Source organism: Hemicordylus capensis, chromosome 2 (genome assembly GCF_027244095.1).
Source record: "Hemicordylus capensis ecotype Gifberg chromosome 2, rHemCap1.1.pri, whole genome shotgun sequence".
Taxonomy (NCBI): Eukaryota; Metazoa; Chordata; class Lepidosauria; order Squamata; family Cordylidae; genus Hemicordylus; species Hemicordylus capensis.
Window position 1 is genome coordinate 78,397,499 of NC_069658.1, and position 72,089 is coordinate 78,469,587.

The 72,089-nt window shown below is 42.9% G+C and overlaps 2 long non-coding RNA genes across 3 annotated transcripts; one reads left to right on the forward strand and one right to left on the reverse strand.

Moving 5' to 3' along the window:
- The first annotated feature begins 2,807 nt into the window (after positions 1–2,807).
- On the forward strand, positions 2,808–10,273 carry LOC128342254 (uncharacterized). Its single transcript, XR_008314867.1, has 3 exons — positions 2,808–2,921; positions 6,984–7,025; positions 10,094–10,273. It is a non-coding gene; the product is annotated as an uncharacterized LOC128342254 (long non-coding RNA).
- Positions 10,274–33,254: 22,981 nt separating this feature from the next.
- LOC128342750 (uncharacterized) lies at positions 33,255–54,336 on the reverse strand. Of its 2 annotated transcripts, XR_008315150.1 has the most exons (4): positions 54,294–54,336; positions 51,438–51,561; positions 49,354–49,503; positions 33,255–33,490 (listed from the first exon to the last, which is right to left on the reverse strand). It is a non-coding gene; the product is annotated as an uncharacterized LOC128342750 (long non-coding RNA). The 2 variants fall into 2 exon arrangements; XR_008315149.1 differs by lacking the exon at positions 49,354–49,503.
- Positions 54,337–72,089: the final 17,753 nt, after the last annotated feature.

Below are 72,089 nucleotides of genomic sequence, written 5' to 3' on the forward strand. Positions count from 1 at the left end.
GGGCAGCGGGGTGATCGGTACACCAACAGAAGTCCCAGTCTATCTCTGGTCCCCAAGCGCAAGTACACACACTTGATATGATCAGACGTTCCGAAAGGGATTCTGGTAAGGGAAATATTATCCTTAAAGACCACAGCCACTCCACCTCCCTGCCCACATTCCCTCACCTGCTCCTCAACAGAGTATCCTGGAGGGAGAAGCTGGGCCCAAACTGGGCCTCCAGGCTCCCCCAACCAAGTCTCTGTAATACACACCAGGTCAGCCCCTTCATCCATGATCAAATCATGGATTACTTCAGATTTATTTTGGACTGACCTGGCATTAAAGAGGAGCAAGTCAAGGTTCTGTGGGTAGTTGGCACTGCTCCCCAAGGTCAAAGAGCTGACAGGGCAGCCGGAAGGGAAAACAGCTATTAAGTTTCTGATTTCCCTTCCCCTGTAACGGCCTGCTGACCTGCCAACGTAACTTCTCCTATTCCCCATCACCACTGAAATAGTTGCCCTGAGACCAGTGGACATTAGCAGCAGAGCTGGCCAATCAGAATCCTGGCATTGCCTTGCGCATCACGTGAGCCATTGTAATTATACAGCCATGGGAGTCTTAAAGTGTGAACACCTTTTAGGGTTTATGAAATTTATTCTTCCAGAACTGATACAGTCTGTCCAACAGCATGAACTTTGGTGTGGAGTTGCCTGGTGTGGATTCTGACATGTTCAAATTGTCCAGATTTTAAAGACATTGGATTAAGAAAAGCAGTTTGTGTGATGAAGCAATCTTTCACTGCCATTATATTATCCAGAAAATAATGTATTCTATCCAGTAAAGTTTTGCTGTTTGTTTGTTTTGATGTTTGTATGTTTGTTTGAAAGTAAAAGGGAGGGAAAGAAGAAAATTGAGTTGTTGCTTAATAAATCTTTAGAAATCTACATAAGATTTCTTCGTGTGTATGAGGGAAACAGCTATAAAACAATACCTTAAGGTTATGTTTTTGGAGGTTGGAAGATTGACTACTGGGATATAGCTTTGATGCAATGTGTAGGTTTAAAGTTACAAAGTTAAAACTTTCTCATGTTTTTCAATAGTAACAGATATAGGCAAGTTATATAGTGCAGTGGGAGACCAAGTGAGGCTGTATGATGCTTATAAAACCATAGTACTACTTATAGAATTAATCTGCCCTACCAGTATAAAATCAAAGATCTTTTGATTAAGGATGGAAGACTCTAAATTTCAAAGAAATTGTGAAAAATGCCCAAGTTACAGCAGTTTAAACATTCCTCCATGTACCATAGAATTAAAAAAGTAAGAGTTACAACCTTAGGTTGCCATTCACTTCCACCCCAACGTGTCCTCAGTTTCATTGTTCTTGCAGTGTAAGTAGATCTGAGGACATCTTTCATTGTTCATTACTTTTGTAATTTCAAGAGCAATGAGAGGTGTCCTCAGTTTAATTGTTCTAGAATATTTCTCAGGGAAAAAGAAGCGAGGACAATATGTGAGACATCTTTATGGATTTCATGGCATTCAAGTTAAGGCAAGAGCCATAACTGACAATTTCAATGCTTTTTTATGCATGAGTGAGTTTGTACGAGTAATATTAAATCTAACTTTTTTAGATCACTATAGCTGTGATCTAGAGAGCTTGCTATCTAGATGCAGATCCTGTTGGCAGATTAAACTCCTATGAACACAGGAGACCATTTTTCTTTGCCATAGAGAGCGGAATCTTGCATGTATGTGCCTGGAGTACTGAACAGCAACCTATACATATTTTATTTTCCTCCCAAATATATCTCTGAAATTATCAACATTTTCCATTTGTTTTGAAGGTATAGTTACAGGCTGGGTGGGAAACAAAGCCTATATAAATAGACAATTTTTTTAAAAAAAATCTGGACCATTGTCTCTTACTCATTTCTTGTCTCTTGGTTAATTTGCTTATCACTTAAAATATTTTTTAAAACTAGGAAATGGGATTTAAAAAAATTCAAATTCCCAAGAAGAATAGTGGGACAATGGTTCTGCTCTGGCAAGATTTGAGAAGACTTTCTCTGAACTTTCACATAATACAAGAACACTGTATTAATTGTGACATTATTTGTGACTTTTATTAATGGAACTTCTTCAAACCAACTTTTGTAGTGGTTGTTCTGCACAGTCAATCATTCCTGTGTAGTGACTTGATTTGAAGATCTATAGCACTGCCAATCTTCAGCAGGGATGTTTTGGAATGGTGTGAAGAAAACCAAGTGGCAATTGATTCACATGGTGAGCAATGACACCACCAAGCATGGTGTATTGAGCAGCTACCACATAGATTTGACCAAATGGCTTCAATCCTACCTGGAGTTAATGTGAAAGGTCTGTTACTATGCAACTGTTGAGCATTCACTGACAATAATACTAAGTGATTACCTGCTGAGTAAATAAGTCAACAGTGAATCTAGGATTAATCAACATAGATTGACCACCTTTGGACATCATGCAAAACTGCAGGCAACCATGCCAGAGGTTGGGGTTTGCGGTTGTCCAAATGTGGGAACCCTGAGTTCCATTCAAAAAGTGACCCAAGATTCTCAGCCACAAACCTAAATGTGTACCCTTGGTTACTCTTCAGTTCCGCAGGCAATAACTGCAGTTAGAAAGTGATGCCATGTCGTCTGAAGGCTGCCGCTGCTTGGAACTGGAGTTGAGGGTAGGAAGCTCCTCCCTCTCTCTATCCCTGATTGGCTGCCATGCCTGTCCTTCATGAGAAGGAGGAAGCCAGTGCAGCCAGACCCCACGCCCAGTCTCCTAGACTCCAGACTGCATCATCTGGGACAGCAGCAGGGGGAATGGGGGCAAACCGCGGGTCTGTTGGACCTGAAGTTTTCCATTATGTGTGAAGGCAGCCATAGAATTGGAGACAGTTCATTCATGAGGTACTAGGCCAATGCTTCCCTTTTGTTCCATCCTTCCTTTGGGGACAATTTTTGATGGGAAAACAGTGCAAAGGGAAAGAGCTAATCTTGCTGTTCCGGGATACTGGAGACTGGCCTCCTAACAACTGTATTTTTTGTGTGAAAATACAAGAAGGTGCTTTTTAAGCACATTTAAAAATGCAAGTCAGTGCACATCTGAAGAATAAGTCATTGGATACAACTTTAGTAGTTATTTGTTGATGTTCTGATCAAATCTTTAAGGTCTTATTGTTATCTTTTATAAGTTTTTTCCCCCCATTTTAATAAAATTAATTCTTCCTCTTCCCCCCCCCTCTCTCTGTTTCTATGTTTGCTGCTGCTTTACTACTTTTTAAACTATCTCAGCTGTTTCCATGTGCAGCCAAGAGCAGGCTAAGGCAGCCAAGAGCGGGCTAAGGCCGCTCTTGGCTGCACATGTGTATTGCTGAGAGGCAAGTGGCTCCCAGCGGTGGCATGGCAGCAAACCCACTTAGAGAGCCCGTTGCTTAGTCAGGGTTAAGGATACGAGAGCGCCATTAACCTGGACTAAGTGCTCATGTGTAGGTGCCATATGTCAATGATGCATTGTGGGAGTTCCGGGGGCTGAGATGACTCATCCCAGTCACCAATCCCCCACACTGCTGGGAGCAGTTGGTTTCTATGTGGGCAAAGATCCACAGACCGAGGATAGTATGTGGACCAAAGATTGTGAGGAAAGTGAGTCTAAGCAGCCTTCGCCGTCTCCCTCCCGGTAGCCCTCTCACTCACTTGTGAGAATGAGCTCATTGTGTTGTTAATATATGCACTATTCTCATGTTTTATTGTGAACTGTACTGGAAAATATGTTTTGGATGGTATATACATTATTAAATTGATAAAAAATTATGACTCCACCTCAGTTGCCTGTTAACAACAGGGACCGCTATCATGGTGGTATCCTTGATATTTAGCTATGGAAATAAGCCGTCAGGTGTAAAAAATTGTTATATATGTGTAGATGATGATGATGATGATGATGATGATGATGATGATGATGATGATGGCAGGTTCACACAATTGCTAGGAAGTCCAGTTTCCAGGAACCTATGTTTCCCAGTGGGTGTGTCATCTGAACCTGCCAAAGTCCCATTGCCCGCCAACTTCAAATGTTGATTACAAAGTCTGGCTTGGGAGCAGTGTTGCTTCTAAGGCATGTGCACGTGCATGCGCTCACAAGTTTTTTGATGTTCGTTCAGTTAATTTAAAATCCCACTCGGGTTCAATCAGGAAGGCCCCACTCTGAATGCATGTGTGCACACACTGCCTTGATACTGCACACACTCCAAGAATAAAACTCATTCCTCACACAGATGGAAAAAAAATGAGGGAGAACACTGCTTGGAAACCATACTTTAGTGGGTTTGGACAACATTACTTGCCAGTGTACTTTCAGGTGGTTGTGTGGTCCCACCACTGTTGTTGTTGTTGTTGTTGTTTATACTGTTTCTTTCCCCAGAAAAGTTCTCAAAGCCATTTACATAAAAGCAGTTAGATTACTACTTAGTTCTTACTAGAATCTCTAAAATGTTTTGTTTTATTTGTTTTAAGTTCTCTCACAAACATGGCTGCATAGCTACTGAGCTAACTTCAATACAGAGATGTAAAAACAAAAACCCATAGCCCTAGTAACACATTATGTTACACACATGTACATTACAGTGGTCCCTCGACCTACGAACTACTCGACTTACGATGTTTTCGAGTTACGAATGACAAAAAAGACCGGAAGTCGTTGCCATTTTAGATGCGGCTTACTCGACCTACGAATTTTTAGATGCGGCTTACTTGACTTACGAATGTTTTCAGACCTCCGTGGATGCGCTTTTCGACTTACGAAAATTTTGACCTCCGAACGTGCGTTCGGAACGGATTCTTTTCGTAAGTCGAGGGACCACTGTATTTTCAATATGTGCCTATATACAAACCTATATGCATGTAGTTATTCACACATATTCAATACACAGATCATGTACTAAGGTGCACTTTTAAAATGTGCACTACCCAGCCCTACCCAGGTATGGGTAGGGCTGTTCATGTGAAGCGCAGGAATTGTGGCCAGTATCAGTGCTGCCTCTCCAGCTAGCCCAAGGTTTTCACCCAGGCTTTTACCTGAGCCGAAGGGCACAAAGATGCCCTTTTACCCAGGTCCCTGGTTATGTATCTGCTTGGGCTGCCAGCAGCCCAAGCAGACACAGAGCTGGGCACCTAGAGTGTCCAGCTAGAGGGGAACTCCCTCCATCCACCATGCTCCTCACACAGTGCATTTAGGGGTATCTGGAGTCTAGGCTGCATTTTCCCGACCTCCAGGACACCGTGCTGCCAAGAGCAGTGCAGATCATGTGGGTGCACAAGCCTTGTGGCCCAAGAAGAAATGAAGATCATCTGGAGGGAAAGTAGAAGCATTCCTGCCTTCCCCACAACCCTCCCTACCCAGCGCAAAAAGGTTGCGTGAAAAAGGTTGTGTTGCAAATGACCTTAATGCCTGAATAGGGCTCATGTGTTTCTCTTATCAATACTTGTTAAACGTCCCTGAAAATGCCTACCAATGTTTTGCCTGACAAAGATCTTCCTTTCAAATGTCCTTTGAGTTTCACTTTATGTGCAGATGGGTGGCACATCTGTGGACTGCCTCCCATACATACACATGGGATTACTCTAAACTTTCTAATTTCGTAGGCAAAATTCCATCGCAACTCAGTAACTTGAGAGCTAATTTTTAAGTGCAGGCTCTCATTCTTTCTGTAAGAACAGGATAACAGTTACCCACACCTTAGCCATGTCATGGCTGGTAACATGCTCTATGTGGGGCTGCCCTTGAAGAGTTTTCAGAAACTGTGGCTAGTGCAAAATGAGGCAGCTAGGATTTTATCTGGAGCTGCCTGTTGGTTTACATTCTGAAAGAGCTGCACTGGCTACCAATCCGTTTCTGAGACCAATTTTTAAAAGGTTTTTAAAATATGTTTAATGTTGTTATAAACCGCCCAGAGATTGGAGTTTGGGGCAGTCTACAAATTTGAAAAATAATTTAAATGAATGAAATAAATAAAACATGCTGGATTTGACCTTTAAAGACCTTAATGGTTTGGGCCCTGGATATCTGAAGGAATGCCTGCTCCCAAGGGTTTTTGCCCGCTTGACAAAGATCATTGGAGGGGGGCTCTGCTCCATGTGCCAAAGGTAAGAGAGGCTCAGCGGTCGAGCATGTGGGACAGGGCCTTCTCAATCATTGTCCCCAAGCTTTGGAATTTTCTCCCAGCTGTCATCCATTCCTCAGCCTCCATCACATTTTTTTAGAAAACAAGTAGAAGGGTGGCTCTTCACCCTGCTTTTATATGAGAGTATGGTTTTTACTGCTGCTGTCCTGTGTTTTGTGTGTTACTGTTTTATATAGGTTTTTAAACTTTTAAATAGATATTTATTATGTTTTTATTTATATTTAATATTTGCACTTTTCATATTTTAATTATTTTAGGGTTAGGGTTGTTGTTTTGTTTTAATTATATTGTAAGCCTCTTTGGGATTATTTTAATGAAAAGCATAGAGAAATCAAACAATAGACCAAAAAATACATCTTTTTTTAAAGCACACTGTGCTCTTTTCTTGACCTACTTTTCTTATTCCCTTGGCTTCTATTGTAAGATTATGTATACCTTCCCATTCATTTTTTCTTCTCCTTACTAACATATAAAAGAGAAAAACCACCATTACCAGTCTAACAAGGGATTGGTCTACTTCTCACAATCCATGCTTGTTATTTACAAGCTGCAAATATCTACAATCAGGTGAAAATGTCTATCAAGGGGTGCGATACGGGTTCTCTGTATAACACATTCATTCCACAATGTACTTGTACACCTGTTACAAACAAACTTGTATTAGAAAATTGCTAATTGCTGTGGAAACAAATGTACAGGGGGAAAGAAAGGTGCCTGTTAGAAATAGAGCAATTATATTCTAGCACATATCACATATTAATGTCATCTAAAAAACATTTTTTTCTTCCAGATTTCCTTTGCTATGCTTTATAGACAAGAACACGACTGCTTGGTAAGAAGACAGAACTCTCTGGATAGTGTTGTCTTTTTTCATCCTGTTCACTGTCCAAGATAGTGAAAGAGCTCATCTGTGAATCACAGTGGTTCAGAAAGCAAACAATTCCTCATATCCTGTTTTCGTTAGCAAAAAAATGCCTGTAAAAATGCCTTGTTCAATATATTGGCTAGGCCACCAACACTACCCTTTACATGTTCCAAATGTCAAATACTTTCATACATCAACAAAATTTGCCAGGACTCATCCTGACCCAAGGTCAGGAGCCAAGAGTGTGAAGTATAAAAGCAATAAATCAAGACAGCTGTGTGATGAGCTGATGGGCATGCAGCTGAGTTTTTCCGCAACATTTTTTTATAACTGAAGCCACATCTTGCTTTACTTATCCTTAGATATGTTCATAAGACACAGGGAAGTGACCAGCTACACACATCCATCTATTCTCAAAAATTACACTTCTGCTAGCCACTTTCTTGCATGCAAAAGGGTCCCTAAGTGGCAGACCTTTAGCCTCTGTAATTTCAGTAGAGACCCAATAGATTCACACATGAAAATCAAGAGGGTTTTTGTATGTGTTTTCTGTGTCTCAAAGGTAAAATTAAAGATACAGACATATGGAACAGATTATAATAGCCTGGGCATGGGACTTTCATGATCTTTATACTTCTTTAAAGTTATAGAATCTTCCTGTACATTAACACTAAAATAAAGGCTCACACAGAAATTTTATGATTCATGAATTTAAAGCATTTAATTCCATCCATAGCATCTGTTTGGAGAAAGTAAACAGACCGACCCATTGGCCAATATTGTGAGCCATAGCAGATGGAAAGCAGTGAAGTGGCTGACTGACACTCATGTACTTCTCAAAGAGCACAGTAACCAAACCATCATTATCAGAGTACTAAGAACATAAGTTGGCTGCCTGTTCATGGGCTAACTTCTAGATTCTCACTGGACACACAAAAGCATCCTGCCTGACTAGCAGAGAATGCATGACCACTGTGCTGGATGTCAGGGAGTTTGGGCAAAGTGAATTAGTGCAAGCAATTTGTCACTGTTTTGGGGTGGGATGATCACGAGTAAAGATTCTGTACAAAGTTATTAACCTATGAATCTCCCTTACTCAGAATTAGACTATTAGTCCATTTGGACTGACTGGCAGCAGCAACAAAGGTGTCAAAGAAAAGTCTTTCTTTATCCATCTTACCAGGGGGGTGTAGCTATAATTGAGTGGATGGGTTCAAAGAATTCAGCCCCCCCGATCCTGAGGGGCCCCCAGCTCCACCCCTCCATATTTTCTTCATCTCCCTCATTCCAAGGGGCATCTGGGAAGAGGGGCAAACACGGGACTCCTCTTCCCTAGCTAAGCCCCTGCTTCTGACTAAGATGTTAAGATGGAGATGTGAGGGACTGAACTTTGATCTTTTAATGCCAAGCCTGTGCTTTTGCCTAAGGTATGGTACCTGAAAAAAAAATAGATGTTTGTGAATGGCCTGAGGGATATACTATAGATAAGGGTTTCCTCAGCAGACCCTTTTGGGTTGGATGTTCCTGTAGGCTGAAACTGTCAATGGCTTCTTGGGTCTTACTGATTTAAAGAACTACTTAGAGAACTACAACAATGCCTACTGGCTCCCTTTGGTGCATCTTTAAGTGATGTTGATGGGAATAGGTGAAGCAGTGCTAGGTAACAGCTTAATCTTAATGGTTCAGAGTATTCACATAGAAGTGCAGTAGGCAAAGGGAACAAGTGGTTCCTTTATCAGGGCTAGGGGTGTGCAATTCGGGTTTTTGGGTGATTCGGCTCAGACCCGAACCGAATCACCCCTGTTCTGTTTTGTGCCCGAATCTGGGTCACCCGAATCACCCTTGATTCGGTTTGGATTTGGATTTAATCTGAATCTGAATATGAATTAATTCGGGGGGTAAAAAGGGGCCCAGGGGCAAAATTTTGGGGTTGGGTGGTAGTGCCCAATGGGTAGAGTCTACCACCCCAATTTCAGGGGGATTGGGCAAAGTCCTGATTTTTGGCAAATTTTTGAAGTTTTAGTGACTTTGGGGCAGTTCTGGGGCATAGCATGGGATCTGGGCAAAAGGAGTGGGGTGGGGTGGTAGTGCCTAATGGGTGCAGGCTACCACCCCAATTTCAGGGGGATTGGGCAAAGGGCTGATTTTTGGTAAATTTCTGAAATTTTCATGTCTTTGGGGCAGATTGGGGCAGAAAGTGGGGCCTGGGGCAGAATAGTGGGGTGGGATGGTAGTGCCTAATGGGTGGAGGCTACCACCCCAATTTCAGGGGGTTTGGACAAAGGAGTGATTTTTTGAAAATTTTTGAAGTTTTAGTGACTTTGGGGCAGTTTGGGGGCAGAAAGTGGACCTGCCCCAAAAGAGTGGGGTGGGGTGGTAGTGCCTAATGGGTGGAGGCTACCACCCCAATTTCAGGGGGATTGGGCAGAGGGCTGATTTTTTGAGAATTTTTGAAGTTTGGGTGTCTTTGGGGCAGATTGGGGGCAGAAAGTGGATCTGCCCCAAAGGAGTGGGGTGGGCTGGTAGATAGTGCCTAATGGGTGGAGGCTACCACCCATCCCCAATTTAAGAGTGACTGGGCAGAGGGGTGAATTTTGGTGAATTTATTTTTATGAGGTTTGTCTTCATAAGGTGAAGTGTGCTATATTGATTACTTCCTCATATTATTCATAGTAATAGAGAGTGTGAAAAAGTGAAAGTGGGGTCATGAGAGTTGTTTAATTGAAAAAAATCTCATTTGCTATGATAGAATGAGAATTCACACCTCAGAAAAAACTTCAAATTTTTTTGCACATCCCTAATCAGGGCAGATGCCTTGCCCACCATTATCCCACCAAATTTGATGCATTCACTCCCTTCTCTATCGCTTGTTGGGGCTTCCCCTGAATCCCACTTTCCCCTCCCCAAAATTTGTCTGACGCAGGGCATCAACCTCAAATGTTCCACACCGCAGAAATCACCATGCAAAAACTAATTGTCAATCCAAATCACATATTTAGTTATCAATAGCCAATCAAGATTTCCCGTCCATCTAGGAGCATTGCCTGATAGTGCTCTCAATCAGTCAGTAAAAGGCACAGAGGAAGACCAATCAGAGCACTACTCCATTGGACACAGGTGTGGCACCAGGAAAGCACCATTGCTCAACACAGGTGGCCAATGGTGAGCTGGATCAGGTGTCTCAGCAGGAACTGCTTCTTCTGGGGAGAAAGAGTGCTGTGGTGAGTCACTTTTCTAGTCCTCATTAACAGCTTCTTCCCAAATTAAGGTTGAATTAAAGTTGTGTGTACACTAGTTATTCCATTCTCTCCTCCCCTCATTTTATTATTGGCCTGAGTCCTTTTGCAACAGCTTAGCAGCTCTGTAGCCTGATCTTACTGCATCTTTTATATAAATTAGCACCAGTTTAAATGAGGTTTATTTCCACATGTCCTCGCTGTGTTGTTCCTGGATCCCTGCCTGCCTCCTCTCTCTTTCTCCATTCCTCCTTTTCTTCTCCAATGAAGAACTGGAAAGTTAATTCACCATGCCTACATGTTATGAGGGCTAATGTGGTGTAGTGGTTAGAGTGTAGAGATGTGCATGAATTGATTTTTTCGATTCAATTTGTACCCAAATTGAATCACACGCACACATCCGATTTGTTTTGGGTCCAAATCTGCTTAAATCTGGGTTTAGTTATTATTTCCAATTTTTGAGGTGTTCTGAGAGTGGATTCTTTGGTGCAAAATGATAGTGGATTAATCATTTTGCACCAAAGATTATGAATGAACAAAGATGAACAATGATAGTGGATTCTTTGTTCATTCATCATTTTGCGCCAAAGATAATGAATGAACATCTTTGTTCATACATCATCTTTGGTGCAAAATGATGAATGACCAGAGAATCCACTATCAGAACACCTCAAAAACTGAAAACAATAACAAAACCTAGTACCCCATGGGCTTGAGGTTTGGGGCTGGTTGGCACACCATGCACACTACACTGCGACTTGTTCTGGGCATGGAGTTATGGGGCTGCTGAAATCCCCATTACTCCCTATGGGGAAAGGCTTAAAGATGCCAACTTAAATTTGTTTTACAATCATCCTTTTGGCCAATTTCTTTGGAATTTAGGTGGTAGCTTCCACCCATTGGGCACTACCACCCAACCCACTGTGGCCACAAAATGGAGTTCTGAATTTCCATACTTTTTCGGGTCCGAATCTGGGTGATTTGTTTTGTACTCAAATCTGGGCAATTGAGCACAGGGGTGATTTGTTCTGCCTACAAATTGCCTGAATCAGCTAAATTTGGGTACAAATTATTTTGTACCCAAATTGATCCACACATCCCTACTGGGAAGACCCCTGTTCAGTCATGAAACTCACTAGGTGACATTGGGTAAGTCACTTATCACTCAGCCTAACCTACCTCAGAGGGTTATTATTGTGAGGATAAACCTAACCATGTATACTGCTCTGGGTTCTTTGGAGGAAGTGCAGGATACAGATAGAGTAAATGAATAAATAAGAAGTATTTTAATAGACATATTGTGGTGGCTTGTTTTTAACTGATGTGTTCAGAGATTATGAACCCTTTGGGAATAAAGAAGACACTGAAAAAATTGCAGCAAGCTGCTGTGGCCCCTTGAGTTAGGGCAGAACATAACAAATATACATAATTGCCCACCTGAAAACTCTCGAAGAAAATCTCATGCTGTGCTAAAATGTATGCTGTGATGAAATTCAGTTTCTGAGATTCTAGTTTTGATTTTGCTCTTTTGCTTCATGTGTATGTTATGAATCCCAGTGTGACTGATTTGTCCCCATTTTGACTGGACTTTAAATCAAAGGAATTAATCCAGTTTAGCACTGATGTGAGAGAGGATATTTAAGTCCAAACACTTGGGGGGGGGGGCTTTTTTTGTCTCCTCTTTACTGCTGTGGGTCACATTTTCACAGTAGGCTTGACAGAAGCCAAAGGATTCTGTGCCAAACCTGCCACTTCAGAAGAGAATTCTATTCCAGAGGATAGTCAAAGCAGCAGAATGAAAAATGGAAAATCTATGCTATTAACAAAGAAGGTGATGACAGTCACCAAGGTGAGTGTGGCTGGCTTTTGTTACAACCTCCAAAGGAAAGTGTGAGGAGATGGTAGATATTGAAACCACTGAAGTCATCAGTGCCAGCAACTCCATTATAGTGAAATCAGATCAATGTGAGGGAGGGGGAGAACCACTACTGATGTTCTCCTTCTCTGCAGCAGTCCTGAAAAGGTCTGAGATCACTGAGAAAGCCGAGAATAGAAATATTGCTTTGTTTTCTCTATAATGAAAAAGGTTGGGTGGGGGGAATCCTCTAAGCAATGTATCCTGAGGAGATTTGTTTCTTTGCCAACTGAGGAAAAGGAAATGAACACTGAATCAAAACAGCTCTTTAATCTTTCCAAGAAGATGCAAGTTAAGCTTACAGAAGCACAAGAAAAATAACCACACATCCATTATAGGGTAATTTGTCTCCAGAAACGATAGAAACAAAGCAGAGTCAAGATAGCATTTGATTTAAAGGTCAGACTTGGTATACAGTTGAAAAGATATCTGGAGTCAGGTATCATGTGCAACTGCTGGGTTACATTTTGAGTGTGGCTAGATATAGCAGATGAGTTGCATATTGATATATTCTGTGGTAAACAAAAAACAAAAAACAAATACAAAGTAGACATTCAATGTGCTATTGAACTGTAGCATGACCGCTCCCCAAAATAATGCCTAAAAGGAATCTAAGAAACAGAATTTGGCTTTTGTTATGTTTTAGATGTTACAGATGTTAACTTGTGCTCTTCTACATCTGGATTTAATCCAACTCCTCATAGCAAACACACTTGTGGGAAAAGCCGTGGGTGGTTTCTTAAAAGCCACCTTCTGTCTCAGCTCCTAGAGCAATTACAAATACAGATGGCCATTGAGCCAGTTCAAAGATATTGGGCCAAGCTAGGTGGCTTTTACCACACGCATCTATGGCAATTTCATATATTATTTGAGAGCCTACATTTGCTGTGTGCCAATTGGGGGGAAAAAATCTTTGTCTATGGTGGGATGGGTGGGATAGATTAAAAAAATTATATTTGTTTATTATTTTATCAATTTTAAAAAATAGTTGTGTGTGTATATGTCTAGATGTGAAGGAATTGCTGTTTGATTCCTCTTAGCTGTGTTTCGCTTGTAAAAAGTGCTTAGAGAGAAACTTAGGGTTTTTATTATCAAGGTGGGGTTAGTGGTGCTCTTGGTTGGTTTCTCTTTTGATTACATAAAAACCCTGGCCAATTACAAGTCAATTACATTACATAAACACCCTGGCTGATATCCTGATTAATGAAGCACTTGCGGAAGAACTTGCGTAGTATAAAGCTGTTGCACTAGTTATTTGAGCTATTTATTGGAGCTGGTGTTACAGACTAGTGTTACAATATTACAAGTATTCTTGTGCTTGCACAAGAGTTGTCCAAGCTGCAGTATTCCTCATCTGTTCTAAAGAGATTTTTGCACAGGCATACTAGAGTGAATTTACACAAATCCCTACCTTTTAGTGTGTGTGTAATCATCTTGTGCTGGGCCCGCACCTCCCCCATATTGGCCAGCGAGTTGGAAGCAGGGAAAATGAGGAGTTCAATCCCATCTGCCCACTTCACACACAGATCCTGCAAAGAGGATGGACACATGTGAGTCAACACCAACTGGGTTTATGTCTTGGGCGACAAGGATGCCGAGCTCCCCTGAATGTGATTCTGCTCTGCATCCAGGGCTATCCCAGTTCACATCAGCTAGAGGTTGCTAGGCAAATTAGGGGAGATTCAGGAGGTCTTGGGCATCCAACCTACCAGCCCCAGAAGAGGTTCCCAAGACCAGTGAAAACAACTGGGTGTAAATGCTGCACCTAGACAAAGTGAGACGCTTTCCCTGGAGTGAAAACACGAGGATTCTGTCTCCTCATAGTGAGTGAAAATCACACACACACACACACAGAGAGGCAGGAAAATGGACATGTTATTTCAAAATATTTTTTTAAAAATTACTAGTCCATGAGCAAGGCCCACAAATTTTGGCCTTCTTTACCATCTCAGGGGACAAATGCTCATAGTAATTTTTGACATCTGCCTGCTCCCAGAGATGGAAAATAGGCAATAGCACTACTGAACTTACAACTTGCTCTGTGTTATCACCCCTTCTTTATCCCTTCCCCAAATGATTAGGATAACATTGCAGTCATTTTTGCTCAGAGGAAATGGTTAGGGTAACAATGAACAAATTGTTGTACTCTTTTCATGGAGTAATCTTTGGATAACATTCCTGCCAATTGTCATTGTCCATTCCTCTGACATCAATGACATTTTATAGTAGTGTTTGCTTTTAAAAAACTTACTGCAATGTTACCATCTATTTTCCATCTCCAGGGGTGATGTTCCATCACCAGATGAGGTTCCATCACTAGATGGACTTCTAAATGGTGTCAAAAATCACTTGAGCATTCATCCCCCTGAGATGGTACCAACCATCCCAGCTGGCTTGTGTAATATATAGGTTTTGGTGTAAATATTTGTATTCCAGTGAGTAATGAGATCATCATGAGACTGAAGGTTTGGGTTAGCTAGTTGAGGGGCAGAAGTTAGTAAAATGAAGGGGTTCTTCTCAAGCACTTGAATGAGGATTTGCTTTCTTGGCTTTATGCATATGGCACATGAAGTTCAAATTTACTACTACAACAAATATCTATATACTGCTTTTCAACAAAAAAAAGTGTTCTAAAAGCAGCTTACATAGAAAAAGAAATAAGATGGTTCTCCATCCCAAAATGACACACAAAGTAGACACCAGCAACAACCATTCTAGGGATGCTGTACTTAGGTTGGATAAAGGCAGTGAAATATAAAAGAATTGCCACTTTAAAAGGTGTCTCTTTTCTCAGTTAGCAGGAATGAAAGAATGAAGAACAAGTTCAGACATAGGATGAATGTTTTGAAATCTCCCTGTTCAAAAATCTCAAAGACATTACAAGCTGAGCGCAACCTCACTTCATGATAATGTCTTTGGTCTTTTGCTAGTGTCCACCTTTTCTTTCACACACTTCCACAAACATAGCAAGTTATGAGGAGGCGGGACAAAGGCATAGCACCACATGCTGGTTACTGTAGATGCTGTTCTCCTTGTTTTTCCACACTCCATAGGTTTAAGGCTCCCATGTAAAAGAAATTTATCACCCACAGCAGGATGTCTAAATTGCAATGCCATAGATTTGTCTTTCTTATCCATTGTTCCAAAATGAAACTCCACTGACAAGATGATAGAAAGTTCAAGGTGGGAAAAACAAGTGAAACATCAGATGTTCACCCACGACAAAGTAGACCTAACATTTTAAATGGTATTAATGTGAATGCTATGACATCGTGAAGGAGTGCTTGTTACATTCTAACACTTAGATAGAGCAATAGCAGAAGGATGATTGATTATATTGAACCAATGCTTGTCTTGTAATAAAATTCAAACCCAATCTCTTGTGCATTGTTCATGTCAGAATGTCTAACTGTGACCATTCTCCAATCTTCTGAAAAGCCTTTTACTTATTTGAACCTCCCATTGCCTTGCCCAGTGGTTTCCCCTAGCATAGGATTGGAACTGAAATTTCACCAAAGTGAAATTCAAAAAGAATTTCAAAGCTTCTCCCAAAGAGATAATCAGAGAAGCTTCTCAGCTGGTTGTTTTGTAGCTCCTCCCCTCACAAACACAAAGTAATCTTATATAGATTTAACTAAGTGTGTATTTAGAAACAACTCCATTTTCTCCTTCTTCTTCCCTTCCCTTTTCCTTTCTGCTTCTACTGCCCACACTCTCTACAGGAACCACTGGAACAAACTTTTACACAACAAAACATAGAAGTTACTTGGTAGAATACAACAATGGTTTTTCCACTTCCTAAAACTAGCTAATGTATAGGAGTAGTGTTGCATATATGAGTAGATACATGAGTGCTCTAAAGTTGTCCATCTGACATTCGAACTGCATGGTGTTGTCAACTTGACCATGCAAATGGCCTCCACACATATGCAGAGGTCATGTGAATGCTGGAGCCATGGCAGCTGCGGCACAAGATGCCAGGTAGGACAGCACTGCTTGCGGCAGGTTGCAGGTGCTGGCAGTATCGCAAGTAATCACTTTTTAAAGGTACCTCTCACTACCCTCACTGGCTGCCCCTGTTCTCAAGTAATCGTATTCCAGCTGCAGGGAAGAGTACCTTGTACAGGAAACATGTCACAGGGAAAACTTAAGATCCCCACCCCATGCTGTAACCCCAGCCCAGTGGCGCTCTTTGGACTGGACTTCTGGGCGGAGGTCCAGTCCTCAGCAGGCCTGGAGGCGGCCCTCCAAATTCTGGGCTAGGGGGAGCCTCCAAATGCTGAGAGGGCCACTAACCTAAGTGGCAGGATTGTCCACACAAAACATGGTATCTCTCTGCAAGTCAGTGGGAAATATCTTACTCAAAATCTCTTCTAAAAAAACCCATACAATAGAGTTTCCAGCTTTCCCTGAGCATGCTCTGGTGTAAAAAATAGCCTGCATTGCAGCTTCTCTGGTAGTATTTCAGCTTCTCTGGTAGTGGCAGTGATGGCAAGGGCAGGGCGCAAAAGTCTTTTACATCCAGGCTCCAAAATTATCTAGGTGAACCTCTGCCCCAGCCATATTGGATAACCTTGCCTCTGCTTTTAGCTGAGATGGGGTGGGGGGAGGGTATAGGAATACATGTATTTCCATAATCACATCTAGTTTGCCTTTCAGATACCTGTATCCATTGGGGCTAACATGAAGAAGAACAGTATCAAGCAGATGCAGCTGGACCAACTGATTTTTGTGAGTACAGAACTTTAATACATTAAAAATAGGTTGTTCACATTTCACATTTGCAAACTTTGTAGCTACATCTAGGGTGAGTACACAGAATCATTTTGAATATTAATAGCATACTAATTAGCATTTTGCTTTAACTACTCATAAAATGATTGTTGGCTCTATTTGTATTATGTATTTTGTTTATGGTCTATTCTCACACCATCTGTCAAACAAAGACAGAACTCGCTCACTTTCTGTGGTGTAACCACAACTGTATGTAGGTGGATTGCACATGTTCGCAGAATTCACGTGTAACTGGAACTTATTTAAAATGGGATAGAGCCATTCATTTTCAGAAGATTAACTAAAATACTTCAGGATTAGAAATAGTTCAGAAATGAACCTAGGTTAATTGATATCCATAAAGCTGGAAGGGTATCCCTTACATAGCTACAAAACGTTAAAAGCAAACAGAGATAGTTTTGTGAGATGCATTTGCTGCTAGATTTGTATACTATCCCAAACTTATGTCTCTGGGTAGTTTACAACAATATCAAAAGCAAATTAAGACAAAAATTAAAACAAAACAATTAAAAACCACAATTCTAGTTAAAGAGCTTGGGCAAACAAATGCATCTTTAAAGACTTTTAAAAAGCTGTCAGAGATGAGTAGGCTCTTATTTCAGCGGGAAGTGCAATCCAAAGCCTAGGGGCAGCAATGGAGAAAGCCAGTCCCTGAGTAGCCATTAGACATGCCAGTGGCAACTGCAGATGGTTATCTCAAAGGGTGATGTGGCTCATAGTAAAGAAAATGTTATCTTATACCATTTTGGATTGCATGCCTGCACATAAAATGGTCCCTCCTCCAAAAAACAAAAAACACTAAAATGTCATGTTAGCTAAACTATTCCCTGAAATAATAGTGTTGTATGTGCAATTTTTTTTTTCATATGAGGCATCAGTCAAACACTTGATGTCCCATCTACAGTCTGAAGCGGTAAAGACAAGCAAGAGATACACTATACAGTATGAGGCTTCTGACCATAGCATATAGCTATAGGAAATTGAGCCCATTGTGCCAGATATGTAGCTGAGCCCAGAGCTTAATGGCTCCCATTAGAATTGATAGGACAAAGTAAGAAGAAGTTGCTCAGGCACAGGTGGAGGAGGTGTTGGAAACAGAGGATGCCACTGTTGCTGAACTGTTCCAAAATCAAAACCAGGCAACCTCCCCTTTGCCTTCACCTCAAAAACCCAAATGCCATTTAACAGAAAAGCAACAAGAACTAAAGCAAAAAATAACTGAGCACATGAACCAAACAACTACCAGGGTTCGACTTCCAGCTCTAAAAAGAGTTGCCAAAAAACAACTTGCTCAGGCATTAAAAGATATAAATGCTGCACTTGCAGAAATAACAACCAATAATTTGCAAGAAACTAACCAACTAATGTACAGTGCCACAACAATAACAACACAAGAGCTCAGATATAAGATCAATGGACCTGTAAAAAAAAGAAAGTAGTACATCACCTAAATGAAAGATTAGATTAGAAAATAAAATCTCCAGGCTTAGATCAGATGCTAGTCAAATGAAAGATATGAAAGACAAGAAGCTGAGAATCAAAACACCAAACAGTATCTGATCCAAAAATACCACCTAGATTCAAGGAAAATTAGAGAAGTCCTGGAAATAATAAAACAGCAAATAACAGCAGTGTCAAAGAAGATTAGCAGATACAAAGCCAGAATTACACAACACAGGCAGAATCTCCAATTCCAATCGAATCAGAGACGTTTCTACCAAAGCATAGAAGGAGAAACTACAAGAAACATAGAAACACCAAATAAAGAACAAACAGTGCAATTCTGGGGGAAATTATGGGACAATCCAATAGATTATAATAAAAAAGTGGGCTGGGTGAAAGAGGTCAAAAAATGTAACCAACAAATGCCAGATCTAATAACAACACCAGAATTAATAAGTGAAATAGCAAAGAAAATTAAAAATTGGACTGCACCAGGCGACGATGAACTGCATTGGCTTAAACACCTAACAAGCCTCCATAAACAACTATCAAAAGAGTTGAATCACATTCTGCAAGGCGGTGATATTGAACAATGGCTAACAACTGGGAAAACTCACCTCCCAATGAAAGACCCAGCAAAAGGTGCAGTTCCAAATAATTATAGACTGATAACCTGTCTGCCAACCATGTTCAAATTATTAACTGGAATAATAGCAGATGAAGTGATGCAACATTTATTAACTAACAAACAGCTTCCAGTTGAACAGAAAGGAAATTGCCTGAACACCAGAGGCACAAAAGACCAGCTGCTGATTGACAAAATGATTTTAGAAAATTGTAAGAGAAGAAAAACCAATCTAAGTGTTGCATGGATTGACTACAAGAAAGCCTTCGACTCATTGCCTCACACATGGATACTAAAATGTTTAGAAACAACTGGTGTCAGCAAAAACATTCAGATATTTATAAAACAAAAAAGCAATGAGTATGTGGAGTACACAGTTAACAATCAATGGCGAGACACATGGACAGGCTAGCATTAGAAGAGGTATTTTCCAAGGGGACTCACTATCCCCTCTGTTGTTTGTAATCGCCATGACCCACTTTCACAAATACTAAACAAAACAGGCCTCAGATACCAAACATCTAAAACATCAAGTAAAATCAACCATCTGCTGTACATGGACGATCTGAAGTTGTATGGAAAGTCCCAGTCAGAAATTGAATCACTGCTAAACACTGTCTGTATATTCAGTAGCAATATAGCAATGGAGTTTGGACTAGACAAGTGTGCTGCATTAATAATGAACAGAGGGAAAATAACAAAAACAGAAGGAATAGAACTGCCCAATGGAAGCAACATCAAGAACCTGGAAGAGAAAGAACATTACAAATACTTGGGCATTCTCCAGGCTGATAACATTGTACACACTGAAGTTAAAAGAAAAATTGGAAGTGAACACATCAGGAGAGTTAGAAAATCCTCAAGTCCAAACTCAATGGCGGGAACACCATACAAACCATAAACACATGGGCTATACCTATTATCAGATACACTGCAGGAATAATAGTTTGGACCCAGGCATAGCTAGAGACACTAGATCATAAGACCAGGAAAATAATGACCATCAATCATGCTCTGGACCCCTGCAGTGATGTAGATAGGCTATACCTCCCTCTCAGCTCAGGTGGAAGAGGAATGCTGCAAGTCCATCAAATAGTAGAGGAGGAGAAAAGAGGCCTTGAAGAATATATCAAGGACAGTGAAGAAGATGCACTTCAAATGGTCAATAATGAGAAACTATTCAACACCAATGAAAGAAAGCAGGCCTACAAGAAAGAACAAGTCAAGAACCAAGCAGAAAAATGGAAAAAATAAGCCACTGCATGGTCAATATTTACACAATATAAGTGGAAAATTAACATCACCAAGACCTGGCAATAGCTTAAGAATGGCAACTTGGAGAAAGAAACAGAGAGTTTAATACTGGCTGCACAAGAACAGGCACTAAGAACAAATGCAGTAAGAGCCAAAGTCGAAAAATCCACAACAATTGGCAAGTGCCGCCTTTGTAAAGAAGCAGATGAAACAGTGGACCACCTAATCAGCTGTTGTAAAAAGATCACACAGACTGACTACAAACAAAGACATGACAAGGTAGCAGGTATGATACACTGGAACATCTGCAAAAAGTACAAGCTACCTGTAGCCAAAAATTGGTGGGACCATAAAATTGAAAAAGTTGTAGAAAATGAAGCTGCAAAAATATTATGAGACTTCCGACTACAAACAGACAAACATCTGCCACACAATACACCAGATATAACTGTAGTCGAGAAGAAAGAAAAACAAGTGAAAATAATCGACATTGCAATACCAGGGGATAGCAGAATAGAAGAAAAAGAAATAGAAAAAATCACAAAATACAAAGATCTACAAATTGAAATTGAAAGGCTGTGGCAGAAGAAGTCCAAAATAATCCCAGTGGTAATTGGCGCCCTAGGTGCAATTTCAAAACACCCTGAAAAGCATCTCAACACCATAGGGGCCACAGAAATCACAATCAGCCAATTACAAAAAGGAACTTTACTGGGAACAGCCTATATTCTGCGATGATAGCTATAATAATAACTGCAACAACATTGATACTAAAATTCAGCCATACCAGGTCCTTGCGAAGGACCCAATATCTGGATAAAAAAAACTAGTCAATAACACCTGTCTGACTGTGCAAACAATAATAATATTTTTTGCTTTTATAACATGAAAAAAACTTTTAAAAACCACCAAAAATTGTATTGTATTGTATTGTATTGTATTATTAATGTTAAAAAAGCAAAAATTGATAAGACCCAGAAAGACAGTAAGTGTAAATTATGCAAAGAAGCGGATGAGACGGTTGAGCACCTTGTATGTTGTTGTAAGAAAATCGTGCAGACTGATGATAAGGAAAGACACAACAAAGTTGCTGCAATGTTCCATTGGAGCTTTTGCAAGAATTACAAATTGCCAGCAAGAAAGAATTGGTGGAATCATCCAACTGAGAAGCTCAAAGAAAATGAAGAGGCAAAAATCCTTTGGGATTTTCGAATACAAACTGATAGGCATTTAGTGCACAATACGCCTGATCTGGCAGTCATCAAGAAGAATCGGGTTCTGATAATTGATATTGCAATCCCAGGGGACAGACAAGTTGACGAAAAGCAATTGGAGAAAATAACTAAATACAAAGACCTTCAGATTGAAACTGAGTGGCTCTGGAAAAAGAAAACAATAGTGGTGCCAATAGTTGTTAGTGCCCTTGGTGTAGTACCAAAAGAACTGGAACACCATCTTGACACCTTGGGCATCAATAAAATTACAACACATCAACTACAAAAGGCCACACTACTTGGTACAGCATGAATACTATGACAATATATTTAATTTTTCTTTAGTTATCCTAGACCCTTCGAAAGGGCCTGATAATTTAAAGTACCAAATCCAGTCAATAACATCTGGTAGACTGTGTGTAAATAGCATCATCATGATCATCATCATCATCAAATAAATAAACAACTTTATTTTTTAGCTGCCCCATAACAAATTGTTCTCTGGGTGGCTCACAACAGAGGATTAAAACATACAATAAAAACACATAACACATTAAATCATATTAGACAAAAAAGGTGAAAAGAAAATACAAAATACATGTATCTAGGCCATACATGTTATCCTCTACCACTTAGACTATGTGTTACAATTATATGTAATTAGTTAGAGATATATCTGTAGAGAAAACAAGGATTTGTCTATCACTATGAGCCAGATAATGGGGATTCTAGTGTTGATATCATGGGTAATGAAAGATTGGGCCATGCGATGGCCTTGTGTTGGGGGGGGTGGAGTTTTGCCTCACCCCCAAGCTTGGATGGCATGAGGGCTGTATGACTGGTTGTACTTGGGGAAGGGAGGGGCTTGCTGGACTGTTTCAGCAGGCCTGCACCTTCCCGGGCTCATTTGTATCTGGATGGGTTCTGCAGCTGGAGTTCTGTCTTTGAGCTCCTGAATTGGGGCCCCCCAGGACGTGGGGCAGTATAGTTTGGCTGACAGCAGTGACTTCTCTTTCTGAGATGGGGAGGGGGCTGCAGTCCCCTCCCTATTTGGGACAGTGTAGCAGTGGGGAAAGGCTGGGAATAGCCGGTGGCTGCCCACATTGACAGGGCTTGGCAGCAGAGGTGCACCTATGTAATTTTGGAGCTGGGACCTAAAGGTCTTTGGAGCCCCCCTTCTTTGGAGGCCCCCCCGCACACACACACACTGTGACACATGCAGTATTTAACATATGGGTTCTAGAGGGCACAAACAGCAACTGAACTCACAAGAATGTAAGAATATAAAACAGACATATTTATGCAAATACGTTGTGCTGGTCTGTGATCGTAATAAAAGAATTGTATTGTATGTAAATATGCATTCGCAGAAACTTTTCAACATGCAACTTAACATATTCCCATCCCACACATTTCTTTCCCCATTTCCCTCCAGCACCACCCAGGACAGACTAAGGAGGATTTTGAGGCCCCCAGGGGGTGTGGAGGCCCTGGACTTGGGTCCCGAAGTCCAGGGGTAAGTGTGCCTCAGCATGGGGGCATGTGCCATGGTGGGGGGAGCAACTGTGTGCTGCTTTAGTGGTCATGGTGGTCGTGTTTGCACAGGTCCTTGGGGGTTTGAAGGCTCCTCCCTTTGGTGTCCCGGGTGCGTAGGGGTGGTGCAGGGGATAATTGTGGGCCTTGTTTGGCTGCCATGGTTTTATGCACTTGAGCTAGAGGGCCGGGAGTGGCCTCTATTTGAGCTGCTCTTCCTCCCCCTCTCTTGGGACTTGTGGTGAAACAGGTCAGTGGGAGGGCAGCTTAGGTCTCCCCCTGCCACTGACTTCTGCTCCCCCTTCCCCTGTTCTTTATACTGCTCACAAAACAAATGAATAGGCATACAATCTGGCAAGCATTCCACTAAGAAAGTGAAGGGAAAGAGTGGTGGGTGCCCAATGCAGCCCCCTAGGAGGCCTGCCATCCCACGACTCTCCTCTTCTGATGAGGAAGGCAATTTGTGTGACCTGAGGGCCCTGATTGCCAGGATGGAGGCACTAGAGAAAGTGAAGAAACATGGAGAGAAGGGTGATGGCACTGGTTCTTCTGACCCATATAAGACACGCAGGAAATGTACTGGGGTATGGCTAGGGTTGAATTACTGCACTCTCTTTCTGATAGGCTTGCATGCCTTGAATCAGATGCCCAGAATAAAGAAGGCAGTAACCAAGAAGGCGGTGACTAGGATCCAGTTGAACTTCAACCAGTGGCAGCTGTACCAGTGGGCCCTTGACTACATATAGAATTGTTGAGGCCAGGTGGAGCAGGTGAGATAACAACTGTGACTCCCAGTGAGGGCATTGGTGTGTGGCTGGTTTATCCTCTTCTTGCTTCCCCCACACTGTCTTGGGGTTCTGGCCACTTCTCCAGCTAACAGTGGGGCTTGACTAGGAATGAGTGCTCCTGGTCTAACAGGTATGAGTGGCTCCCCTTTTAGTATGTGCAGTCAGGTGTGGTGGCAGAATATGATGCTCTCTGGGGCTAATGAGGGAGGAGGGAGCAGCTGGAGCATACTCCATGGGGGTGGCTCCTTTGACTCAGCATTATACATTTGGGGCCATAACCCTGCCTATGGGGTATCACCTGCTCCTGTCAACCAAGGAGCAAATTAGGAGTGGTGAATATATGGATCTGTTAAGCTTTCTCTTTTGAGAGGCAGAGGTGAAGCTCAGGGAGGGCAAACCAAGCAAGTAGCAGGAGGTAACCAAGGAATGCATTTGGAATAACTGGCTCACTGGGTTCAGTATTTACGTGGGAGTGGTGTTGCAGATCCAGCCTTCAAAAGGTCCTTCATTGATTAAGTATTTGAACCTTATCCATCATGCATTTATGGATTTTGTGGGCACTTCCTGGGCCCATTATGATCAAAATTTTAGAATGAGGTCAGCATTGGACACCACCCTTCTTTGGGACAACTTGTTTTCATTTGGGACAAACCCTTTGGGACAAACCCATGATGGATTCTCATCATGTCCCCTTCCCAGCCTGTGCAGTGTGACAGAGCTGATAGTGGGCACTTGCTTTCCAGGCTGGCAGTTTCCTCTGGGACTGCAGCTGCAGGCCAGCATTGGGTTCAACCCCACTCGTTTTTCTGGGAGTGTAACAATGGTGATCACTGCTCCTGCAACTCACGTAGGTTCCACCACGCCTGTGGCTTGTGTGGCGGCAAGTACCCTAGTTCCTCCAGCAGGCAGGGGAACACTCTGGGGGTCAGGCCAAAGGATTCAATTCCTAGATTAGAAGAAGGGGCAAGGGGGGAGACCTGGACCCTCTCTGGCTGAAAAAAAGACCTGGTCCTGTTAATGTGCAAGTTATCTCCTGCTTGTTGTCCCCATATCCGCTTAAACAGGAAGCGGCAGCATATTTGATGGACGGGTTTTCATTTGGATCTGGGAATCCTTGCCAGTAAAAAAGGGTGGCCTTTCAGGCCCCCAATTTGTGTTAAGCTCATGGTATGGAGAGTGCGGTCCTGAGGAAGATTGAAAAAGAGGTGGTGGGTGGAAGGGACTTTGGTCTTTCTGGTCACTGCCACTGTTCCCTCTAACAGGGACTTCCAGATGTTGTTGACAACAACTCCCAGCATGCCCAGCTGCAGTGGCCTTTGGCTGGGGATTCTGGGAATTGTAATCAACAACATCTGGGAAGCCTTGTTAGAGGGAACACTGGTCACTGCCTATTCCTCAGCCATGCATCTCACCTCTGGGGGTGCTTCCTAAGAAGGTCCCTGGGGAATACTATTTGATACACAATTTATCTTTTCTGAGGGGGTCTTCCATGAGTGATGGGATCCCCAAGGAATTGTGTTCAGTGTGTTGTAACACATCCTTTGATGATGCAGTGTATATTGTCTGTGGTTGTGGAACAGGTGCTCTGCTTGCCAAGTGTACTGAGTCCGCTTTTCACTACCTCCCAGTGCACCCCAATACTTGCTGGGCTTTGCCTTCAAAGGTAATAAATATATTGATAAGGCATTGCCCTTGGGGTGTTCTATATCTTGTGCAGCTTTTGAAAAGTTCAAAAGTTTTCTTGAAAGGGCTCTGAGATGAAGGAGAGTCATACATTCTACTGCACATTTGTTGGATGATTTTTTGTTTGTTGGCTGCAGACTCTGGGCATTGCTGCATGCTCCATGACCAGTTTTTCCAATTGACAAGGGAACTTGTAGTTCCCCGTGGAGTTAACAAAATTGAAGATCCTGCCACTTGCCTGACCTTTCTGGGAATCGAGTTGGATTCTGAGGCTGGGAACAGCTGTCTTCTTGGGAGAAGCTAGCTACACTTCAGTTGCAATTCAGAAACCTTTGGTGCAGAGCAAGTTGCCTTGTGTGAGCTGAAGGTGCTCAAAGGGCACTTGAACTTTACATGCTGTGGTCACTCCTGGCTGTGCTTTCCTGCAGCAGCTTTGTGATGCTTCCAACTGTATTAGTCTGCCGCGCCACAGAATTCGGGTCACCAGTCAGATGAAGGCTGACCTGATGGTTTGAGACAGCTTCCTCAAGGGCTTCAATGGGGTTTCATTCTGCAGGGATGAACAACTCCTTGAGGCTGATCTGCAGGTTCACACCAACAGAGCTGGTGGCTTGGGTTTTAGAGTGTACTTTTGGGGCCAGTGGACGTCAGCCAAATATCCCAACCACTGTCACGCATCTGGGGTGACCGGAGACTTGAAGGTTCTGGAATAATTCTCCATTGTTGTGGCAGTGAACCTTTGAGCAGAATAGTTTAGTAATTCCTCTGTGTTTCTGGTGTGATAACCAAGCTGTTGTTCATTTTATCAATACCCAGATTTCCTACTCTCCTAGGGTGTTGGGCCTTTTATGCATGTTTGTATTGTGTTGTCTCCAGTTTAATATTTTGTTTGTGACCCACCATGTACCATTCATTCACTCATTTGTTGTATATACCGCCCTTCCTAAAGTGGCTCAAGGAGGTTTACATTACCAGGCCTGCAGAACAAGATCACCGATGCACTAGAACAAGGCCTGTGGGACAAGATTGCCTTCTTTTCAGGCAGGGCATTTTAGGGAGTTTGCTCCAGAAGCATTGCTGGAGTCAGAGAAGCTCCCAGAAGCCATATGAAGTCTTGGCAATTAGAGGCACGCAAGGCAATCAATGCTTCATTGGCACCACACACCAAAGCTAGCTATGCCATGAAAGTAGCTGCACCCTTCTGGGCTCATTCGCATCTGTATGGGCTCTCCCTCCCTTCTACCCTGGGGTACATAGCAGGCTTCTGCTATGCACCTTCTGGAGGCTGAGTAGGAATCACCTGATTGGCATTTTGTGGGTTGTTTTTTAACCTACTCTGTAACCCTCTTTTTGTAATTAGCTTAGTTAGGTTACAACAGGCTGGGGCAGTGCGGGTAGCATTCAGCAGAAGTAGTGGTTTACAATGGTGAACGTTCTTGGACTAGTTAAATCAGGGATGTATGCAATTGGTCCTTAGAGGCTTCACAGCTCAGTGGCTACATTGCACACACATACGTGCTTCAAGAAGTTCGCAACTTCAAAGACTGTGCAGCTTGGGGATGTGAAGTCCTCCGAACCCTTTGGGTTTGCAAGGAGGAGGAGGAATCAGCATTGCCCTGATTCTCGGAGCCGAGCCAGGGTGTGTCACCCATTAAGGCTGGAGAAGGAATAGTTGTCCAACCCCAGTCTAGGTTAGGCCCGCACTGCAGGGGTGGAGTTATTCCTCAAAATCCAGTTTCTTTGAATTGATAATAACATTGTGGCCCTTTCTCCCAAGTGATCGTTTCTGTGTCTTCTTTGGCATCCTGCCTTTGGGTGTGGGGGCAAGCAATCCTTTCCCAACTTGGTGCATTGACCTTTTGTTACTCATATTTGTTTCCAGACATCTTATGTCAGTTCCCTATTAATTGAAATGCTAGTCCACCATAGTAATAAACTTGTCACCCTAAGTATATGAGCTGGATCACCCTGCTCTGCTATTATATATCTGTTTATAATGGTCTATTGTCTCCGTAAATATGATTCATGGGGCTAATTAAGATGTAAGACAACAGCAGCATCTTTCTTGTTTTTCCCACTATAAAGCAAAAGACTTACTTTGTCCTTGAAGGTAGGGTCCTTCTGTTCATACTGGTTTAAGCTGAGCTCAAAGGATTTCTTCCTTACGTTTCATATTTCAAATAACTGACATACTCAGTGTGCAAATGAATAAGCAAATAAAATGACTATATCATAAGTAAGTAAATCTGAAAGTAGTTAGTTTATAAAGGTCATATATGTAGTGCATGCAATAAGCATGCAGTGGTTGAAATGCTGGAAGGGTAGCAATTGCTTGGGTGACTATGCTGAAGTAAAATTTTGGAAATATCACCGATCATATAAATGGGGAAAAATGGATTTTTAATTCATAGTTCAAAAATATTTTGAACAAGCAAGTTGAAACTTGCTGCTTCAGAAGTGTTGGAAATTTCATAATTGTATGGTTTTTGTCAAGCATCAAGTATCAGATTCTGATATCATCTTTGTTAAAGTTCCAATAATAGTTGTGAACTACTAAATATTGTTTTATGTCAGTTATCAAATAACTACTAAATGCTACTGACTTCTGCCACATATAGTAAAATAGTAATATTATTTCTTGTGAATAAAAAATTGCAAAGTACTTCCAAATATTAATAGAAATGTAAAATTTGTAAAAATTTTGTGTTAACACTGTGTCAAGTGCTAACACAGAATAATGAAGACTAGCTTAACCTGCACAGAGCATCTGTGTACTAGTGTACAGTACTAGTACTTGATTGCTCCCCTCACCCCCACCGTTGGCCTCTCACCTTGAGATCTCTCCACCCTCACCTGAGCAGTCCTCCTCCTCCTCCATCCCATTGCGTCCATCCCCCTCACCCCTCTTGGTCACTCCTCCATCCTGTTGTTTCATCCACCTCACCCCTCTTGGTTGCGGCTGCAGAGTTGCCAATTGGCCAAGCTGCAGCCCCCTAACCCCAGAGACATCCCCAACTTCACCCTGAGCCCCACTCCTGCTCCTCCCTGCAGGAGCAGCAGCAGCAGCAGTTGACCATGACCTTCCTCGTTGCTGCCACCACCACGGGTTCTCGTTCCCCTCAGGACAGTGACATGCCCAGGCTAATCTCTCGCCTGCCTGTCTCCCACTGCCAATGGCTTTGGTAGCCCCATGAGCAGCAGTGGCAGCGGTTGACCGGGCCATTCCTCACTGCCACCACCATGGCTGCTTGTTCCCCTCAGGCTGTTGACAGGCCCATCCCTCACCCTTCTTTCTCCCCCCCTCTCATATCTCTCTCTCTCTCTCTCCCCTCAGTTTGCTCTTCCCCTCTGTCCCCTCTGTCTTCCTTCCCCTCCCTTCTTTTTTCTTTCTTTCTTTCTCTCTTTCTCTCTCTTTCTTCCGTTCTGAGTTAACAGATCTTGTTCATCTTATTTCCTCATCTAATTTGCACAGTGGCAGCCTCCTTCTCCTGAAGGGGCTCTTTCCTCCCTCATGACTCCTCTCTTCACAGACCCCTGCCCAGTGCCCACTATCCTTTTATAGAGAGAGATGCTTCTCTCCTCTACAATCAAGCACATCTTCTGACTAGTAACAGTTGCATTCCAACTGACCTTAACCATCACAGGCTCCTCCTCCCTATCTGCATATGGAATCCCCACTGCCCAATGATTATGGTACTTCTGCTCTGTTACCTCAGATTGGTCAAGCATTTTGTGGACTGGACTTGTCACGTACATCCTTAGCCTTTTATACACAGAGTTGTGATTAATATATGCAGGAATATTCAAACCGTATTTGACACAAAATTTGCAGAAGATTCTGAATAAACTTTGGGGATGCGTTTATTTCTGAAAATATTGCTATTTCATTCTGCAGTCTAGATGTATGTACAGTGCAGACATTAAATGTTTTAACAGTTGCCTTTCCCTAATAAACTCTAGAAACTGTAGTTCTATATGTTGGCCGTAGGATCTCTAACAGAGTTTTCGGCCTTGGACTTCAATTCCCAGAATTTTTTGGGAGAAGCCATGACAATTAAACTGATAGAAAATGATATAGGTTTGTTTTATATATATCATTTTTATTACTGTTGCTGCTACTCTGATCTTTCACTGTGACTGCTGTCACCTACATATCAAAAACAAGAATGAAAATTAACACACTCTTATTCCAAGACAAATATTTTTCCTATATTTTAAAACACAGTTTTTCTCAATTATTTGTTCCTTTTTATTATAGCTTTCATTGTACATTGTATATGGAATGTACTCTACTGTCTTTTAGTGTGTATTTTAAAGTGACGAAAAAATTATCTTGATCTTTTGACCAAAATCTGGAACAAAAGATCAGTACAGGAGAAAACTATCATCAGCAGTAAATAAAGTGTAGCACAGCATTGTCTGTTCAGGTTGGTAACCTCAGTCTTGGGAAACTGCACACATATATTTCTTTCCAATTCGGTGTAAAAAAACACCCCAACATTTTAGAACTCTGTTCCAAGATACCAGTACTAAATAGTAGCATCACAAAGGTGCTGTTTATATTTAAGTTATACAAGAATCAGTAGGCATTCTCTGTCAAAGTGACACTCATAACCCTTGTCAGAGAACAGCTTTCTTCTCTGTGCTTCTGCTACTTAGATAAAAAGGACAGAAATAAGAAATATGCTGTGAAATCATAGACATTGTTACAGTTCTCTTCACAATATGTGCTTCTATGAAGTTTTCTTTGCATCAGATGAAATCGCAGATTCAATCTTTCCCAGATGTCAAGGAAGTATCGAAGTGAGACATAGGAGCAAGCCTTGATCTAACCCTACTGTAGAATCCAAGGGGAAGAGTTGTGATATGCAAGGACAAGTCAGTGGCGTGGAATCAGGAATTTTAATAGTTTAATAAAATAGTATTTAGGCGGGCTAGCTGCTGGAGCCACATGGCTCCCTTAGCCCACTTTTTGGCGATCGTGAGAATAGCCTCGAAATGTATAGAGAGGAAAGTGCAGACTTTTTTTCAGTGCTCTTGCTGATGACTGTTTGTCCTGCTTCTACTCCAGGACTGGAGTACAAGTAACTAAATCCCCTTTCAAAAGCTGGCCTGGATCAGGGAATGGATTAGCCAAAAACACCACACCTACCACCACCTATGAAGCCATTAAGACTAAAGTATGTCACAAATAAACATCCCCACCTTACAATCACACCCCAGGGACAGTGCACATAACAATAACAATAAAATGATTTTCATTTTTAAAAATGACATATTCAGTTAGCTAGAACACAAACCCCCCCCCCCGCCTTTTATTGCTGAGAGACCTGTGGCTGAAATGAAAGACAGGCTATGGCTGACGTCCTGACTAATGAAGCATCAGTGAAATAAGAGAAGCACCAGCGTTTTTGAAAAGTTCAACTAACCTAGTTCCATTGCTGCCTCAATGGTGGGGGAAAAATTAGCTCTGCTTCCCCAGGAAGTGCTCTGTGCTACCACAAAGTGTGTCCCTGAGGGTCATGTAGCCCTCAGAGACATATTTTTGGGTGACACAGAGGGCTTCCAGGGGAAGGGGGGAGGTCACGGATGCTGTTTAAATATAAATAGCACACAAACACTAGCACGAGTGTAGCATTAGGAACTTTTCAGAAGTGGTGGTGCTACACCATTGCTTTTCCTGCGATTAATATCAGGAGTATATTAGGACAGCAGCTTATATTTTCACAGAAATTGTAGCAAAGGGGCTTGATGCTGGTGAAGAAAGGAAGTTCCCCAATATGTTCTCTTTTTTTTTATGCTAACTTGTTAAACAAAAGGAGTGCCCTTTACTTCCTGAGAGATTGAATGTTAATGTTTTGTTACAATATCACTGAGCCACCTAATGATGCAATGGGGAAATGACTTGATTAGCAAGCCAAATCCCCTCCAGTATGTTTCCCAGACTATGGGAAACACCTATATTGGGCAGCAGCAATATAGGAAGGTGCTGAAAGACATCATCTCACACTGCGTGGGAGATGGCAATGGTAAACCCTTCCTGTATTCTACCAAAGATAATCACAGGGCTCTGTGGTCACCAGGAGTTGACACTGACTCGATGGCACACTTTTACTTTACAACATCACTGAAAATCATGGCTAAGCTCCACCTATGATACAGACTATTTCCTTGAAAGACCTAATTCCATGTCTTCATCTGTATTTTTCAAGACAGCCAAATCATCTCCTCAAAAGGTGATAGCCTTGGATCCCTCAGAGTTAAGCAATTACAGGCCTGACTCTAATATTCCATGGCTGGGCAAGGTGAGAAGTTGGTGGCCTCCCAGTTCCAGGTGGTCTTGGAGGAAACAGATGATCTAGACCCATTTCAAACTGGCTTTTGCGTGGGCTATGGGGTGGAGACTGCCTTGGTCATCCTGACAGATGATCTTCAGTTCAGAATTGACAGTGAGACTCTGTTGATCCTTTTGGATCTCCCAGCGGCTTTTGATACAATTGACCATAGTATCCTTCTGGAACATCTGAGAGTATTGGGGATGGGAGGTAATACTTTGCGGTGGTTCCGCTCCTACCTCATGGACAGATTCCAGATGGTGTCTCTTGGAGACTGTTCTTCAAAATCTGAACTTTCCTATGGTGTCCCTCAGGGCTCCGATGTTGTTTAACATCTACATGAAACTGCTGGAAGAGATCATCAGGAGACTTGGTGCAGGGTGTTATCAGTATGCTGATGACACCCAAATCTATTTATCTGTGTCATCATCATGGGGAGAAGGCATAACCTCTCTAAATGCCTGCCTGGAGGCAGTAATGGGATGAGGGATAACAAACTGAGATTGAATCCAGATAAGACGGAGGTACTTACTGTGTGGGGTCGGAACTCGGGAGACAATTTTGATCTTCCTGTTCTGGATGGGGTCACGCTCCCCTGGAAGGAATAGGAATGCCGTCTGGGGGTCCTTCTGGATCTGAATCTCTCCCTTGTGTCCCAGGTTGAGTTGGTGGCCAGAGGTGCTTTTTATCAGCATCGGCTGATATGCCATCTGCGTCCGTTTCTTGAGATGAATGACCTCAAAACGGTAGTACATATGCTGGTAAACTCTAGGCTGGATTACTGCAATGTGCTCTATGTGGGGCTGCCTTTGTACATAGTCTGTAAACTGCAGTTGGTCCAGAATGCTGCAGCCAGGTTGGTCTCTGGGTCATCTAGGAGAGGCCATATTACTCCTGTGTTAAAAGAACGACACTGGCTACCGATACATTTCCGGGCAAAATAAAAGGTGCTACTTATTACCTATAAAGCCCTAGACAGCTTAGGCCCTGGGTATTTAAGAGAATGTCTTCTTTACCATGAGCCTCACCGCCTGCTAAGATAATCGGGAGAGGTTTGTCTGTGGTTGCAACAACTCGTCTGGCGGCTACTCAGGGACAGGCCTTCTCCGTTGCTGCCCTTGGACTTTGGAGTGCACTCCCTGCTGAAATAAGAGCCTCCCCATCTCTAGCAACTTTTAAAACAGCATTAAAGACACACTTATTCACTCAGGCTTTTAATTAGGTTTATAGTTTTAAAAATTTTAATACTGGGTTTTAAATGTTTTTAATGTTTTAAATGATTTTAATTGTTTTAAATGATCTATTGTTTTCAATGATTTTCATAGCAAACCACCCAGGGACACAAGTTTTGGGCAGTATATTTTATATTTAAATAAATAAATAGAAATATTTTAAATAAACAAATAAAAGTTGAGGAGTTTTGATATACGAAGTTATCACCACACTTTTCTATTTCAGTGTAGAAGCTGACCTTCTGAACCATCCTTTTGATTAATGAAAGGAGCTCCTATGTTTACATACTGTAGATGTCTTTCCTTCTCTCAAATCAACAGTTCTTGTTTCTCTCCTATTTTCTTATTCTTCTCTGTTTTCCAGTCTTTTTCTTGATTATCTGCCATGATAATATCGATAATTGATTTTCAGACCTCATAAAAATGAATGTGACTTACTAAACAGTCCATAAACCAGGTAAAGTAAGCAAACTTCTTTAAGGTAGAACTGGTTTTTTAAACAATATTTTTAATAAGTTTAATTTGTACGGATTATTGAACTACTTGTTATAATTTAAGATTTCAAAATAACTTTTTATGGCTAAAACCTAATTTTGATGCCAGTACTGAAAACACAGAATGCACTTTTACACACCCAAATCCTTATAAAATCCCCAGAGAGCCTACAATGATTTCATGTTGTACTGCATCACAAAGAATGTTTTCATTATTAGTCGATTCTTAGTAAATCTATCTTTCATGTCCAGTCCAGAAGCATGCAGCTTCTATCCAGAAGCATGGAGAGGACAACAGACATCCATCAAAGCACTTATATCCCTTTAAATGCTGTGACTGCAGGGATACGGTGTCCCTGCCAGTCAGCAGTGGGAAGAGGGAGGAGAAGGCAGTGGGCAGGGCACAGACTCCGAGAGGTGGCCAGCAAGAAGTGTGAAGCCGACTTCTCTATGGTTTCAGGACAAAACCCAGGTTACGATGGAAGCAGAATTCGAATGACACAATGCAGCCTTCAAACCTGAGGTTCAAACAGTGAAACTCATTACAAAACAAAGGTTCAAATTATGGTTTGGGAAGGGGAACCTCAGTCACTCTTGTGATGGAACTGTGGTTTCACGCATTCAGAAGAATGTGAAATCGAGCCTCTGGCTCATTTGGTTCTGTTTGGCATTATGTGCAAAGGTGAACTATCACTTTTATTTCTCTTTCCTTGTATCTTTAACCCAGATGCTTTTAACATTGGCTGTTTATAATGACCGACAGCTAGACTAAGGCAGTACCAGCACTTCTCATGAAGCATTGATACTGAAGTACTGCAGACTAGTGGAGCTGTGCTGGTTGTGTAGAGGGAGGGCTATTCCTGCTCCCAGAAGCCCTCTGTGCAACCCAGAAGTAGATCACCTCGGCTGCAAGACCATTAGTGGCCTACTTCTGGGTCACAGGGAGCATTTTTGGAGGCAGGGAAGAGCGGCAAAAATTCCTCTCCGTGCGTAGAACACAGCACTAATGCCTGCACAGCATTAGCTCGGAGTGCTAGCACTGTCTCAGTCTACATGACTGCCACTGTAACTCAGATTATCTTCTAACTAAAGAATAATGATAACATAAGGGTGCAATCCAAACACTGATGGTTCTTTCTTTCTGTTGTATTCTGTCTACTATAGTATTTTTTGCCAGTACTCTTGGCACTGCCATACATTTCAAACATAAAATTCAGATGAAAGCAAATGCAATACCTGTACAACACAAAATGAGGAACGGATCCATTGTGTGGCACTAACCACTTTTTAAAGTGGTTGGGGCTTTTAAGACTACAGCATGCTGAGATCAAAGACTCTGTTGATTCATCAGAATAGGTACCCCCCAAAAACATGCCCACATCCACGGCTAGGGCAACAGAGGTTCCAAGCTGCTCTGGGCTTACACCACACAAACCTCAGCCAGCCATGTAGCACACAGATGTGACTGCTGATGTCAAACCTTCCAGATAAGTCTGGAAGTGGGGTTCACCTGTTCTCATGTGGTTTGTGGATGCCATGGGACAGCCCTTCCAGGACAGGCTGTACTCCAAGGACTTGGGGGAGAATGACGGCAAAGATCAAGACATTACAGCACCTCCCTCCCTCCCACTACTCTGACAAGGCGAGCCAGGGTTCCCTGCTGGAGTGGGAGCTTGTGCAGTGTGCAACACTCAATGCAAGCAACCCCCAGGGGCAAATACTGGACACACAGCAGTTGCTCCAACTGTCCACATATACCTTGGGTGATGAGGTATCTGCGACAGGGAGTGGAAGAATTTGCTGGGGGTTGCAGACCGGGCCCTTGCTGGAATAAGGGGTAGGTTCTTCTGACTATGCATGTAAGGAGGTCCATCAGCCTATGGAGGAAACATCTGGTGAGCTGCAGGTTTGAATTCAAACCGAACCAGGGGGTGGTTTGATTCGAACCAGTTCGGACTGGTTCAGACACCCAAAAATTGGTAGGATGGTAGCTGGCACGCTGGGGTACCTGTCACCCAAATCCCAAAGCAATCAGACACTCGTACGATTTTTAATGAATTTTTGAAAAATATTTTTATTTTTTACTCATAGGATATAATGGGACTCGAACATTATACCTTATTGTGGAGCACCCATGGGTGCCAACAACCACCCAAACCCTGAAGCAATAGGACAGTCCTACGATTTTTAATGAATATTTGAAATATTTTTAATTATTTTTCTCATAGAGTATAATGGGACCCGAACCAGTCCATATCCCCTATTGTGGAGCACCTAGGGGCACAAAGGCAGGTGGGTGGTAGACAGACAGGGGTGCCTACCACCCCAAAAAACCCAAGGCAATTGGACACTCCTCTGATTATTGGTGAATTGTTAAAGTATTTTTGAATTCCTCATAGTATTGAATTCCTCATAGTATTGAATTCCTCATAGTATTGTAGCAAATGTATAGCTTCACGTCAGGGGGGAAGGGGTGTCGTAGAGTGGAGTGTGGTGGGTGGTAGTTCCTAGGGTGGGCAAGGAAGCTATCAGAATTATTTTAAAGGAATTGGGCAAAGGGCTGATTTTAAGTGACTTTTGAAGTTTACGCGTCTTTAAGGTTTTTCTCCATAAAGAAGCATGGATATGTCAGCAAATGTATAGCTTCATGTCTGGGGCAAAGGGGTGGCCTAGAGCAGTGTGGGTTTGGTAGTGCCAGGTAGGGGCAAGGAAGCTACCTGAATTTTTTCAAAGGATTTGGGCAGAGGGCTGATTTTTGGTGAATTGTTGAAGTTTACGCGTCTTTAAGGTTCACCAAACAATTCACCAAAAATCAGCCCTCTGCCCAAATCCTTTAAAATAATTCTGATAGCTTCCTTGCCCACCCTAGGAACTACCACCCACCACACTCCACTCTACGACACCCCTTTCTCCCCGACGTGAAGCTATACATTTGCTGCAATCCTCATTATTCTCTATAAGGAATTCAAAAATACTTTAACAATTCACCAATAATCAGAGGAGTGTCGAATTGCCTTGGGGTTTTTTTGGGTGGTAGGCACCCCTGTCTGTCTACCACCCACCCTGCCTATGTGCCCCTAGGTGCTCCACAATAGGGGATATGGACTGGTTTGTGTCCCATTATACTCTATGAGAAAAATAATTAAAAATATTTCAAATATTCATTAAAAATCATAGAGCTGTCCTATTGCTTCAGGGTTTGGGTGGTTGTTGGCACCCATGGGTGCTCCACAATAAGGTATAATGGCCTTGTTCAAGTCCCATTATGTCCTATGAGAAAAAAATAAAAATTATTTTCAAAAATTCATAAAAAATTGTACGAGTGTCCGATTACTTTGGGGGTTTGGGTGACAGGTACCCTTTCATGCCAGCTACCATCCTACCAATTTTTGGGTGTCCAAACCAGTCCAAACTGGTTCAAATCCGAACCAAACCAGGGTTGGTTTGAACGAAACCAAAACCGAACCACCCCCTCCTGATTCGAACCCGGTTCTAATCCGAACCGAACCGGCCGAACCGGTTTTTTGCACATCCCTAGTTTATAAATGTAATAAATAAATAAATAATATAATATAATTAATAAGCAGAAGAAGAAGTTGCACCTGTTTTCTCAGGCTTTTAATTGAAATCAATTTTAAACTATTTAATTTGTGGTGGTTGGTTTTTTTGACATCGTTTTTATTTGTCTTATGAATTTTAACTGTTTTTATTCTGTTTCACATTTGTTGTGTTTTCTCTCTGTACATCACCAAGAGATACATATATCAGGGGCTATAGAAATATGTTAAATAAATAAATGTGATTTCTAGTTCAGAGCACCTCATCTATATTTGAGAGGAGGAGAGTGTATGGAATGCATGCTGATTCAATAGTGAAGTGCATGTTAAGTCCATTCAACAAAAAAGGATCCTTGTGGTCTCCTCCATGAAATAAGTTGCTGAATATAACTTTCTTATCCAAAATAATTATTTGTATTGGTTTACAGATAGTGGTTGACATCCTGTTTAACGAAGCACTAGTGGTTTTGAAAAGTTCAACTTATTCAGTTGCACTGCTGGCTCAGTGGTGGGAGCCAATGTCACTCTCCTTCCCCAGGAAGCACTCTGTGCCACCTGGAAATATGTTCCTGAGGCTTGCACAGAACTCAGGGACATATTTTTGGGTGATACAGTGGACTTCCAGGGGAAGGGGAGTAGTTGAAATTCCCACACACACAGTGGTTATGCATTAGTTTGGAACTCTCCAGAAGCACTGGTGCCACACGGCTGCTTCTCCCATTGCACGGGCACTTCATTAGTCAGGATGCCAGCCAGTGTCCCTAATACCCAAATCATTAAACCCCAGGCTACCTGGTGGTCATATTCAAGGTATTTCCCCAAGGTGTTCAAGACTCATGAAGAAAACTTTTTCCTTAAGAAAATATTTGCACATCCCTGAGAGATGCCCCATGGTGCTTGCCATTTAATACTCAAGTGAGGCCTGTCTGAAGCTGTGACAAAACTTTAAATAACTTGCAACATCATATACCAAACATAAATCTAAAGGCCCTGAAGAAAGGAGAGAGGCTGGACAGAGTTGGGGTGTGTGTGTGTGGAAACAGAATCCCCCCAAAGGTCAAACAGGGCAGACTCTGTACCATCTCCTTCTGGACGCATTCACATGTAATGGCAAATCGCTGGTAGCCAAACCGGAGGTTAATTTTTGTAACCATGAATTGTATCACAGATGTTCATCCAACTTGACAACTTCAGATTTCAGGACAGGCGAGCCACTCCCTCTTCCTGGTCTTCTGAGGCCTCATCCAAGCAAGCACCATAGTGCATGCGTCACCAGACTGTGGGCAAGGCATCAAAATGTGTGCAGGGCAGCAGCCATTGGCCACAATCTTCAAGGGGGTGTGCCAAGCATTATCACACCTTTTTGAAATGTATCGCCCACCCTCAGGAGGAAAGAGGCATTTAAATCCCTTTAAATGGTATTTAAGCCCTTCTCCTGGAAGCAATTGCACCACTGCCCTGTAAGAGCCCTGCAGCAGAGCAGTCCTGCACAAGCATAATTACTGGCAGCGGAGGGGGGGGGATTCAGGGGCACTGTTTTTCTGTTATTCCAGGAAGAGATCATGAGGACTTCCTAGGAGGGAATATGTATATGTGTGAAGGCAAAGGATCCTGGGGTCTGCTCCACTGTAACGAAAGTTGCTCTTGCAATGGCAGACCCCCACAAAGCAGTCCAGGAGCACCCAAGCACACTCCTGCCCCCCTGTCAGCTTGCTGCCTGGGGATTAGCCCTCTCATGAGAGGGCCAATCCACTGGGGAGAACAAGAGACTCAGTGAGGTTCGGGCCTCCATCAGACTGTGCTCTCAAAGAGATAGGTCATCCAAAACAAGAGGGCCCCACTTGTGTGGGGCCCTTGTTCTCTCTGTTAAATAATATAACTTGTCCACCATGACCACCTTCTCTCCAGGCAACCTTTTCATACTTCCAAGGAGTAGTGAGCGCTCCATGTTTCCAGGCAGTACTGGGACTAGGGAAACACCTGGACTGGGGATAGATCTTTATGCTCATTTGAATTTCCTGGGTTGGGACCAGTGTTATGGTGTATTCAAATTGGCCAGTTCAGGGAATCACGGGAGAGGGAAGCCTCGGTTATTAGTGACCCCAAGAAAGTAGGGTGGCTGTACCGGGAAAAACATGTACTGGCAGAGTATGATTGTACTGGCAGAGGAACTGCTTGGACTGCTTCTTTGCGGCAGTCGCCAAGGCAGGGACAGGTGTTGCTGGGGTACCTGTCCCAGCGGCTAGCTTGTGTTAAGCAACCAGGCTGGGCGGCAGCTGCCACCCAGCCCACATGCATCTCTCCATGGCCTTTCACTCTCATGAGAAAGCATTCTGCTCTGGAGTAGCCTCCGCTGTCATAAAACAGGAAGGATATCTCTATTGACTGGAGGCAATACAGTTCCTGTTTGTTGGTTCATCTCATGAGTAACACCAGAGACTGCATGCTTCTACCCAAAGGGAAAGGGCTGTATCCCCCATTCCCCAATTTCATTGTACAAAAAACAGAGTGGAGACACTCAAAAATTCCTGGCTGGAGCTGACTTTTAAACCCAACCCTGGGTATTGCTGCCCTGCCATATGTTATATTTGAAGCAATCTAATCAGGTCGCCTGGTCTATGGTACCATGCCAACTGCATGTGCTTGTGAATGTACTTCTCTATCGATTCATTTTTGGAGTCCAACACACAGTGCACATCTTTCCATCCCACCCACTTTCTCTTCTGATTTCCAGAGGACAGATAAGAGACACAATGGAAAGTGGGCATCCTCCAATGTGACTTTTCACTTTGATAGGCTGAGAAGCTTGGGATGGGATAAGGCAGCACCCCTGTTGTCAGGCAATGGTTTGAGGAGTGCAGAGACAGGGGGCGAGGCAAGTTCTCCAAAAGGCAGCCAGCAAGAAGTGCAGGAGGCATGGAGCAGTCACGTTCCTGGACAGGTCTAGGCCACCTCTCTATGATTTTGGTTCCAGAAGGAGCATGAAACCCTGGTTATGGCAATGTCTTCATTCAGACGTAATGCTGCTGCCTTCAAACCTCAGGTTTGAGCAATGAAACTCATTACAAACCAAAGGTTCAAACTGAAGTTTGGTGAGGGAAACTGCAGGTTGCTTTTGCCGTGAAACCACGGTTTCACACATTTGGACATACATAAATTCTAACCTCTGCCTCCTTCAATGCACATTTGGCATTATGTGCGAATGGGGCCTCTGTCTCTGAAGGTAACCAGCAGCGGCCTATACAGCCTGGGTGTGTGGGAGGGCTGACATTCCAATTCCAGCTGAAGCCAATCACATGATTCAGCCAAAAAGGGGAACAGACAGTCTTTTCAGCTGTCCCTGATGCTACACATGCATCTTCCAAATGGCTAGGTCTCCTCTCTCATGCCTTCATTCCACCATCTGGAGCATGGCAAACCTCTACACCAGCGCAGAATGTGTGGAGGAAAGCCAAGTTTCATGTTTTGTCTAGGGCTGCAGTAAACAGAGTAGACCCATTCATACGCTACGTTCAACATTCAGATGAGTGTACAATGCACACAGGTACAAATGTGTACACAGATGCACTCAGTCACATGTTATGTTGAACACAGGTACAGAAGAACACTTCTCATCTGTTCCGTGCATTTGAAGGGCCTGTATCCTTGTTCACTTTCATTCACACAAACTCATGCATGAGTGTACATTCATCTGTATATTCATACAGCATAATGTTTGAATCAGGCTAGTTTGAGCCTTAGATCTGGTTTCAGATTCTACATATACATTGTCTTCATTTTGTGTGTCTGTGGACAAGATTTGACTGGTCATGTGCAGGCTCAGTTCCCCATCTAAAAATGGGGAGCAACTATTATCTATTTCACAGGATTATCTGCTTAATTAATTAAGCAATTAATTAATTAATTTAATTACTTGCTCTTTAAGCAAGTGTTAACAAGGGACATAATTTAGATGCATTAGACATGATGAAGAGAACATCCAAACTCTGAGAGCTGATTCTGAATCTGAGAGAAAAGTTCTAAGGTAATAAAAGTATGGCTCCGTGAGCTTAGAAGTTAAATGCTGTTTTAAGTACTTTTGGACTATATGTTTTCTTCATACCCAGTCTATAAAAGTATATAGTTGGTTATCAGTTAGTGTTACCCATTAATAAGAGAGATTATCTTTGTTAAATAGACTACAGTGAATTTATCTTTTCTTCAAGGAACTTAGTCCAAATCTAACCTCACCACTGCCTCATCATCTCAGTATTTGCTTTCAGAAGGCTGAAATATCCAGAGGGAATTAATTTCATACAGGAAGTGGAACTTTTGGGCCATAGTTAGTTTTAGGGAGAGCAGAAAATAAGAGGTCAAGGGAAAGAGAACACAGGAGGGAATGCAGTGTAAACCAAAAATAATAAACTTGATATCATATAATAATCAAGAAGGGAGGGCAAATGTTCCCAAAGCAATATCAAATAATTTATAACACTCTAATTTTAATGAGGCAGCCCAGAGGCTCAAAATAGATGATCTGGCATTTGTTCTAAATAATGGATGAAACATATAGGTAATATAATATGATTTGTGTTCATGACGATAAAAATATCATAGATTTTTCTTCTAGAAAATTTAGTTTCTTCAATAATTATTCATGTCAGGAAAATGCAAATAACACATTGAAATTCAGCTTTAATCTTGAAATGAAAAACCAACCTTAATTGTGTTAATGGTTACTGTGCTCTCTCTCTCTCTCTTTGTCCTGGAATACCTTAACCTTCCAATTTCAGTGCACTCCCTCAACCTCTCCCTCCCAGCTCTGTTGTTAGAATACAAATTCATATTTTTGTCAGTATTATACTGGCTTCTGCATGTGAACAACCATTGTATCTTTAAAAATAGCTATCCACAATGAATTTATTGTTTGAAGTTTGTTGCTGTGAGTTTGTTGCTGTAAGTTTGTTGCTACTTTACAAGAATGGAGTGAAAACTACTTAACGTTTTGGTGAAAATTTTGTCAGTGCTAAAAAACCCCACCCCTTTCCAGCAATTTTTCAGAAGGTCTTGTGAAAATGTTCACTTATTCATTGATTTTGCTCTGACTTGCCTCATTGACATCATCATGAAATGCAATCCGATTGCTTCTGTAGTGTTGTCAGTGTGGAGTTCTTGTAATCTCCCATGGACATGGTCTACTTCCCCTCTACTTCCCTCTAACACAATCATATGGATTCAGCCATACAGTCCAGTACCTAAGGGCCTCTATATGATGCCATATCTCAGTGGAAAGGGACAGGCTGAGGATAAATGAGGTTCTTGGTTTGATACTTAGCTACAGTACGTCCTCACAGGGAAAAGTCCTAAGGAGACATACACACAGCTTAGACAGTGCAGTCCAATAGCTAGTCAGAGTGGATCAATAGCCTTACTCAGATAAGTGTTTGACTTGTATACATGATTTCATATCTGATACTAAAGATGATTCAGCAGCTGTATCTGGTGTAGAATTTTGCAGTCCAGGTGGCAACATCCTGATCAAGTGTTGCAGCCATTGGTGGCTTTTACAATTGCACTGTGTCAGCAGTGCCACTATGATGGCAGTGGTAGCAGCAATGGGTAGCTGTGTTGTACGCAGCTGGCAGACAACTAGTTCTGTTGCTGAAATTGCTGCTTCTGCTTGATCAGTTTTGAAAATGGAGGAGGAGAGGGGGATAGAGAGAGGACAGGAGGGAGGATGAGGTGTCACACAGCCAGTGACTGCTGGTTGTTTACTGGTTTCAGTAAACCCTGATGGGCAGGACAGGCATCAGCAATGGACTTCCTTGAGCTTCTGTGTCTTTGGCAGCTGCCTGAGAGTACTGCCCCCACCCTCACCAACACTGGCCATGATCCTAGCCTGAACCATGTATGCCTTAAAACACACACACAGGTCCCACATAGTCTTCAACCCCTTCTGAAGTTAGCAAGGGAGCATCTGCTCTGAGATAACTCCTTTTGAAGGGGAAATTGTTATGGACTTGAAGCTGGGCCTTCTCTACAGTTGCACTAAAGCTGTGGCACTCTTTTGGGTTGGTGAGCTAGTTTGATTTTTGCTTTACTCTTGTTCATAAGTCATAAGACAATTTCTGTTTGTTTTTGTTTTCATTTGCATTGTTGGAATTCTATTTGTATGGCTTTAATGATATTATTCACTGGTGCTTAATAGTTTTTGAATAGGAAAACATTTTAGAATTGCATTTTAGGAACATAGGAACACAGGAAGCTACCATATACTGAGTCAGACCATTGGTCTATCTAGCGCAGTATTGTCTTCATAGACTGGCAGTGGCTCCTCCAAGGTTGCAAGCAGGAATCTCTCTCAGCCCTATCTTGGAGAAGCCAGGGAGGGAATTTGAAACCTTCTGCTCTTCTCAGAGTGGCTCCATCCCCTGAGGGGAAGATCTTCCTGTGCTCACATCAAGTCTCCCTTTCATATGCAACCAGGGCAGACCCTGCTTAGCTAAGGGGACAAGTCATAACAATTAACCACATTTTGTCATATTGCCAATGACTCCACCCTGTCCTCTGCTTATAGGTTCAGGTCTGAATGACTATTAACACTGCCAAATTATAGTCCATGGCTGACATTTGGACTAAGGCTGGGTTCTCCTGAGGTTCCCCAAGTTTGAGATATGGAGAGAACTTGAAGTTGGTGCTGCTGCAACCACATATCATGGTTTGTTGGAAGTACAGAAGCTGAGTTGAGCCACAGGTATGCCCCCTGTGAGGCCACACAACCCAGTGAGGATGTGGGTGCTATCTCAGACTGGCTTGTGCTGCTCTTTGACTTGTAAGCCTTCACTACATCCGGGGCCTTGCAGCCATTGGTCCTGATTGCAAAAGGTGCTGGCTCACCTGGAACAAACTGGAGTTTCATGAATAGTGTGGATTCAGACATAGTGCACACCTTCGGGGAAGCAGCACTTGGTTTGGCAAGCCAACTTCAAATCTTTGTTAAGCATGTTGGTTTGATGCCCTGAGTGAACCTCAATTTCCTGCCTTGTTGTGGGTCAGCACAGGAGCCCTCAGCTGGCTCTGTTTTGACTATTGAGGATTACATCACAGATGTCCAAAGATAGAAAGGCTGTTCTCTGTCAATAAACATTTTGTAAAAGCAGGGAACACAATGTTATGTCTATTATTCATATTGTGTGTATAGTGGGAGCCTAGCATATAGGCCATTAACACTCTCAAAGCACTGAAATTAGATCCTGAATGATTTCTAATGCTGTAAGGAAAATGTTTGATTAATTTTATGCATTCTTGTTTTAAAAAGACAATTAATCAAAATATTTATGCTACAGTAAATGCTTCTTCTGATGCTGAACAGAATAGGTTTTATAGCCTCTTCATGAAAGAGGTTCATGTTCTGTGGAATATTTTTTTACTGTTCCCTGCAATACTAATCACCAGATTTTGAAGGTCAAACTTCTGTGACATTCAGCTTCTTTCCTTGTCAAACAGTTTCATATGGTTCTCCACCAGGTATGCTTGCCTATGCTAATTAAAATCTAATCATATAAATGTTCTGGGTGCAACATTGATTATTATTAAAAATAAAACAAAAACTAAGATGATCCACTGTAGCTTTGTGGTCTATATTCAGCAGACATGTGCAGCTGCTCATGTCTATTAGGTATTTCACATTAAGTATTTCACTCCAATTACATTTGTACTTAATGCGTATGTTATACCTGGCCTAGCCAGATCCAGGGCTAGGATTGTAGGGAAGCCAATTACCAATGCCTCCCCTGCCCTCTTGGAACAATTAGCCCCAGGCAGAAACTTGCAGCCACTTGCTGTGGACCTCCATCCCAACTTTGGTGATGGGCAGATGCTGCATCACTTGACCAGTGGCATCACAAAACACTCCTATTCTTTCCTCTGCTTTCCTGCATATCCTCCATTTTCCTCTGTTGCCCTCTTCCTCAGTTTTACAAACTGAGTGCACAAGGAGGAAAGAGTGGAAGTGTTGCAACTCCACTTTTTACCCATCTGTTGGCTGGCTGCAGCACAGCTGTCCATTAGTGCCACCATCACCATCATTCACCATCATGGATAGCTGAACTATACTGATTATATCAAGTTGTCATATTGTCATAATGTCAGCACACATACCTCTATATTGGATTGTAGCCATTGGCTGAATAAACTTATTTGAGGAAGTCCTATTGATAGTCAAAAGACAAGTTAGCCATGCTTCGAGTAAATTTAGCCACAATGTAACCACCATCTATGACACACAATTGTCTACAATACATATATTGTGGAGTTTCTCACTCTTAAATCATACCTCCTTCCAAAACATTATGAGGTCATTCACATGATCTCTGGCTGCTGCTCGGAAGGAATGTGGGGAAGGCAGGATCTTGCTTGCTTTTCCTGGCAGATGAGCAGTGGCTGTCTGTTCCTCCACTTTATCATGCACCCACATGAGCGGCGGCGGTGTGGCAAAGCCCAGAACCGGGAGCAGGAAGACTTCCCCTCCCATAACCCAGGGTCTCCCACACGAGTGGGGCAGCTGCTCTCATTAGAGTAGTCACTGTGCTCAGCGTGGCTACTCCTTCCCTCCTGCTCACTGCCAGAAATGGTGGTGGGCCGGGAGAAAACCTTTTTTACCCAGAAGCAATCATCCTTATGATCACCTGCCAAGGTTAAATGAACCACAGGTTTGTTTAAACTCAGCTAAACATTGGATTAAAAAGTTGAGATAGTGGGGGCAGAAGTGCCAGGATCGGGAGCAATCCTGGCGCTCCACACAAGCAGCCCAACCCAGGCTGGGCTGCCCTCACTTAGGTTGGGCTGCTCATTTCATGTATACAGCCTCTGAGATCATTCACACAATCAAAACTATGTTCTGTCTAGGTTTAGGAGCTTTGTGTGCTCCCAATTTTTGTTTGTGTTGAAGCAAGGTGAGAGGAAAACCTGGGTAGATGAGACTGTGTTGAAGCAAGGTAGGAGGTAAAGCTCCCTATGTTGCCTTCCTACCTTGCTTACACACAATCACTTTTACCCAGGTTTTCCTCTTACCTTGCTTCCACACAACCAAAAAATGGGAACACGCACAGCTCCCAAATCTGAGTAGAGCACAGTTTTTGATTGTGTGAATGGCCCCTCTACATCTTGAACCTACAGATGTCATTTGGTATAACCATCAAGTACTTATAATTTGTTTATTTTTTTAAAAAAACTTTGTTATTGTTATTGCAAATATTAACTATATAAACATTATAAAAACATTCATCCAGTTGTTGTTTTCTAACACATTGCACAACGTTCCATCTGCCTTGTAACAGAACATACATGAAGTTGTGCAAGAGCTTCATGTACTTCCAATGGCTGATGACCACAACTTCCCACATTTACTCATTGTTGCTTCTGCGCAACAATGTACAATATATATTCCATTACAAGGCAGACAAAATGTGGTGCAGTACATTGGTCACCACCATTATTGCTATTATTATTTATTGCATTTCTATTAGGGGTGTGCACAGAACCGTCTGGCCTGGTTCGTTTCGAGGACGGACTGGCCTCGAACGGAACTGGGCCAGTTCAGTCTGGCACCCATTGAACCACCGGGTCTGGTCTGGTGGGGGTCTGCAATTTTTTTTAAATTTTTTTAAAATTAATGTTAAATACCTGTAGTCCCTTTGGGGGGCTTGCTGTAGGCCGCAGGGGGTTCTGCAAGGGTTCTCCCTCCCCCCATAGTGGCAGCCATTTTGGCCACCGCGGCGCATGCAGGGCATTTGTGCAAGCATGGCAGAGGCCAAAGAGGCCACCGCTCACCTTTACAGACCCCCGAAAGGGCCAAAAATACTACATTTTCCCGGCCATGCCAGTGATGAGGGAGGCCAGCAGGGGAAGGGGGAACCCTCACGGACCCCCCTGCGGCCTACAGCAAGCCCCCCAAAGGGGCTACAGAGCGTGTCTTTAGAGTCTTCCTATAGGCCACCAGAACTGTTAAACATCTCACTCTAGCGGGGAGTGTATTTCTGAGCTCATGGAGAGCTGTAGAAAAGGCCTGGCCCTGAATCAATGTAAGGTGAGATGGTGGCAATGCAAGGCATACCAGACCTTAAAAAGTGGTGGGGCTTGTGCAGAAGAAGATGTTTTTAAAAATATCATGGGCCCAAGCCATTTAGGGCTCTGAATGTAATCACAAGCATTTTAAATTTTTTTTTGGTCTGGAAATATATCCACAGCCAAGTGTAACATTTTAAAGACAGGAGTAATGTGGTCTTGAGTTATCCTGGAGACCAACCCTGGTTGCTAAATTTTGCACTAACTGGAGTTTCTGGACTATATTCATAGGTAGCCTTATGAAGAGCACACTGCAGTAGTCAAACTTAGAAGATACCAGTATGTGAACCAGTTTTTAGATCACTGTCTTCCAAAAATTGTGACAGCAGATGTATCAGTTGAAGTTATAAGAAAGCACTCCTAGACACTTCCTCCAGCTGAGGTACCAGAGAGAGGCTAGGGTCTAGAAGTACTCTGAGGTGGTGTACTTGTTCCTTCTGGAGAAGTCCAACCCCATCAGAAGAGAGACATCTATCCCATCTTCTGAGTTACAGCATGTTGGACACAGGTACAACTATGGACTTCCTAACTGTACCCTGCATTTGAAGAACCTGTAGCCATGTTAACTTTTAGAATGAATAGGTACAGTCATTCACACAAAAACCTATACAAGTTTAAAATAAAGTAAAGTGTGACGTTGAGTCTGCAGACAGAATATCTGAATTAGTTAGTATGTTAGGGGAATGAAACGCTTTAAAAACAAGAGGTAGAAATGAAATGTATATCAACATGCCATCAGTCACCCCTTTTGTTATGCCGATCACAATGTTGTAATAGCGCTTCAAATGAGCAGATGATTGCTCTATTACAAGAGACTTCGATTATGCTTTTGGTGTGTGTGTGTGTGTGTGTGTGTGTGTGTGTGTGTGTAATAGTTTAATATATTTCAAGGATGTTTTCAAGGCAGCTAACAAACAATCAAATCAACACATATCAATAGAAGCAATCAATTAAAATTGAAATTAATCAAAGAGAGATCTGAAAAAGCAGAAGACCATTCAAAAGTTACATAGCTAGCTGAGATGAAATGCCTGCCTTAAACAGATGAATTCTTTAAAAAGGTGGCAAAACCCCAGCGTAGGCTCATTAGCACTGCAGAAAAATCTCTGTGGAAATGCCCTGACCTTCAACACCTTCTATAATCTATATAGAATACTAATATTTTTATTACTGCTCCCTTTTGCCCTGCCACCATTCAGTTTCTCTTTTATCTAATTCTGTTCCATATTTTATTTTACACAAAGCATACCGGCTAATATCCAATGCAGCATAATGCACATGGTGCCGATTCAGCTGCACTGAAGTGAAGCACACTTTGAATTTGTGCTCTTGCACAAAAGTGCATGATCTAGTGCTTCACCGAGAGTTTGCTTCAGTGTGGATGGATTGGAACCACCTGCATTATGCTATGCTGGATGTCAACTGCCATTTGCTATACTCAGCATTAATTACATGATATCCTGTATTGTCTTTTTTCCCCCTTACTCCTAGCATCTTTAGATGAAATTTCTCCAAAATTCTTCTTACATGACTCTCATTGATTTCAGCTGGAGCTTGCAAAGGTACAGCAGTCACAGTCCAAACAGCACCACCTGACTATCACTTCCTTTATCCATTCTCCTTTCAAGGAAACATTGGATTTCCACCAAGAAATATAACCTAGAGGGAGAGCTCTGTAAAAGCTAGTACCGTAATTTAAGCCTGGGCTTGAATTCCCGCCTGGGCCTATAGATAGCGAAGGGATGAAAATTTACTCATTGGTAAAATGAGCAAGCTGGTTAAATTTTGAGTTTGCATTTTGAATGTGTGTTGTCCATCAATTCAGTAGGCAAGAGTTAGAGTGTGAATATTTTATCACTTGGCCAAATCCATTTCACCCTTTCTCCTTGAGGCTCCATTTTGTACATAGCAGATGATTTAGCTAACTTCGTGGTGAGTATGAGTTTCTCTTATGCTTCCAAAGGATGATGGAGTCCTAAGTATTTCTCATTGACATACCAAGCTGGCCTCAGGCTTGCCTCACACATGCCAAAGTAGTCATTTGTTCAGCAGAGTGATATAGTGATTTCACTCAGAATAGTACTATACCTTTCCTATCTGCAGCTCCATTGACTTCTTTGCTTGGAGCAGTTTTGTTGAATTTCCTTCTGCTTCACTAGAACTATTCTTGGCATTATCCTTCATGTGATCTTTCTTAATCTGAAGACAAATGGCTGCATTCAGACCTGCAGTGGTGACCTAGCTGAGGGGGCAAATAGTGCCAGGCTCAGTTGAGAATTCCAGAGATGCTGGCTGACAGCTCACAGCCAACCCATCTATTCACAACTAAAGTGTTTTGGGAATGCCATGCTGCCATAATGGAGTCTGAAAGTGTCATTATGCATGTGTATTGAAGAAGAATAAAATGTTTGGCGTGTCTACAGGATGTGCAGCCAACTGCGTCTGCAAGGAAGAGGCGAATCTCAGTATGTTTACACTTTTGTATCTGGACAGATATTGACTTACATATCAGTCCAAATCTGAACACCTCCTGGAACTAAAGGTGGCATCAGAGCCTGACAGTGGTGCAAGTCAAGATTTGTGCCATCTATCTATCTATCTAATTAATTAGCATATTTCTATACCACCCAAAACCTGCGTCTCTGGATGGTTTTTGTTTTTATGTTACAGAGTCTTTAAAGCTCTGAAACCTAAGCCCTATACAAGTGTTTTTGTCTAGAAGGACAGCCAACACTTGTGGGAGGCGGGGCAGGAAATGGGAGCACACTGGCTAGCCACACCCCTATGCAGGGGTGGCTCACTTAGGCCAGCAATCTTCACTATTTTCCAAGCAGGGGGCCATTTTGGCTAAATACCTTCAATGTGAGAGCCATTACCTGCGTCACACAGGGCTGCACTTTTCTCAGAGCCAGTGATGGGACCCTTTAAGAGAACTGAGTTCTACTGAGCCCTAGAAGCATTTTATGAAGTGCATATAGGGCCCTGGGAAATGTCCCAGAATTTTCCCCATAGAGCTCTATAGAAAAAGCACTGGTGGGAAGGACTACCTTTCCCCGCTCCATGTGCATCTTCCAAAATGGCACTGGGGCTCAAGAAGGCTTGTTTTCCTTAAAGGAGCCCAACTAACACTGGGCAAGGTACAGTACTGCATGGTGGGAACGGTCAATATCACATGGTGCTGGCAGGCTGTGCGGAGGATTCTGCTTCAGCCAGAGCTTTCCACCATACAGCTTCACACACCAATAAAGAGTGAATCACTCTGGGTTTAGGGGAGTCAACACTGGCTCCTGGGCCTTGCAATGAAGAACATCACCCTAGGCATTCCTGCATTCAACCCTCTCTTCAGGGGTAAGCACTGAATGAGTGGATACTGTTTCCTCATGATTTAGAATGCTGGTGTGGGGTAGTGTGGCCAGTTATGTGGAAGCACTGGGCCATGGCTAGCCAGCAGACTCCTATTTCCCCCTATATACATGACAGATAACATAACATTTGATAGGGCACACAGATGATCAAGTCTTCACACAGATAATAATGGCTGTATTGGGTTTTTGTCTTAGGCACTCTAGTAGCAAGATTCTAGACGGGTCAGGTAACAATAACTGATTGTAAAAATCAGTTATTACCCTGTTACTCTCTTGTAACTGATTGTAAAAATCAGTTATTACCCTGATTTTAGTTTGTTACCCTGATTTTTTATGACAATGTTTGTATGATGCATTATTCACTCATCTGACTTACAGTCTTTGAGAAGAGTAATTTTAATTGAAACATTTACAAACTAATGACAGATCTCATGATCTATTAGGCTGAGATTTTGACTAGAGGACAGCAGTCAATGTTATAGCTGGTAAATTCTGCAGCTTTCTCTCCACCACCTTTGTCCTATTTGCACATTATTTTCAACACTTGTACTGTCTGTGTAAGGTGTACATAGGTAGTTATTTGTAGAGTTATGTTGAGTACACAGTTAGAATAACACAGTTAGTCATACGTTACATTGAGTACAGGTACTGCAGTATTTCCTATGTGAACCATGCACCTGAGGGATCTGTACCCAGGTTCACTTTTAAAATGAACCTATATAAAGATATCCAAACACAGGTACCACATAACATCTGCAGGGCTCTTTTCTTCCATGTTTCTTCCTTTCTCTTGTACATTATACTTACAGCTGTATCCTTTACCTAGGGAGCAGGTAACTACCATTGCTGGACTGGACCATAGGACAAAAGTGAAGATGGACGGACCCCTGCCTTCTTTTCCTCCCTTCCCCATGTCTTTTCTGCAGAAGAACTGTAAGGGCATGGTGAAAAACAAAACATTCTCAACACACCCTGGCTTTCTCTTTGTCCTATGCAAATATCATCACACACACATACAGACACTTACACACACACACACACACACACACACACATCCCCCTGGCTCAGAAATGTCTTTTAAGATATATACTTACTCCCTACATATATACCACCTTACTTGAAGCTGATGCATCTTCCAGTCAGGAGCAAATAATGTGCCCGTAAGTCTGGGAGGTGGGAGGCAGTAGAGTGAAGGGTGAGCTGTCACCCACCAGAGGGCTCAGGGACATTTCCCCTCACTGCACACTTGCTTGAGAGTACGGGGAGGACATGCCTTACTTACGGTTGAGAGAGTTAACTCTGTTGAGTTCAATAGGACTTACTTCCATGTAACTATGCATAGAATTGTCACCATTGTCCACTACACACTCTCTAAGACTGGGAAGGGAAAGTAAGAGAAGCTCATTTTGTATTGCTCTCCTGGAAGTCATGGCTGCCTTTCAAAAGGACTTTACTGTTTGCTCCAGTAGCAGCCACCTTGAGATAAACTTTTGCTAGAGCAAATGACAAATGTCAAGGTGGCCAGGACTGCTGAGGACTGGATTGATGGGGGAACCAGTTTGATGGTTTCCCCTCCTTTTCGTTCTAAGAGAAGGTGAGACATGTAAAAGCCACAATCCTATGCAGTTACATAAGCCTTATTGAAAAAGAGATTTTACTTCTGAATAAACTCACAGGCCATACTGTAAGCAAGTATCTGGTTGCCTTCACACATAATGCCAAACCAGAGGCGAAGGGGGCAGAGGTTCCATTTTGTGCCCATCCGAATGCATGAAATCATGATTTCATCACAGAAGCGACCCGAGATTATGTAGCTGAAACCGTAACCACGCACCCATGTCTGATGTCAGATGTGGGGTGTGTGTCTGGGGCTCCAGGTGCAGCCCCTGAGGGGCAGAGGCCCAGGTTCTTTGAACCCGTCTGCTCAATGGTGGCTCCGCCCCTGTTGTGAAATGCCCACTCTCCACTGTGTCTCATGTGCCTTTGGAAATCTGCAGGAAAAGGGGATGGAATGATATGGCATGCACTTTGTGGGCAAGCCTCCACATATCAAGTGATGAAGAAGTATTTGCACAAGCACATGGAGTCCCAGTGGTACCACAAACCCTTCAATCCTGTTATTTCCCAACAAAGATAATCTATTCCAGGGGAGTGATACCCAGGGTTTGGGTTGAAAGGCAACCCCTGGAATTGCTCTGCTCCATTTTTTGTACAAATTAGTTGGGAAAGGGGGTCCAACTGCTTCCCCTAGGGTGCAAACATGAAGTCTCTGGCGTAACTCATGAGAAGAACCGTCTTGCGGTATGCCAGCCTAGATAGCTAACCTGTGAAGACACCTCTTCTCCCAAGGACTGTTCTCTCATAAAAGTGGCAGGCCATAGAGACACGCATCCAGTCTGGAGGGCTGTTGCCACCCCACTTCTAGATCCACTCAAGCCCCAGGGAAGGGTACCATGCCAACACCTTTCCAGATCACGGTGACTGGTATACAGTGGGAGTAAAAGTGCTCACTCAAGCAGTCTGGTCATCCCTTGGTACATATGCATGTTGATTTTTGCCCTGTATGGCCACCCAGCTTGCCTGGGATAGCTGAAAATAGGGGCTCCCCTACCTGTGATTTCCCACAGCAGCCAATATGCACACGCTGCAGCTCCAGTCCCAGCCCAGGAATTTTGAATGTGTACTAGGAGCCATCCATGATCTTGCAAGACAGAGCACACAGGGAAATAGCAGGACACATGGAGCGGAGTATGAGTTCTATTTTTAAGCAAATATACCGGGGGCCCTACATCTGCAGGGCCCTTATAGCTGGATATCCTAACTCATGAGGGCATAGACTGATGGAGACCCAATGCTTCTGGTCCTCCCCAGTGGACTGGCCCTCTCAGGAGAGGGCTAACCCCAAGCTGGCAAGGGCAGGAGAGTGTTCGCAGTTCCTGGACTGCTTTGACTGGGTCAGCCATCACAAAATTATTCTTTGTCACAATGGACCAGACCCCAGAATCCCAGAATCCTTTGCCTGCCCTCATAAACATATTCCCTCCTAAGAAGTCATCATGATCTCTTCCTGGAGTAACAGAAAAATAGTGCCCCTCTCCATTCCAATACCATGGGATGCAGAGGCGGTCCATGCTGAAAAGGCATGGCTGCACTGGGCATGCCCCCTTTTAAGATAGTGGCCAATGGCTGCCACCCTGCTGATGTGCTGACACCTTGCCCACAGTCTGGTGACATGAGTGCTATGGAGCTTGCTGGGATTCAGCCTTGATGGACCAGGAAGAGGAAGGGGCTCCTCTGTCCTGAAACTGGAGGTTGCTCAACCCGATTTGGAAGATTGTCTGTGGGATGATTCCAGGTTTCAAGGATTAACCTCAGTTTCAACAACCTGTGGTTTCATGCTGTGTCCAAAGGTCCCCCTGCCCACACACACACACACACACACACACACACACACACACACACACACACACACACACAGTGTGATTTTGACTCTATCCTTTAGAGCTGATGCATGCACTGTTTCTCGCAGAACTTTGCCTCCACAGACCTATCAAATAGACCATTACTAATTCCTTGCTTTCATTTACATTCTACAAGCAACTAAATGTAATTTCAAATAGACAACATTCCTCAAGCAACTAAAAAGGTTTGAAATATATTTACAGTTGTGCACACTCAGTGAAACACTTCTTAACTGTCACTGTCCATGATGCATAAAGGTTCTAGAATCTAGAAGACCAGGAAACAAAAATAAAGACAATGGCTGTGCTGCCGTGTTTTCTTCTCATTTCCTTCCTTGAGGGGGAAAAAAAGGGGAGATTTTACATGCACAGACAATTTCTCACTCAGCCGACACTGCTAAGATATGGAGTTACCAAAGTGTATTGAATTCAGACAAGTGTTTAGTATTCATCTGTATTTCATTTCATCTGAAATATATTGCTATTCTTTTTATGAATAATCTCCTTTTGAAATTCATATTGATGTTATTACAAAGGCTGAAATATACCAGAGTTTGTTGTTCACTCTCTCAGCCCTCCAGAACTTTCCCCAAGGCATGATTCTCTTATTTATATTAGTCAGTCTCCTCCAATCCATGTGACTGGATAAGAGTTCATGTTCAAGCTGATTTGAATTAATTTTTCTGGTGATATCCCTTGAGGAATGTATCAAATGCTAATATGCTAGCTAATACCGTAAGTAAGGCATGTCCTCCTTTCACTAGCTTCACTTAAAATAAGTTTGCTATGGTTTGTTGCATACAAAGCGGTGCTATTTATTACTTTTATAACCACAAAGAGTTTTAAAACAGACATTTTTCTAGTCAGTTTCCTAGTACTTTACTGTGATAATTGCAATAATGCCGTGCTACTGTAGCATAGCATTCAGTACATAACAGGATATGTGCTTCTATACAGCATAGTTTCCTAGCACTTTGGACTACAATCCTGAGCATCCTTTACAGGAACTCACAGTACCACTGAACTCAGTGGGATTTGGAACTGATCGATTGATTGATTGATTAAGTGCTGTCAAGTCAGTGTCGACTTTTTGCAACCCCATAGGTAGATTCTCTCCAGGATGGTCTGTCTTCAACTTGGCCTTTAAGGTCTCTCAGTGGTGCATTCATTACTGTCATAATCAAGACCATCCACCTTGCTGCTGGTCGTCCTCTTCTCTTTCCTGCCAGTTTTCCCAGCTTGATGGACTTCTCAAGGGAGCTGGGTGTTCGCATGAGTCCGAAGCATTATAGTTTGAGCCTGGTCATTTGTGCCTTGAGTGGCAATCTGGTTTGATTTGTTCTATGATCCATTTGTTTGATTTCCTGGCTGTCCGTGGTATCCTCAAAAGTCTTCTCCAGCACCAAAGTTCAAAAGCGTCAATACTTTTTCTATCTTGCACAGAAGCTTGTGTAAATGGTTGTGTGTGTGAGGTCGGTCTCCTGAGGGACCAACCAAAACCAAGTCTTAAGCCATGAATAGCTGTTTAGGTGTGTTATGTGTGTGCTGCTGTTTTCACATACCAATAAAGAATTGTACAAAAGAACTTAATTTTTAAGCTTACTTAGTTTATTGAAATTGCCAGAATGACAGAATACCAAACAATGATGTAATTAACGTATGACAACCTTTTAAAAGGATTAAGGCATTTTGCCCTTGGTACAATCTCCATCTTGATAGTACAGAGGCACTTTTAGCCCCGGACCTTGGGGCTCTGATCCATGGCCTTCAAGGTCCTGGGGGGCCTCCTGCCACCACACTGCACCCTGCTCCACCACTCCCCCGCCATGCCAAACTGCAGCCGCTCCGCCCACCTCCACAGGTGTGGGGTGGGAAGCCTGCTCGGCTCAGCCCCTCACCCCCCCCAGTGGTGGAGCAGGGTGCAGGGTGGTGGCAGGAGCTCCCCTGGTCCTTGAAGGCCATGGACGGGGGCAAGAGGCCTGCTCGGCTCACCCCCAGCTGCACATATGGTGGCTATAATTACATAAAAGCCATGGTTTGGCACAGCAGGGCCTCGCAACAGCGGTGAGGGGGCTTGCGGTGGCAATGGCAGGGCCTTGCAGCGGTGAAGGAATTTGTGGTGGCTGTAGTTGGGCCTCGCGGCAGTAGGGGAACTAAGTGCAGCTGGGGGGACTTCATGGCGGAGGTGGTCTGGACACCAAAATCACCTAGATGTGCCACTGTGGTGGTACAGTGAAGCATCTCTGTGGCTGCAGAAAACAAAAGGATGATAAGTTATTTGATCCCACTATGTATTTTTTAAAATATAGACACAGGAGGGGGAATAGTTACATATAAGGGGCAGGGGTGTATTATGGTAAGCTTAGTAAAAGGAGAAATAAAGTGGGAAAGAGCAGTTTGGTGTATCGGTGGAATGATTTAATAGGAAGAGGATTTATTTGAAAATGTCTAGTTGTTACCATTGGTCTCCTGGTCAAATGAAAAGTTTTAAGTCTGATAACTTAGGCAGTTTATTGAGTATGTCTTTAAGGGTAGAACTGATCTGGTTGCAAAACTTCTAAATCGTGTGTTCTCTGGATAGTTGGTATCCAAATATGTCTGTGTTAAGGTGGTTTTAATCATTTTGCTTTAATATTATTGGGCGCTGATCATCCCACTGTATCTTTCAACTCCAGGGTATGGATCCAATTTGGGTGCTACTATATCCTTACAAGAGTCGTTTCCCCAAACAACCTTCACATGTCTGAGAACTGCAAGGCAGGCTGCCCAGGTTCTTCTCCATAATGGCCCTCATACCTTGATGTTACTACTTCTCTCTTGTATCAAATCACCTTTCATTTCCTGGTTGCAAATTTTACCCTGCCTGTCTCCAGCTCTGCTCATGATAATTCAAGTGGGCTCAACCCTGGGCTTCCCACTTTCTGAACTGGCTGCTGTAGCTGGGTCTGGGACAGTGGCTTGATCTGCAGATACAGTATGAGTTGGCTAGCTGGTGCTAATGTAATGAAAAGCTTCTGGCTTCTTCAAATCATGTTTCTGTTGAAAGAATGAGCAGGCAAGATCTTTCTTTCCATGCTCTATTGCTACTTTGTTACTCCCTCATGTTTCATTCCAGCCTACTGGGGTCTTCACATTCTCTTCTCTTAGATTATCTCAGTCGCAATTGTGGCTGGCAGAACAGACTGCAGGAAGGCAAGTATATTGGGGCTCACACTGGTCTTCTTTTAATTCTCTTTTTATTTCTACTCCTCTTGGGCCTTATCCATTACCTTTGAATCAAACATGACATGTGAGCACTGTTTTGTCAGTCTGATTATACGGAACACTGATATATCACTTATTTAGCACATTACATGCCCTATGAAAACCAATACTTATAAGTATTCATAATATTTTTAGACTGCCAATTTTCAAATGTTAAAAGCACTTCTGATACATTATCTTAGTAATCCTTACAGCCACTAATCACATCTTGTTGTTCACATATTGAAGATGGATGGCTTGGAGAAGAGTGGAGCTGCTGCTTAGGTTATGAAAGCAGGTTAATAGGGATGTACGAATCGATTTGGGGTTGAATCAATTTGAGCTGAATCTGGTCGATTCAAGTGATTCGGCCTCATATCAAATAATCATTGAAGGCAAAGGCAAGATTTGAGGTCGAATCAAATCAACCCAGATTCAACTAGAATCAATTCAACAATTTGAGTAGCCATTTTGTATTGCTATTGCCAATGCCATTCCATAAAACTTTTCTGGTTGATTTCCTTGCACTTACTCCCGACTGGCTGGTGATCTCCTTGCTTCATGGTTGGCTTCTTGTTGTTCAAATGAGGTGTTGCAGGAGTGGATTCTTCTGCCTGCTGGAGGAGCTTGAAATAAAGAGGATTCTTCTTCTGTATGTTTTTTTTTTAAACTGAGCTGAAAATCACCGCAGCACTGCCTGCCTACCTGGTCTGTGACTGCTGGAGAGAAGAAGCCTCTGTGTGGCCATTTCTCCACATCTTATTTTTTTTTAAAGATACTTCATTAAAAAATCCTCTTTGCTGGCTTACTTGTTGCTTCCAGCTTTTTATTTTATTTCATCATTGTTTGGGTGTTGGTTGCCCACCCCTTGGTGCCAACTACCCTCCTCCTAGCTGCTGAATGGTGCCAGTGGGGTGCTTGGCAGGCAGCAACTCCTGGAGATTCCAGCTGAAGACCAGTACAAGAAGAAAAGACTGAGACTGAGATGCCACACCATGGGAGAAGACTTCGGTGGGTGAGTACCCAGGTTGTTTTTACACACAGAGACACCACACACACACACACACACACACACACACACACACACACACACACACACGGTATTGTTAACTGTTTTCATAGGTTTAATTTTTAAAATCTTCGATAGGGGTTTCGGGGGGGTTCTACAATTAGGTATGTGTCAGGAGAGTTTGTGTAGCACTCATCCCACTTTTTAATTGCTTCAAAAAATTGGCCTCCAAAATAAAAACCTTCCCATTTCACTTTTTGTGTTTTACTGTATCACAGCTTGTGTGTGCCCACATCACAGTGGTATAGTACTATGTGTGTGTGGAACACAGAGATGAAGTCTACCCCCATCTTCTAAATACCCCTCCACCTCCACCTCCCCTGACACTTGCCCCACTTTTTCCTTGAATCCTTGGCCCCCTAAATAATTACCCTTCTCTTGTGTTTTATAGCAGTGTGTGTATGTGTGTCACACACAGCTGAAGTCTACCCCATCTTCTAAACAACCACACCCCTCCCCTGACACTCACCCTACTTTTTCCTTGAGTCCTTGGCCCCCTAAATAAAAGGCCTTGAATCCCTGACCACTTTTGGTGTTAAGGCTTACATTTTTTAAAAAAAACAGCAACCCCAAAAGAGGTATCTGGGATGGTTAGAGGCAGGACTAGAAATAGAGGTGACAGGGAGAGGGAAGGGTAATGCTGGTCATGGTGGGGTGCGACAACAGGGGCTTACTCCCTGAGTCACCACTGCCCCTGCTTTCTTGCTCATGAACAGGTTCTCCTGCTGAACCTGGTGGGCCCACACCAGGACCTGTAGTTGAGCAGGAATTAGCAGGGGGGTCTTCCCTTGTCAGGTAAGAAGCTCTTCCTGTGCCAGCCATGGAGGAAGTGCAGATGGAGCTGGTTGGCAGTCTAGCCAGACCCATCTCACCATCCTCCTCAATGCCCCCTGTGAGTGTGAAAACCCAGTCTGGGCCTGAGGAGGACTAGGAGGAAGTAATCATGCTTGTTCCTGTACCTTCTGAGGCCCACACTGAGGGCAGTGGTGGTGGTGTGCCCTAGAAGGCACCATCAGTCCCATGACCACCCAGGCAGCCACGTGCTGGAGAATCAAGTGGCAGCATGGTGTGGGATCACTTTGAGCTTTGCCTTGGTGGTCCTGCCCATGCTGTCAGTGACCTGGAGTGTCTTTGATACAAGAGAGACATGGTCTACCCATTGGGTCTGCCCCCCCTTGTGTGGCGTAAGAGGCACATGCCTTCTTACCCCACCCCACCCCATCGTTTGGCAGCATGGACTCTCTGCAGCCCCATTTGGGAGTGGCCAGGGGACGAAGTGTCCCAGGAGAAACGGCTGGGGGAAGAAGTGTCCAGGCCTCTAGAATGCCTTCAACGCAGCGTGCAAGCACTGCAGTGCATTGTGGGCTTTCTGGAGGCTGTGCATCCTTCCCCTTGGCTTCTCTCTGGCTGTGCCGCTTGCTGAAGCTGCAATCATGTGGCTGGAAGGCAAGAGGGAAATCAACAGCTGATGGTGTGGGGAAGGTAAGAATGCTCCTGCCCCCGCGCCCCCCGATGCCCTCCCCAGTCCCAGGATAGATGGTCATGCCAGTATGTTCTTGAGAAATAGTTTTGTGACCTTGGAAAGATTCATTTCAAAGGAGTCAGAGATGTTTGCTAGAATTGTCAACTTTGCCAGACCCCTCCACCCTTAAGCAACAAACTCCCATTCCTACTCTTTACGGAACAGGCACTTCAGGATAGGGGAGCTTCTCTCACCTGCCTATCTAAAAAGACATGCTGGACCCCGCTTTTTCTCTAAATCTATGTAGGGATGTGCTTGAAACACTATTCAGCATCCAAATCATGGCACAATCCCTTTAAAACTGAGTTTTCCACAGCCCTTTTCACATAGTAGAGAGCAGGTCCATTCCTGTTCCCCCTCTGCCCACCACCATTGCCATATTCATGGTGATACCTTCAGCTATTAGCTCACATTGGCAGCCCTCTCCCCCAGCTGCCCTCACATGGCGCTGGCACTCAACTGGCTGCCACAATGTGGGGCCAACTGAGGAGAGTGCTGCTGTACTCATCAGTGTTTACCAGCAGCACTCTTCCTAGCTGCCCCCACGTGGCGCCAGCACACACATGGCTTCCAAGCATGCACGGAAGGCATGGGTGTGCTGGCATCATGCGGGTGCAACTGGGGGGGGAGCACCACCAGTGCGTGCTGATAGCTGGGGGGAGCAACAGAAGTACAGCAATGGCGGCAAGCAGAGGAGGAGCAGGAATGGACCTGCTCTCCTTTGTAACAAAGGGGCTGTGGAAGCCCTCAGTTTTAAAGGGATTGTGCCATGATACAGATGCACATCCCTAAATCTAAGTTAACTTCCTGCTAACAGTAAAGGGGAAGGAGTAGCAGCTTTGAGATTAGTAGTATTTTTTCTCAAAGCTGAAATTGTTTGATCTCTGATCTCTGGTCACTTAAGGTTAACTGGAAAGACAGGATGGTATTCAAAAAAAATAGTTGTGAAGCTGAATCATCACCCATTTGTAGAACACTCATGACCATTTTTATGTATTTTGGATACATATAAAGATGGAAAAACATGAATGTTGGCATGACAAGAGGGTGAAGATAAAGTGAATTTGGATCTCTTTGTTCCCTTTATTCCCCCCTAAATTTCAGTGGTATCAAAATGTAATGTTTTAATTTTTCTTGTTCTACAGTTTTGTACATTATTTGAAGCAAGGCAAACTTTTAACTTGAGCTAAAATATGTGAGGTACTTGATTTGAACTGACTAGAGGCAAGAGGGATTAATGATGTGTAAAGAGCCTGAAGACAGAATAGCATTAAATACTTTAGTTTTAAAAATGTATCATTTGAGGTCCCATTTATGTTATAAGTAAATGTTCAATCCTTCCTGCTTTTGATTTTACAGTATCTCCAGTATTGGTTTTTTAAACTTTCCTTGGGTTTCTGTTTGCACTTATCTAGCAACAGTTTTTATTAAACTGAAGCACAATCAAAATGGTCACATTACTGGAATAGCATACCAATGGCCATATAGCACTCTGCCATATTAAGGAGTGGCAGTTCATACTTAACAGTTCTACTGCCTTTTGAAAAATATAGAGGTCCTTCACATGACTGAAAACTGGTTATTATCAGTGGTTATCATAATATAGGCCAAAGCAGGTTACATCCTGGGGATTGAAGCTTCACACCTCACAAGCATTCTAGCATATTCTGAGTGGTCATCCCCACTTGTCCTCGGCCTGACCCCAATAGTGATGGATTAATTTCAGATCATGTGAAAGGAAGACTCTTCAAGGAGAAGACAGAAATAGGAACATAACTGTGCCTGGAATCAAGAACAGAAGAATGCTAAGGATCAAAAGGTGATCCCCTAAATAGCAGAAGTAGTGAAAAAGAGGGACAAGCAAGACATCCAGAGGCAAAGCCAGTTGTGAATTATATAATTTCCATATATGTTTTTCTCCTTGTATTGTTATTCAGCAGTGAATTTGATTTTGTCTACTAACCTAATTTCAGGAAGTCTCTGGATTAATGACTTACCTCGAATGGCATCAAGTTGTATACAATCCCTCTTTGAAAACGTGTTTCTAAACATGATTACATTTTAATTGCTTTAAATTAAAACAATTGCTGTGCTTTTTGTGTTTGTATGTGGTTTTGGGCACTATTTTATGTGGGAAATTGGTTTATAGAATGAATGAATGAATGAATGAATGAATGAATGAATGAACTGTGGGAAGACAATGAGCATCCATCATCTTTGCCTGCCCACAGTCTTTCATATAGGGCAGGGGCAGAACCACCATTGCATAAATGGGTTCAAAGAACCTGGACCACGTACCTCAAGGGCCACACCTTGTGCCCCTGCCCCACCCCCTGCTTACTGTACTGTATGGTCAAGTTCATGTGACGGTACTCAGTAATTCAGGTGCCCAGGCCTAGGCTCTAAAGGTAAGTACCAGCATTGAATTGTATTCAGAAATTGATCGGGAACCAGTGAAGTGTTTAAGCACCAGCAAGATACATTCTGATAGAACAATATAGCACATTTTATGAGCACTAGTTGAATTCGAAGCCACCATGGATAACCATGATCAGCCTGTCTGTATCTAGGAGCAGCTATGGGGGGGGAATCATTTGATACATGAGACTCAGCTGATAAATAGTACACTGTGTTATAGACACCACTTGGGCCTCTAATGACAGAGCTAGATCTGTTAGAACTCCCATACTGTGAACCTGGCCCTTAATGGGGAGTTGTGGACTAGGTTCATAGTATGGGAGTCCTAACAGTTTATTTATTTATTATTTTATTCGTTTGTTACATTTATAAACTGCCTATCATATAGATCTCCAGGTGGTGCACAGCTATCAAATAAATAATAATATTTAAAAATACAGCAAATATAAAACAGTTAAAATCACAGTGTAATTAAAATTTAATTAAATGAAACAATTAAGAACAATTAAAACAGTTTAAAATATTTGTAGCAAAAAACCTGAGAAAACAGTTCTAGCTATTCTAGCTTCTATCCTAGTTCTAGTTATTAGAACTCCCATGCTGAACAGGCTCTCATGGGTACAAGTTGGGGGCCTGCCAAGATACTTGTATCTTGTAAGGATTTAGCTTTAGTTTATTCATCCAGTCTATTACTCACTGCAGATACCAGTTTAGCACTTCTACCACCTCCCCTGAATTCTGATGGTACCTTACATCACATCCCCAGATGACCATACTAAACGGGGTTTTTTTGTAGATGTAAAAAAAAGCATGTTAGACGCAATGTAAACTTGTGATACCCAAGATCATAGATGCCACAGGGCGAGAAGCTCTTTTCTTCTGGAACTAGCCCTTGAGGTAGAACTTTCACCACTGAAACATAGTGAGGCTATGTTTCACCATTAGGGTTAGTGCAGGGAGAGCGGGCTTAGCTCGCTCTCCCCACACACGGGCAGGGAGCCATCCCTGGGTGGCTGGATTGGCTGCCCACATGATTTCAGGCTCCGTCACAGATCCAGCAGGGGCTGTGGGGATCAGGGGGCAGCCAGCCCCCAGAAGTTGGGTGACTCTGGGCCAGTCACTTCTCTCTCAGCCTAAAATACTTCACAGGGCTGTTGTGAGGAGAAATCACAACAGTATGTAGTATGTAGTACACCACTCTGGGCTCCTTGGAGGAAGAGCAGGATATAAAATGTAAAAATAAATAAATAAATAAATTCCAGGATGCCCCACGTAAGTGCACGGAGCATTCTGGAGAGACCCCTGGGGCTGGGAGGCTTGTTTTAGCCTCCTGGTGGGGGTCTCCTCCTGTGTTGCTGTGGCACGGACCCGCACCACAGCAGCACATGATCAACTAAGCAGGGTTAGCAGAGGGCTCGCTCTGCTAACGTTGTTTAAGGGGAGGGGTAATTTTGGTAGTTTGCTGCCTGGAGCCGTGTGGCTCCGTGGCAGCAGACGAACAGGAGAAATTGGGCTAGGCTCCCTTAGCCTGATCTCTCCTAGTCGTGGGGATAGCTTCAGTGTCTCCAATACCCTAATCTAACCAGTTTGGCCAGAAGGATATCATGGTTTTGAAGAGCAAAGATTTTACATCTATTGTATGTGTAAATTGGCTATTATTGACATTAAAAGGCTGTCAAATGTTAGTAATCATATGAAAATGTCATCCACTTAATCTTAATAGAGATCCCATTGTCTGTTTTTTTAATTTGCTTTTGTGATTTATGGACCAGCCTTTTGGGTAAATGGTACTTTTCCTGTGGCACTATGGCCCAGTGCTTGCCAGCAGCTTATCTTTGCAATATTTAAACATTGAAAGAAGCCAAAGGTCCAGATTCATTATACAAAAGTTCCTGATAACCTTTCAGATAATTAGCAGACATTCTGAATTTTGAAGGAACTATCTAAAAGGTCAGCTGTGTTAATTAAAAATGCTGACTTGGACATCAACTTTCTATTTTTTTAAATGAAAGTGCAATTAAGTAACCTGTCACAAACCATTAGGAGAAATGGTTAATAATAGGTTTGATTGAGTAAGGAAACATGCTGGCAATATTTGTCAGGATAAAATACAGTTAAAATGGCAACCATTGTAAAGAGTATTAGAAGATAAATTTTTCACTTGTGGGGAAAATACCTTGGAAGTTGTATTGCTGAGGCCACACATATTTAATGGGGAAGACTATACCAATATGAGTATGATAAATATTTATATAATGCTTTTCAACAAAAGTTCTCAAAGAGGTTTACTTAGATATAAATAAATAAATAAAATGTCCCCTTGTCCCCAAAGGGCTCACAATCTAAAAAAGAAACCGAAGATAGACACCAGCAACAACCATTGGAGGGATGCTGTCCTGGGGACAGATAGGGCCAGTTGCTCTTTCCCTACTAAAAAAAAGAAAATCACCACTTCAAAAAGGTGCCTCTTTTATTCAGTTAGCAGGGGCAATCTTAGATAGGTACTCCACTCCATTTCACATTAAAGTGACAATTCAAAGGGAGAGACTTTTTCTTTGACATAATCTTAGATAGACAGACTTGAACCAGCCAAGATAGACTGTTCCCATCAATTTACCAGAAGTAAAACAGCCAGTGCTCATAAATCCTCTGCTCACAGCAGGTGCTGCTAAATCCACCACCTTTGGTTTCCTTTTTAGGAAAAAGAATACTCTGGGATTCTTTCCCCCCATGTAGTAACTTGGATGGAAATCTCATTAGAATAAGAATAAGTTTGGTTCTTGCTCAGGGAAGAATGGAGGAGTGGATCACTGCCAGACAGTTCAGCACAGAAGTTGTATAGAGGGAGACAAAAGAAACAACGGATGGAACAGGCAATATGAACAACATAAGAAATCCAGTGACCATTATTTCTTCCCCCCTGTGCATGCAAGACCTTGAACTGAAATGAGCCCTTTTCGAAAACCACTTGTTCTATAAATGCAGCTGCTGTAATTGTAAAAAGAATTGGCCCATATTTTATCAGCAGATAGGTGTAGTATGGTTTCCATCCCTCTTTGTTAGATTAATCCTGTTGTGGGTAACGTTTGCAGGCAACAAATGTGAAACAAGAATTAAAATGAAATGCTTCTCTATTTTCTTTCTTCAAAAACCCTTATTACATTTGATTTGAGCTCGGCTTTTTTAGATTGATTTTTTGCAGTGTGTTCAAGCTTCTCTACAGTATGTGACAAGTACAATGTAACCAGCTACAGCTTCTTAAATGATTTAATGCTGGAGGATAACCCACTGAGACATAATGTCCAGCATCTCCATCTGGCATAACTTGAAAGGTCATTTTTTACATTTTACCTTGAGCGTAAGTCCCATGGATGGCGATATGACAGAATCTTTGTATGGGAGCTGGAACATCAGTGATCTGCATAACAAATAAACTTCCATTACTATGAATCCCAAATATAAAAAGTATTACATATATGAAGAGAAACAGCCATTAATTCATTACTGAAAGGTTCTTTAGGAAATGCATTAATCCAAGTTAATATCTAAAGCAAGTAAATATCTGTAGCATTCAGTAAAAAAAACTAGTGCTCTTATTACTGCTGTTTCTCTTAGTGAGTTCATGACAGATTTGAGATTTGGACTAGATGAATCCTGATGTGCAAGTCAGGCTGCATTTTCACAACCAGAATGACTGTCATTAAAGAGTTAATCACAATTGGCAAGCCCCATATGCTCCCATGAAACATGAATTCCCAGGCAATCTCGATTAAATTGCTGTAGATCCTACTTATCTGTCCCGGTTAACTGTCCCGGTTAAAAGCTGGTCAGCCACAATGAATTAACCAAGATTTCCCAGAAATTTTGTGCTCTCACAACATGCTCTGTGGGAATGTGCAGAGCTCTCTGATCATAGTTCTCTTTAACTGCCATTGTTCTGGTGAGAATGTGCTTCAGTCACATAGCCACAATGCTATGCCAACTCACTTCTTAACACTTACAGTCGGGGCATATCTAGGGTGAGGCAGGCAGGGCATGTGCCCCAGGTGCCACTTGAAGGGGGGCGCCATTTTGTAAATTAAAAAAAAATTAAATGGCTGCCAAAAACAAAATGGCCACCACACATGCTCAAATGGCCTCTCTGAGGCCCTAGGTCATGCCCGGCCTTGCAGAGGCCATTTGAGCTTGCGTGGTGGCCATTTTGTTTACAGAGGCAATTTTTAAAAAATAAGATTTTTTTTTAAATGGCCACCGCACATGCTCAAATGGTCCCTGAGAGACCAGCGGGGGGGGGGGGGCTTTGCAGACCCTTTAGGAAGCCCCCCAAAGGGGCTACACGTAAAACTTTTTTTTTTAAATTAATATAATATAAGACACTGTACACATATTCAGATTGACACTATGTACAGAGAATCAGGGCTTGTGAATACTGAGCTGAAGCTTATGAGCTAGGATTTTATTCATTTGCTCTTACTTTGCTTCTTGTGATAAGTGAGTTAAATGTGATGTCTTGCTAATATGGCTATTAATGGTGAGTGTGTCTTTGAATCAGTGTGAAATCCTTACTATTAAGGCCCACTGGGAGTTTCTTGCTCTCTTTCTCTCATTTTAACTGTCTTTCTGAAAGACTAGAATATATTCCAAGCAGTGACACAATTTACTCTGCATATCCTTTAATTATTTACAGAGTATCTGTATCTGGGAAAAGTCAAATTCTCCATTTATTTTTAAAACTTATGTAATGGTGATGCTAGAATGCACAGTAGAGAATCGGACAGGCACTTCTGTTTAGTTTTACAAGTACACCTCCACATAGTATTTGGGTATTTCATGAGCCCCAGCATACTAACATTTCTAGTTTTCCGGCATTTTTTGGTCTGGCTAAGTCCACTGCTAAATAGTTTTTGAAATATTAAAAGATTAATGAGCCTGACTTGTATTTTTGAGCTGATATTATGGTGAAGTTATCTGAAAGATGGGTGTCAGATGTTTGGACAGGGGGCACAATTTCAGTGTTTGCCCTAGGCGCTGTTTTCCTTAGATGTGCCTCTACTTACAGTACTGAAGAGGAATCGGGGAAAACAATAGCATTAAACCAATGGGCATTTGCTAGCCAGTTTGGGATAAGGAGACTGAGGTTCTCTTACTAGAAATATAATCCCCATTAAGCTCAACATGTATAGGACTGGGCTCTTTGGTCTTCTTTTCCTTTGAAATCTGGAGACATAGTGAGCTCTCAGGGAACAAACCTGATGGCTGAGTCCCATATGCATGCATCTCACAATTCCATGATGACTCATAATGCAATGACTAAATATGTGAATTACCTCCACTGAAAGCATTGAATTAGACTGATATAAAAGCTCTTGTGTCTGAAATGCTGCAGTTACCATGTTACTGATGAACATATATGAGTAAACTCAGTCACATCCTCAGGCTGAAGAACCCTTGAAACTGAATATTTTGGAGGTGTAGTACTTTAATCTTTGATACAAAATCGGGACTCTGGATTCTTTCCTGTACAAATTTATAGTGCCAAAGATAGATTTGTGTATTAGGGTTCTGATTTTAAATTTACATGGATGTTCAGATGCAAGTGAAATAATCATATGGAAAACAGGAGGTGGGCTGAAAAGGAATAGAAGCCTTATTCATGCATTGTGTTCAGTGCACATAAACTCCATGGACAGTGTACACATGTATAGATTTCTATGCAGTAATTCACACATTATGTCCAATGATATCCAGACTAAGTTACTCAATAGTTCTGCTCAGGAGTAGGGTGTACACGGATTGTTTTTTGCTATTCGATTATCTAGCAAAGTGAATCGGGGGGAAAAGAATTGATTCATTGAACTAGCCCGCCGCAGCTGGCTGGTTCAATGAATCAAATCGCCCAGAGTGAGAGGGTGTTCTCCAGTAGGAGCAGGGACCCTGGGTGATGCTGCCATCGATGCTGTAGTATCCCTGTCATTCCCAGATGCTTGAGGTCCTGACCCCTGTTGGCCCATGTCCTGCAGTGGGTCCAGGAAGCATGGTGTGGATCACCAGGGCAGAACACAAAGTGGACCCACACCATGTTGCTGTCAGTCTGGGACCATTTTGGTGGTGATGATACTGGGGCTGCTCCTTCCTTCTGGGGGCCACCACCACCACTGCTCTCCATCTAGGTCTGAGAAGGTCCAGGAACAACAGGAATGGCTTCCTCCTGATCCCCCTCATTCCCAGATGGAGGGGGAGGGTTGCACCACCACAGGGTGGGCGGTGCACTGTACACAGAGAAGGTTGAAAAATTAAACCCCCCAAAATAAAGCAGTAGGCTTTATTGGGGGGGGGGGCTGTTTTTAGAAGGGAACGATCAACAATTGGGGAAAATACAAGTGAAGAGAATGTGAAGAAGGGAAGGGGATTGTGGTCTCTCTCTCAGCCATCCCTCCTCACCTACAGTCCTGCCATCTAATCTCCCCCTTCTCCAAACAAGCAGAACAAAGTGTGTGTGCAGGGGGAGTGGTGGATCCTAACCTATCTAGTGTCATTGGCTGGGGGTTTCCAAGCCTTCCAGTGGTGTTTTCATCTGGAGTCTGCCAGGTGTCACTCTTGGAGGCACTCTTGGGCCAAGCAGACACCAGTACTTGACAGCTAGAGGGAGGGCAGGTGGGCACCAGTCAGGCACCCACCCAAACAATAATTTTAAAAACTCTGAAAAAAGTACAGAGGGAACCTGGCAGGCTGTGCACCATAGATCAGCCAACACCCCCCCCCCATTAACCCATCAGGCCCAGGCAGGCAGCACATAGCAGCAGCAACGGTGGCAGTAGGGCTGCAAAATAATAGGGGGGGGGGCACACAAATCACCACTCCAGTTATTAAGGAAAAACAAATAAACAAGGAATAAAATTCCAAGCAGCACCCAGTTAAAGGCACTAGTGCTGCTTGTAGAATTTGTTTAAATAAAATTAGGGGGGGTGGAATTATAGCACCACAGTTTTTAAAGGTTAGCTACATGCAATGAAAAGCAAATACCAAACAAGGGAATGTAAATGCCAAAGAGCACCCAGTTAAGCCACTGGGCTTCTGTTCAGTTCAGTTCAAGGTTTATTACAGTCTATGACCAGCACAACAAGGAAATAGAACATATAACACAATTATCAAAACATAATACCCCTTATATCATAGTACTGGGCTTCTGTTACTATTTCAAAATAATGGAGGGCGGGGGGAGAGACTACAGCACCCCAGTTATTAAAGTCACTGGCTGGCAGTAGCTTGGCAGGCACTGCAATTAAAAGGTTAATTTTTTTTAAAAGGGAGACAAAGCAGGTGCTCTGTCTGTCGGTTTACTGCTGGGCCAGGCAGGCAGGCAGGCCCAGACCACAGTCTCTCTGCTCTCCTCAGCGTTTCTGTGCTGCGCTGTTACAGTCTCTCTCTGGCTGCCTTCTCATGTAATGTGAAACCGAAGTTGAATGGGGCAGAGGTTGGATGTCATGGTCATCCAAATGCATGGATCTGCACTTCTGTCTCAAAAGCGACCCAAGGTTTCCCTCCCCAAACTCCAGTTTCAGCCTTCAGTTTGCAGTCAGTCTTTTTGCTCCTACCTGAGGTTTGAAGGCAGCAGCATGTCATCTGATGGCCGCGCTCGCTGTAATCGAGGTTGAAGGAAGAATGCTCCTTCCTCTCTCTCTCCATTTGATTCATGAATGAATCAGTGAATCACCCCCAATCTGTGGCAGATCGATTCACTAGCAAATTGATCTACACACCTCTACTCAGGAGTTACTCTGAAAGGCTACTTAATTTCAGCAGAAAATTAATTTAGTCCTAATAGCAGCCAACGCTTGTACAGTAGTACACTTCCAATCTGTACCCTTATTTCAGGAGTCCTGCATCAAGGTTTATTTTTAAAATGTACATCATGTACAGCAATTCACACAAAAACATGTACAGTATATGTACAGCATAACATATGAATAGGACTGCAGTTTTAATCTCCCACCACAAGCAACCTAGTCTCATTCAATAGTCCATAAGGTCTATGGTGGTTCCATAAGGAACCACCAATAGTCCATTATTCTATAGTGTTCCATAAGGGTATGGTGGGGGTGGAAAGACAGGTTTCCTCTGCTTTGGCAGCTTCCTGATGGAACAGATGCAGTTTACCCATGCCAAGTACATACATATATTGCATACAATTTTATTCAAGTTGTAGCACTTTGAACTGTGTATATTCTCTGCTTAAAATATTCAAAATCTGACCAAGGCATGTGCGGACGGGCTCATTTTGAGCCGGGCTTGACATCGAGCTGGCCCGGTTCAGGCAGTCCAAATTTGAACCAGCCCAGCCCCCCCGAGTTCGAACCAACCCAGCCCTCGGTTCAAAAGACTGGCTCAAAGACCAGCTCAGGTACACTTGAAAGGAGAATCCTTGAGCATTCCCCTTTACAAGTAAAGGGGGCATCTCTAATCCTAAAGGTAAAGGCAGGAGGTGGGGTGGGGGATAGTGAAAGAAAGCAATGTCCATTGGCCTCCATACCTTTAGAAGAGGCCGTGGCGGAGGCGGTGGAGGCAGTGAAGAAGCGGCGAAGAAGTGGTGTGTGTGGTGGGGCAGCAGCAGGGGCTCCTCCAAGCCCCCCACTGACCTCACAAATAACTGGCTGGGCGAGATGCGGTCTGGTTCAGGCCTCTGTGCATGCTCAGAGGCAATTTTTGTTACCTCCACACATTCGCAGAAGCTATTTGCATCACCACGGCTGGGCCCAAAGCCAAGCCGGGGTAAGGCCCACAAACCCCTAATCTGAGCCAAGGTGACAAATGTTGGACCAAGAAAAGAACAAATTTGACAAACTGAAAACATTTTGTCAAAGTAAGAGCACCCTTCCATAGAGATATTCTTTTGTGTGATTACCTCTACTCGCATGACACCCTGAACTAGGGGTGTGCATGGAACTGGCTGGTCTTGTTTAGTTCAAGTCTGGTCCGGACCTGAACTGGACCAGCCAGTTAGGTCCGGCACCCCCTTGAATCCCCCCCACCAGTCCGGTCCAGTCCAGGGGGGTGGATGGGCGAACAATTTTTTTCTACATAAAAATATGTTTTTTATTTTACTTACCCCTTTCAGAGGAGTTGTTGGAGGCAGTGGTGGTGGTGGGGGTTCTGTGGAGGTTTCCCCTCCCCCTACCAGCCTCCCTTTGTGCTGCCACCAGCTATTTGGCTGGCTCTTTGGCCCATTCGAGCCTTTCCCCTCTGGCACGGCGGCCATTCTGGAGGCTGCTGCACCTGCGCAATTGTCCTCTGTGTGACCCAGGCCATGCAGAAGCCTGAGGATGGTTTGGTTCAACCCCAAATGGCCGAACCTGTTTGCACATCCCTACCCTGAACATGTTGCCAAACAACTTAGCTCTGGAATCATAAGGGCCAAAAGCATACTCTGTGTTAGCTGTGAAGTTCTCATGCTGCAGATTCTGTGTTTGATATGAAATCTGCATTGTGGTCATAGATGCCCATCACACAGGCCTGTCATTGCCTTTTGGCTGACCTGAAATAGGCCTTGGTCATACACAGCCCCTGCAGATTAGGGGCTGATATGCTGGGAGAATCTCATCTGAACAGTTTCTCAGGTACAAGTCCTGTTAGGCAGTTTATATCAGCCTGGGTGTTGACATCAGAATGAAAGCATCTTTTTCTATTGCTGGCTATAATGAAGATGCATTTTTGTGTTTGTAGTATAAGCAGCTATTTGTAATAAACAT